This window comes from Lactuca virosa, chromosome 3 (assembly GCF_052849685.1).
Source record: "Lactuca virosa cultivar CGN04683 chromosome 3, Lactuca_virosa_CGN04683_v6, whole genome shotgun sequence".
Taxonomy (NCBI): Eukaryota; Viridiplantae; Streptophyta; class Magnoliopsida; order Asterales; family Asteraceae; genus Lactuca; species Lactuca virosa.
Genome location: NC_136428.1, coordinates 136,908,869 through 136,970,821, shown reverse-complemented (window position 1 = coordinate 136,970,821; position 61,953 = coordinate 136,908,869). Strand labels below are relative to the sequence as shown.

Below are 61,953 nucleotides of genomic sequence, written 5' to 3'. Positions count from 1 at the left end.
TGCACAGAAGGGCTATGAAAATCCACGAGAAGCGACTGGACGTATTGTATGCGCCAATTGCCATTTAGCTAATAAACCAGTGGATATTGAGGTTCCGCAAACGGTACTTCCCGATACTGTATTTGAAGCAGTTGTTCGAATTCCTTATGATATGCAACTGAAACAAGTTCTTGCTAATGGTAAAAATGGGCTTTAAATGTGGGGGTTGTTCTTATTTTACCAGAGGGTTTTGAATTAGCCCCTCCTGATCGTATTTCCCCCGAGATAAAAGAAAAGATGGGCAATCTGTCTTTTCAGAGCTATCGCCCAAATCAAAAAAATATTCTTGTCATAGGCCCTGTTCCTGGTCAGAAATATAGTGAAATCACATTTCCTATTCTTTCCCCGGACCCCGCTACTAAGAAAGACATTCACTTCTTAAAATATCCTATATACGTAGGCGGAAACAGGGGAAGGGGCCAGATTTATCCTGACGGGAGCAAGAGTAACAATACAGTTTATAATGCTACAGCATCCGGTATAGTAAGCAAAATCCTACGAAAAGAAAAGGGGGGATACGAAATAACCATAGCGGATGCATCGGATGGACGTCAAGTGGTTGATATTATCCCTCCGGGCCAGAACTTCTTGTTTCAGAAGGCGAATCTATCAAATTTGAGCAGGATTTGGTCAGGGAGATGCAGAAATAGTACTTCAAGATCCATTACGTGTACAAGGCCTTTTGTTCTTCTTAGCATCTGTTATTTTGGCACAAATATTTTTGGTTCTTAAAAAGAAACAGTTCGAGAAGGTTCAATTGTCCGAAATGAATTTCTAGACTCGCGAATTTATCGACCTCAAGTTTGTAAAAAGAACCAAATTTTTTTTAGTAATTATGATTATCTATGATAAAAAATAAAATTCTAAAAAGCCTTTTGTTTGTTTATACTCTTTTTCTACGAGATGCCGGGAATTCCTTGTACCACATTCCTAGCCACAGTATGTAGATTGTGAAGAAGACTATTTGACTTGACCCCTTCTTTCTTTGTTTTTGTTTTTTTTTTATAAAAATTTGGGGTGATGTTATTATGTTGCTATTGGCAGATTAAAATGTCATAAAATGCATTTGAGTCTGATACAATGGACTTCGGCTAGATCCTATACAAAAGTAAACGCAAAATAGAACGGATAATTGAAGGGAACAAATATTTCTGGGAGGGGTTATTCGTCTTCCTAGTCTTCGACACAAGAAAGGGGTGTGAAAAATCATTTTCTTGTGTCGAAATAATAATGATTCTTGATACTGTTCGTCAAACATTCCTAGTGTTAGTTTCTATTTTTTACAGACGTATCAGAACGTTTTTTTTATAGTTATTACGTATTTTATTTATTCTTATCTTATAATAATTACGTATACTATAAATAAAAAGTGGTGGACAAACAAAAGAGGAGGGGAAAATATGTTGAGTAAATAGAACTTCTTCAATGAACTTATAAAAAAAAATATTCTAATTATTAAGAACTCAACGGGACCTTCTCCCTCAAATCAGACAAACAAAGAAGGGAATCCGTTGAGTTCTTACGCTTTCATGTCTACAACTCAATTCATCCGATTACTACATGGATGAACCCAATCCGGAATATGAACCATAAAAGAAAACACCTACTAAACCGATCACAAGAATACCAGCTACAATACCTATTATCCAAAGAGGAATTCTTCCAGTAGTATCGGCCATTTACCCCACTTCCCTCCACATTTCATCAAGTGGTCATGCTAGAGACATAAACAGTCATGGATAATTATGAGATGAGATCCTTCCGAATGGGGTAAAAGAAAGAATACCTAGAACGATTAGTCTATTATTTTAGTTCTCTCTCCTTTTCTTAATTGAAGAAATAATTGGAAAATAAAACAGCAAGTACAAAAATGAGTAATAACCCCCAGTAGAGGCTGGTACAATAATAAATTAATTAACTATGGTATCATACCCATTGAATATAAATAAATCCATATTATTTAATCACCATAACAATTACGAATTTATTCATTGTATAATGTTTCAAGTAATCAACTAACCACTTGAATTAGATAACATCAGTAATGCCATATTATGATCATGTATACTATGTCTCTCAATGGTCCTTCCTTTGTGAACATATCGACTGGACATTACTCCAATGATGCTCATTTCACAATTCCAAACTCTTATCACTATCTAAGATGTAGTGGAATATCACTATTACATGCATTGACATTCTGTAATGTCGAGGTTCTAAAGTCATAAAGACTGAGCCTACGATATTACAGAATGTTACATTGGAACTTGTTACTCAAAACAAGTCCATGGTAATGAAGTCTCAAATTCAAGGTACACTCCTTGAACACTTCTCTTGTATTAAAGTTTCCAACTCACATGTAGATTCATCAACCACCTCCCATTATGAAAACATTTTCATATTTCCATATGACCATCAATTATGACTAAGAATCATCTCAATCCCAAAAATGTGTCACTACGGTTTGTCCTAACAATATCAGACTCCCAATTATCCATAAGCAACCGGTCTTCGGTAAAACCTTAGAGTGTTCTTGACAGATGTTTAACAAGTTTAGTCACATAAAATTCTAATCCTTTTCACACAATGCTAAAGACATTTGAAAAAATAGAATAAGCGAATATTATAGCATATGTGATCGATCCTATAATCGAAGCATATGAGAGTCGATTCATTATGTCCTACAAAAACACATGATATATGTTCAATCTCTTGCTATAATATTTCAATATATTGAATCTCCTATGTTGAAATATTTCAACATGCTATTCATATATGTCTTTGACTATGTTCCATTAAACCTTTTTATCTAAACCTTTATATTCCACATGAAGTATAAGTGCCTTCTCCCTTAATTCTACTATAATGAAACAATTCCGAACTTTGCAATTTGCAAATTAGAGACATTGTTCCCTATGAAAAGTATTGTCATCATGCAATACTAGCATAAAAATTATGCTCCCACTAGCTTTGACATGTACCCATAAATCAACTGGACTTCTAGAAACCAATACCCTTTAACTTTCTTATAGAAGTGCATATTTCTATTACATGATGCTTTGTTAAGTCTCTAACTAGACGTCTTAAACTTATACACCTTAGTTGGATATATATATATATATATATATATATATATATATATATATATATATATAGTATGTGTGTGTATGAACTTTTCAAGACTTGGTAAATATATCTCTCAAAAGTTTAAACAATTCCTTGTCATTCCTCACAATTCGAAATATGAAGAGGGATGTTGTACTCATATTATGAATTTGATAATGCAACTATCACAACTAATATCTATACATATATTTATCAGATCTTTAAAATCTATCAGTAAAAGTATTTCCTTATAATCATTGTCATGAATTAGACCGAAAACATTGCCACCTAGATTACAAGGTGCATACGTTCCTATCCATGTGAATCTATCATTTCCAACCCACTACATAAGATAAGGTTTATGACAAACCAAATTCAAATTCAATTTTCCTTCACACACTGAACTTCACTATTTTTAATTTCTTGCATTTGGTCAGCTCAAGGGCCTACCAGTGCTTCCATGTTGTTAGCAGTTCACAAATATTGATCAATGTACTTTCACTGACCAACACGCTTTACTTTTGCAGTTAAATGAAGAACATAGAACTCAAAAGCATTGCCAACTCACCTGGAAGTACACATAAATAAGAATATGTAATTTAAACACAACATGTTATCACCCTCAGGTCGTATGATAGTGATAACTAAAAGGCTCATTGTCGGTCGACTCTTGCAACTCAAGATCCACATGACTCCTACTGATTTATTAGCATATGATATTTCTCTCAAGGAACATTCCTTGAAGATCTAAACAAATATTCAAAAGTTCGTGCGGATTCCTGAAAAGAAAATACTTCATAGTATATGATTTAATTTATCTTTTGTTTCTCGATCAATGAAAACATCACAACTCCAATTCTAAAAGTGTCAGAATAAGGAAATCATTCTTTACTCCACATATTACAAGGCGTTATCAACCTTCTTAGTTTGAAATGAGTTTCAAGATATGATTTATAGTTACTAGAACATGACTCTAAAACTTGATTGTAACAAAGTATGATTCATCTTTGATCAAACCATTTCCAACAATGTTCGATTCCTCTGCTTAGTTATACAATTGCACTAAGATGTTTTCGTATACGGATGTTTTATTGAATTAGTTGTATTCTTTGTACATGTGTTGTTCATCTTCGCTGTTGTGTGACTGTATTTGATGTTTATCCTCAGGTTACCATAGGGGTTACACATTTTACTTCCTGATCCTTCCACCATCTTCCTTTTATCTCTACTCCAGATTCCACCGTCTTCCTTTTATAAGAGGAACCTACAAATCTCTTTCTTCATCGTCTCCCCCGGTTCTCCATTACCATGGCTCTTCCATTACTCACTGTCACACGACCACCACCATAAGCCAGGTAACCCCTTAATCGTATACGGTTGATACATGTTCTGTTTTAGGGCTTCTCAAGAGGAACCCGAGTTCCGCTAATGATTTCCCGGTCGGCTCTCCTTCACGATTCCTTCTCCACGTTTATGTTCGTTCATCTCGATTTTTCTGTTTTTCTTTGTGTTGCATTCCTTTATGTCTTCGTTGGTTGTGTATGATTTGACTGTGGGTTTATTTGATGTTGGGTTTGGGTTTTGGGTTGGTTGTCTTCTTCGAAATTGTAATTTGTGCGCTCTGCTTCACCAACCATTACTCCCGTCTGCTATTTTCATTTCTAGGGTGGGATACAAGTGTCATGCCTACTATCACAAACGTCGACCAGCTTGAAACAACTTTGAGAACATGAATTACTGATTCTTCGATGACACGGCGTCGCCGACAACCGTTGTCTCCGGAATTGGCACGACCGGTGTAACGATTATCCTTACCCTCGTTGTAACTTGTCGGCCTCGCACTAAACCAGTATTCCACCATTTCTTCTATATTCTAATTTCTATGATTAAGGGATAATCTGTTCCGATTTTAGTACATATAATATTCCAATTCTATGAAAGTACTGTGTTTATAAACCTAAAATTTTAGCTGTGGAATTTCATGAATGAAAATTGAAACCGTTGAGCTCCTACTCCTTTGTATTCATTTGTATTCAATTTCATGAATTTGTTACGATTTCTTTAATATTTTATTTTCGATTTTGAATGAGGGATTTGATACAAAAATCCCTATTAAAGAAGTGGATAGATAGAAGAAGCACTGCCTCTCCTAATTTGCTCCAGCATACCCATATTGCAATGTTGGCGTTTTACTGTTTTTTTGCTCCTGTGATCACTGATTTATCTTGCTTGCATTGTAGTGCACCGATTTCACTGGCATCTTACCCATAATTGTAACTAACACCTCTTCTTATGTATGTGGAAAACAACTGAAGTTGGGGTTTGATTTGAAATTTCGACATCTTCACCGGTCCTAGAGTTTCTTTTGGTGTTTACTTTAGGTTTCCACCTGTTCTGGTCTAACATCAGTTACAAAGTTCTTCAAAAGTTAGAGTCAAATTTTTGTTCAGGAACAAAAAAGGCACTGCGTCCATGATTGACAACAGGAGAAGTTTGACTTTTCTCTTCCGGCTCGGGTCATATGGTGCTTCTCTACAGTCGATATTAGTCAAAAGTAAGCCCTCCAGATTGTTTCATTAGATTATGCTCTCTATTAACTTTATAATTCCATCCATTTTTTTGCATACAATTATTATGTGTATTGGTGTTTGACTAACAAGTATTTGGTTAAATGGCTGAGAGGATCATGCTATCATGGAATTGTCTGATCTTTCTCTTCTGTGTGTCATCATTTATCATCAATTATGGGAAACTCTATGGAAGCCGTGTCTTACTATAAACTATAAAGGTAATTTTGGTCCGTTTTATAGATTATATATTTAGTTGTGCATTAAAATCCAACTTTCTTTTACTATAAACCATTGGGGGTCCTTATGGTATAAAGGTGCCAACTTTGTTGCCATAAGCACCCCATGCATCTTGTGGACTTCTTTTTATGGTCTTTTGAGTCAAAAACCCCATGCATGGACATCAAGTTCGTAGCTTTACGTGTGAAATGGACCCTAGGAGGTCAGATCTATGGTTTTGATGCATTAATACCCATTATAATCGACTGTATAGTTTTGGACATAGAGGGACTCGACGATTCGTTCATGGGACTCGGCGAGTCGGGTCGTGTTCCTCATCAAATCCTTTCTGTTGAGGGACCAAACGCTAAGAGAAAAGACACCCGGTTGTTTAGGCTCATTAGGGACCTGGAAATCATGGAACTCGGTGAGTGGATGAACAGACTCGGCAAGTTCAAGGCAATGTCCCAACCACATGAAGGTGGACTCGACGAGTTCAGGGAGAACTCGAAAAGTCGTAGACTGAACACATTCATACGGATGAAGATGAACTTGACGAGTTCAAGGATGAACTCGGCGAGTCAGTTGAAGAAGGTCCCGATGTTTGGTTGAAGGAGAACTCATCGAGCTCTTGCTAGACTCGAAGAGTAGGGATGAGGTTGTAGCTTTTCGTGAACATGGGGACTCGACAACTCGGCGAGTCGAGTCAACTGGATGTTGACTTTGACTTAGTTGACTTTGACCTTGACCTTGGACTTGAGTTGACCCTTGCAAGGGTTACAAGTACGAATTGCTAAGTTAGAAAGGTTGTTGTGTAGGGATTGAGGAATCGAGGAGAGTTGGTTTTCATACCGAGATCAGTGCAGACACTACACGACTTTGAGGTGAGTTTCCTCCTAGTAGGGGTGGGTCTACGACCACAATGCCGGCCCACAAGTAAGAGTGTTGGATAGATGATTGTCTCTGTGATAATTATCTAGGATTGATATGTGATATGATTACTGTGCTTGATATGATTATTGTGCTTGATATGCTTATTGTGCTTGATATGTATTAGCAGTATTAGGGGTGAAATAGTCCCCGATTACCGGTTGAAAGATACCGAAGGGGAGGGTAGCTCCCAGTTACTGGTTGAAAGATACCGAAGGGGAGGTTAGTTCCCAGTTACCGGTTGAAAGATACCGAAGGGGAGTCCAGCTTTCGGCTATGCCTGACAGTTACCGATTGAAAGATACCGAGGATTATGCATTATTTGGTATGGGTATGATGGGAAAACTCACTAAGCTTTGTGCTTACGGTTTTTATTTTTGGTTTCAGGTACCTCTTCATCTAAGGGGAAGGAGTCGGCGGGGTAGCAGCGCATCACACATTCACACATGATTTTCCGTATTTGAGAAACCTGAGATTGTACTCTGATATTATACTATTTGCAGATATGGTTTGAGACTTGTGATTTGTGACTTTATGTTAAAAGGATTTTAATGCTGTTTTCCGTTAACTATTTTTATAAATAATATATTTTAAAACAAAAAATTTTGGGTCTCGATTTTGGGATGTTACACAATATGTGGGAACTTGGTCTACATTGGTGGATTCTTTTCTAAAGCTTCATGGAAATAATATCCTCCCACTTAATACCTTAGAGAGAAGACTTGGGAATGGAGAAACAATTAAATTTTGGGAGGACGTGTGGATTGGTTCTCAACCACTTCGTTATAGATTTAATAGGCTTTTCCGCCTAGATGCTAATCAAGATTGTCGAGTTTGTGATAAATAAGCTGGTGATCATTGGAATTGGTCTTGGAGGCGTGAAGTTGGGGGAGAATGTGAGGTGAATCAACTGCAGGGGCTGAATATTTTTTTTGGAAGGTGTTAAGGTTTTAGATAGAATAGATAGGTTTTGGTGGTCTTTGGATTCAGATGAGGTTTTTTCGGTTAAGATTACTCGGAATTTTATTGATACTGTCAATTTTCAAGATGGTACGAAGGCTACTAGATGGTGTAAAACTCTCCCAATTAGAGTTAATATCTTTTTGTGGCGTGGTATTCAAGATAGATTAGGTACTAGATTCATTCTTTCAAAACGTGGGATGAATTTGTCCTCTATCCTATGTCCAGTGTGTAATGTAGGTGGTGAAACTTTGAACCATATTTTCTTTCGTTGCGAGGTGTCGTGCTTTGTGGGCTTTGGTAGCTAGATGATGCAACATCACATTTCCGGATTGTGCTTCTCTAAAGGAGTGACTCTCATGGGTGGATGAACAAAGAGGCATGAGAAGACGTAGATTGGAAGTCATTGTTATAACCACGATATGGATGCTTTGGAGATTCCGAAATTCAGTTACGTTTGAAGGAAATAAGATTTAGAAGAGTTCGTTGTTTGATAATGTTGTTTTGTTTTCTTTTACGTGGTTGAAAAACCGGGATTCCAACTCCGATGTAGTTTGGAATTCGTGGCTTATGTATCCTATTTAACTTTTTTATATTTTTTCTTTTAATCTAGCTTTTCGCTAGGTTATTCTGTTAGTATAAGTTTTGATGCCATTGTTCAAAAAAAATGTACAAAAAATTTATTCATTTTCATTTGTTTGTTAAATAAACAATTACAAACGAATGTTTTACCGAACGATTCACCGCATATTTAGTTCATCTACGACCTTAATTTAAAAAAAAAGTATTTGAATAAGCTTTCTAGGCACAAATAACAATCTTTAATATATTAATATATATTTTTATCTTTATTTCAGTAAAAAAATAATTAATATATAGTTAATTTAGGAAAACACGAAGGTAAAAAACAATTTAATGAAAAACATGTTAGTTATTTTATACATTTTTTATGAAAACTATGTTCACTCATTTGCGGGTCGACCCGACGCATTGGATTTACCCCTTGGATCACGGAGTCGACTTTCCTTTCAAGCATCGACTCCGTCTCACAGTCAACAAAAAACTGATGGAATAGAAGAGGAAGGGCTTGAAAAATCGCCAAGAACATGCCCATGGCAGCCTAGGGTTTATCAATTGGTTTACCCCTATAACATCTTTCCACCTCAGTTGTGTTCTGCCATGGCCTCAGCCGTCACAGGGCTCCTGTTCTTTCTTCTATGTTTACTCTCCAATCTTCACCTTTCTTTCTCTGGTCAGTTCACTTCTATTTCTCATTTCCGGTTCTAACTTACGCTTGATTTAAAAACTGCATGCAATTTGATACATATTGTGAATCCTGTTGCATTTAACGATTAGTCATTGTTCGATTTCCGGCACTTGGTTGTAAAGTTCAGCGAAATCTATCATTTGTTCTCGAAATGTCTATTTTTTCATACTAAATTTGATGCTATTAAAATAACTTGTGTGGAATTGTGTATTACCTGATGGAGGTAAGGTAACATGTGGTTATCGGTGCCATTCCCTAGTGTAATATGAAATCCATGATCCATCACTCTATATGTAATTCAAGTGCTTTTTTTTCTTCTTTCTTAATCAGCTGGAGAGTTGGCATTCGAGTCAGTTCCTGACCTAGAGAAATCCATGTACATGGTTATAGATGGATATCCATGTATACGATTACTCAACCTTTCAGGGGAAATCGGCTGTGCAAGTAAGTATGCGCTTCACATCTCTCCCAAAATCAAAATTACTGTAAGCTTTCTGTTGTAATTTCACTCATCTATTTTCCAATGGTGTTCTTTGATCTTAGATCCTGGCCTAGATAAAGTTGTAGCTCCTATTGTTAGATTCAAGAATGGTATAGAATTGGTCAAGTCAAGTTCAGTATTAGCTCCCTTATCTGATTTTGACACTCTACTTTCAAGGTATACCACAATCAAAGTTTTAATTTTTATCTTTTATATTATGTTAAACTTTTTTTTGTTGATGTCCATACTCTTCTTCTTATTCCTCAGAGTATCAAGTGATTCAAACTTTGCTAGAAATTTAGCTGGTGTATTAGTTGAATCAGGACCTCAAAATCAAACCAATTTAACAGGTAATATATACATGGTGGTGACATGTAGTTACCTTAATATAGCAAGAAAAGAGGAATTAGTGGAAAGCTTCCTGCAATGACATTTCTACCCCTTTGCAGCATCATCTCCAGATAAGAAGTTTCCTCAAGCTGAATTTTCTCCATACCAGAACAACAAATTTGAGTGGAATCCAACTGTATGTTATTGCATTGCAGTAGGAATATATAATACTTTACATACATTATATGTAGTAATTTTGTATTTCCATTTCCTTATTTTGCAGGGATCTGGTATTATGTGGGGACTTTATGAGTTTCCTGTATTCTTGCTCTCTGAAAGCAGCACACGAACCCTGCAGGAGGTAATCAAGTTGTGGCCTTGTGGGCCCCATGGGTTATAGTTTTCTTCTTTTCATTTGAAGTTATACATGACAACTACTTCTATACTTGCAGATTTCTCTGGAAAATGAAAATAAGGAAACACATGCTACCAAAGTGACTGAATTTGATCTAGTAATGCAGGTAAAACCTTCTTCATTCTGCCATGATCCTTTTTAGCTGTTGAACATGGATTCATTTTACTTATTTGCCCCTAACCTTGATTCCAAATCTTCTGTAGACAACTAAATCAGGAACCCATGATTCAGAATCATGTTTAAGAGAAGGAACTTGTCTCCCTTTGGGTGGATATAGGTGAGCCATTATATTTATTTTTCAATATCTTAACTTACATATGAAAAAATATTAAACATTTTTTGACCATATTTTTCTATTCATGTAACTTGAATATGAAGGGCAGTGTCTTGTCAGCATTTCCAACAACAAATGTTTCATCCTCAAAGCCCATTTTATTGACTGTGGCATCTATGGATTCTGCTTCATTTTTTCGTGACAAAAGTTTGGGTGCACAATCTCCCTTATCTGTAAGTTTAAGCCTTAAAGTTACACAAAATTTTCCATATACCATTTTCATTTTGTAATTATTTACTTATATATATTTATACATTATCTTTCAGGGCTTGATCTCATTGCTTGCAGCAGTAGATGCTCTTTCACATATTGATGATTTAGATACTCTTGCTAAACAGGTTTGTATATTTTTTGATAATGAAACTGGTTTTTTGTGTAAATTTGAGCATATATGCGACTTATTTCATAATCTTTTTCCTAAAAGTTTTAATTTTTTTTTTATGTAATAATGCAGCTTGTTTTTGTTGTTTTTACTGGAGAGGCTTGGGGATACCTTGGTAGCAGAAGATTTCTTCTTGAACTTGATCAACATACAGATGCTGTTAATGGAATTAACAACACATTGATTGAAACAGTATTTTTTTTTTCTAGAACTAATATTTTTTACAATTTTTATAATGTAAAAAAGTAGGAACTTATTGGTATTGGATAATTTGAAACAGGTTATAGAAGTTGGATCTGTTGGGAAAGGCTATGATCAGGGTGTGAAGAACTTCTATGCTCATACAACAGGGGTATGTATGGAATTTTATTCCCGTTAATAAAATATTCTACCCAATATAATGAAAACTTGTTTCCTTATTTTTTTTTAAATCTTGAATTACAGGTGTCATCTGCCACAAATGAAACACTAAATGCTTTACAACAAGCTCAAAATTCACTTGGAACTAAAAGCATTAAATTCTCTAAAGCAAGTGAATCTAACCCTGGGATTCCTCCATCTTCCTTCATGTCATTTTCAAAACAGGTTAGCACAATTCTACAAAAAAGTGGGACAAGATGTACAAAAGACGAAAATGCCCTCCTCAATCTAAGTTGTATATATTTTTTGTAATCTTTAACAGAACCCACATACTTCTGGTGTTGTATTGGAAGACTTTGATACATCTTTCACCAACAAATTCTACCATAGTCATCTAGACGATCAATGTGAGTTTCTCAAATTTCTTAATTTTACTTGTGTTCTTGACTAAATTACAATTTTGGTCCTTGAGTATTGCTGATTTTTTCACTTTTGGTTCCAAAAACTTTTCTCTTGCAATTTTGGTTCTTATTGAGGTTGTTGTAATGTTTTTGGTCCTTGTTACAAGTAAAGCCACGATAAATTTGGGACCAAAATTGCAAAAATCAACTATACCCAGGGACCAAAATAGTCATTTAACTTGAAACAGGGACCAAAAATGTTACAAAAACATCAAATAAGGACCAAAATTGCAAAAAATCAACTTACTCAGGGACTAAAAGTAGACCAAAAACGTTACAAACATCAAATAAGGAACAAAATTACAAAAATCAACTATACTCACGGACGAAAAGTAGTCAATTAACTTGGAACAGGAACAAAAGCGTTACAAAAACCTCAAATAAGGACCAATACTGAAAAAATCAGCTATACTCAGGGACCAAAAATGTAATTTACTCAATATTTTATAATATATATTTCTCATTACATTTTCTTTTGGTGTAGCAAATATAAACTCTTCAGCCATAGTGGCAGCTGCTTCCCTTGTTGCACGTACACTTTACATTCTCGCCAACAACAATAAAACTCTCAGTGACTCATCCTTAAACACAATCAAAGTCAATGCCTCTTTAGTTGACCAACTTTTGGGCTGCTTACTAAACTGTGAACCGGGTCTTTCATGTGAGCTTGTGAAGAACTATATCACACCATTTTCCATCTGCCCAAGTCATTATGTGGGTGTTATGCAAGGAGAACCTTCTTCTGAACCCTTTCTTGGATATGTGAATGATGTTTCAAGATTCGTGTGGAATTTTATGGCTGATAAAACTTCAACCCCATTGATGAATGCAACTCCTTGCTCTGAGAATTGTAGTGGGACAGGTGGCGTATGCATCAAACAAGAGATAGATGGGAAAGGCCTCTGTGTTATCTCCAAAACCAGGTATCTTCTATATTTATTAATGGTTTACTTATTATATTATTGTCACAAATATGTGATATATATATATATATATATATATATATATATATATATATATATATATATATATATATTTTAGGTATGTTCCGGCTTATTCGACTCGGTTGAAATATGAGTCAGCATCGGGTACATGGACGATTTTGCCCCCGAATTCTTCAGATCCAATGGGGGAAGCGGATCCGGTTTGGGCAGAGAGCAATTGGAATGTGATTGGTCTTCGTGTTTACTCAGTCCAAGGTGGTGGTTATGATCGTGTGGTTTTCTGGAGTGGTGTTGCTGTTACAGTTTTTTCCTACTTTTTAATTAAGATCGTTAAGGCTTTCATCGCAAAGGCTCTAAAGCAAGATTGATTGGATTCATTAATCATGTAAGATAAGATAACCCAAATCCTAATTCCTTTTTTTTGGGGGGTGAATTATTTAATATAAATTGATGGTTAGATTTTCCAAGAAGATTTTAAATTACGTCCTTATATTGACATGAATTCATTTTCTGGTTGTCTTTATTCTTTTTTATATTTCAAACTTCGGATTAATATTTATTTTGATAGTCTGTTTCGTTTGATATAAATTATTGGTTCTTGTAAGTTGTAAGTCGTAACTGTATCCACTATCCATAGCATTGTAAAATGAAAACTTTGAGGACAAAAAGATAATCGATTCAGAATAATCATGAACTCCTCCTTTACATTGTTGAGAAGAACAAAAAGATAATCTCTCCACCACCACATGATTCCATGAACAAATATAATGACCTTAATTGTTTCATGTTCAACCTTGTCATCACGTTTTGGAACCCTCCACTACGTTAGCACTAGAGACAAGTTGTTAACTTATAATGAATACCTTCATCTTGGCCACACAAGGGATTTATTCATATTAACACGTGATTAAGATCCATTCTCATACCTGCCAAACCTTTCTAGAGACGTAAAAACCTTGTAATTACCAATCCACATTGAACACAAGTTATTGATCAAATCATGTACATTGTCCACACTAATGAACTTAACAAACCCAAAACTCCCACCCAAGTTGGATTTCTTTCAAGCAATAAATACATCAACAACCATTCGAAATTTAGAGGCTTCGTCCCACAACTCCAGAGTATTCATTGTAGGTGGAAAATTCGAAATATAAAGAGTTTTACTAGAAGAATAACGCTCTTATAATGTGATTATTAAAGATCTGAAAATCGTAATGGGTTTATAAAGCCCAATGGGCTAAAAAACTATTCAACGTATTGGACCTGAAATGGACAACGTTCAGAGGGTCTGTCTGCTCCACTTCTGGTGAATGGTGTCTATGGTGTACACACGCCCTGTCCCAATTCTCCGGCTTAACATCTGCGCGAGCTCCATTTATCTGCTTTCCTTCACCAACATCTAGAGGGAGAAACCATAGATTTCTAGCGAGAAAGAGCGAGAATCAATGGGATTGGGTTCGCTAGCCTCCAGAGCTCTTCGATCATCATCGTCATCTAGGGTTTTGTCAACAAATCCTAGGTACAATCTTATTCGAACCATCGTCTCCACACCTGAGCTTCACAAACCTGAAGCCGCTACTGAAGCAGCGTCGGAGCCCGATCTACCAAAGCGCACTCCTATTGCCGGAGCTAGGGTTCATTTCCCCAATCCAGATGATGTCATAGAAGTCTTTGTGGATGGGTATCCGGTTAAGATCCCAAAGGGGATGACTGTTTTGCAGGCCTGTTCAGTCGCCGGCGTTGATATCCCACGTTTTTGTTACCATGACCGTCTTTCCATCGCCGGTAACTGCCGTATGTGCCTCGTTGAGGTGGAGAAGTCGCCTAAGCCAGTTGCTTCTTGCGCAATGCCTGCACTTCCTGGTAAAGTTTCCATTCCGATTTACTTTTTATTTTTAACCTTTTTTCAGTTAAATTTACACTGCTTAGATTTATAATCGGATCAATTCATGTACTTTTCACAGCGTAGACCTTATTATTGCCAGATTGTTTAGATGGTTATTACTTATATATGTAGTTTTTCCTGCTAAAGTTTACTAAATATCAAATCAATATTGAATGGCAAGATTTTGTATACAACTTACAAAAGTCCACATGCGTATGTTCTTAGGGGTGTTTGGACGTGCTTAAAGCCAGGAACAGTTGATTTTTTTAGATATGCCTCAATAACAGTTTTGGCTACTATTTGCTTATTATACAGTCTGCGATATTGATCCTGAATCTTAACACTGATAGTTCCAACTTCAAATCCCCATGATTAGTTTAATTGCACATCCAAACGCCCCCTTGATGGGGTTGCCAGAATTGACAACCAATCTTTCTGAAGCTTGAATCTTCTTAATTGATTTAATGGCCTTTGTCCTCACTCAGTTATGCTTTACTTGGATGATATGTATATCAAGTAAATTTTACACACACTCAGTTTTTAGGATATCATTTAATGGTATTTTTTTTTTCACAAAGAAATGGAGTGTTGTGAAACTTGCAGGATCTTTATTCTGGTCAGATGTAACCTTGTAAATAAATTTTTGTAACAGCATCCCTGTAGTTGAGGCATATTTCTGAATAGTTTGTTACAAGTATTGATCAGTTGCTTTGTATACGTTTTTCCTATATGAGACTATGTGTACTGTCTACTGATTTCTATATGAGACTATGATAATGTATTTTCTGTAGTCTAATAAGTAACAAGAAAGAAACCTAATTTAATAATGCACAACATCAAACATCTATCAAGAACTTGTATTTTGTTCATTTTTGAGACATTTTTAAACTCTCCAATATTTAACCCTGCATTCCCTAATCCATATAATCTTCTGATTACAGGGATGAAAATCAAGACTGACACACCAATTGCAAAGAAAGCACGCGAAGGTGTAATGGAGTTCCTTCTGATGAATCATCCACTGGATTGTCCAATTTGTGATCAAGGTGGCGAGTGTGATCTCCAAGATCAATCCATGGCCTTTGGATCTGATAGAGGTCGATTCACTGAAACAAAAAGATCAGTAGTTGACAAGAATCTTGGCCCTTTAGTCAAAACTGTCATGACTCGTTGCATTCAATGCACCAGGTATTCTACTCTTTCTATATCTCATTTCTTACCATTTAATCTTCAACTTTGATTATTAATCCTGTTGACTTTTGTTGACCAGATGTGTAAGATTTGCAAGTGAAATAGCTGGAGTCCAGGATCTTGGGATGTTGGGACGTGGAAGTGGAGAAGAAATTGGAACATATGTTGAGAAACTTATGACTAGTGAACTTTCAGGAAATGTAATCGATATTTGTCCTGTAGGTGCTCTTACTTCAAAGCCATTTGCTTTCAAAGCAAGAAATTGGGAGTTAAAAGGAACCGAAACCATTGATGTCACAGATGCTGTTGGTTCCAACATCCGTATCGACAGTCGAGGCCCCGAAGTCATGCGCATTGTCCCACGCTTAAACGAGGTACAATATCTCCAATCTCCACAAATGACCATTTTACCCTTCCACAATTTCTGAAAATCGATTTCTTAATCTGACAGGACATTAATGAGGAATGGATATCGGATAAAACCCGTTTCTGTTATGACGGTTTGAAGAGACAGAGACTCAGCGATCCGATGATCCGTGGTGCTGATGGTCACTTTAAACCGGTGAGCTGGCGGGATGCTCTTGCTGTGGTGGCGGAAGTTCTCCACCAAGTGAAACCGGAAGAAATTGTCGGGGTTGCTGGAAAGTTAAGTGATGCAGAATCCATGATGTCACTCAAAGATTTCTTGAACAGAATGGGATCAAATAATATTTGGTGTGAAGGAAATGGAAAGTATCTAGATGCCGATCTTCGTTCTGGATATCTCATGAATTCCAGCATCAGTGGTTTAGAAAAAGCCGATTGCTTTCTTCTTGTTGGAACTCAGGTAAGTAAAATATTTTACATAATATACTTTCATTTATTGTTTTATTCGGATAAATTGGTTCTATAATTACTATTTTGGATCTCTAGCCACGTGTTGAAGCTGCAATGGTGAACGCGCGAATCCGCAAAACAGTCCGAGCCACGAAAGCCAAAGTCGGATACATCGGTCCGCCAACCGATTTCAACTACGACCACGACCACCTCGGCACCACGCCGGAAACCCTAGCGGCAATTGCGGACGGCCGTCACCCGTTCTCCGCCGCCCTCTCCACCGCCAAAAACCCCGCCATCATCATCGGTGCTGGAATCTTCGACCGCCAAGACACCGCCGCGATCCTCTCCCTCCTCAACTCCCTCTCCGCCAAATTCAAAAACCTAATCACCCCGGAATGGAACGGCCTCAACGTTCTTCTCCTCAACGCCGCCCAAGCCGCCGCCCTCGACCTCGGCCTCACCCCGGAATCCGACTCCGGAATGGAATCAGCCAAATTCGTTTACTTGATGGGAGCCGACGACACAAATTTAGACGATCTTCCAAAAGACGCGTTTGTGGTCTACCAAGGGCATCATGGGGATAAAGGGGTTTACAGAGCGAATGTGATTTTTCCTTCGACTGTTTTTAGTGAGAAGGAAGGGACGTATGAGAACACCGAAGGGTGTGTCCAACAAACTGTGCCAGCTGTCCCGACTGTTGGTGATGCGAGAGAGGATTGGAAGATAACAAGGGCGCTTTCGGAAGTTTGTGGGGTCCGGCTACCTTACGATAGTATTAGTGGGGTCCGGTCTAGGATTAAGAATGTGGCGCCGAATTTATTGCGGGTTGATGAGCGGGAGGCGGCGGTGTTTTCGGGGTTGTTGAAACCGGAGGGGAGCGAGAAGGTGAGCGCGGTGCCCTTTGGTGTTACGGTGGAGAATTTTTATATGACGGATGCGATTACGCGGGCTTCCAAGATTATGGCGCAATGCAGTGCTTTGTTGGCTAAGAAATGAATGAGGGAGGAGTTGTTTGAAAGATGTAAGATGTAATAAAGGGGCCTTCACTTTGAGTTTGAGAGCATTGAATTTGAAACTTCATTTTTATACTTTTTCTGTTTGACAAGAAATATGCTTGTAAAAATACTGTGCCTTTAGCCGAAGTTATTATGGTCATAAATGGGGGGAAAACACAGTTGTTTTTGTAATGTAAGGAGTATTTGATTTTGATGTTTGTTTGTTTTTGTTGCTACTCATCTTCGAACGTCATGATGAAAATGTAGTTTTTGTTTGTTTTTGGGTTCTTAAAGCTTCTATTTATTTCGTAGCTTAAAAAACACAATAAAAACTGCAGTTATACTTTTACACTCTATGTTAAGCGTATTTTGCTTGATTCTGTTATAAAAGGTTTTAGTCTTTCAGATATCGCTCGATAAAAAAGGACTTTTTAGAATGGCAAACTATTATTTTTGTATATATTTAGTCTTTCTTATATATGCTTTATCATTAAACTTAAATAAGATGTTCACTATTTCGATCAATCGGTATATATTTAGTTTTTTTTGTATATGATTTACTATCAAACCATGTCTTAGTCATTTTCTCTGACTAACATCACCATGCATAGGGGTGTTAATCGGGTAATTTTTTCGGGTTTACTGTTAAAAAAATTACCCGTTACCTGACCCAAATTAAATTCGGGTAATTAGGGTATCGTGTCGGGTTTGGGTAATTCGGGTATACCCGAAATATATAATTTTTTTTTGAGTTTCACCTGAAAATAAATTTAATGAAATAAATACGTCGTGCTTTATTAGTCTTGTTTATATAAACAAACGAGGCATAAACGAAGTTACTCAAGCTTTGAGCATTGAGATTTTTTAGTCAATAATACCTGAGATATCAAGTAATTTTTTAACTACTTAATCTAATATAATAATATGTTAAAAAACAAATACTTAAAGATCTTAATTTAAAAGTTTAAAATGTTTAAGATAATTGTAGCCATAAGTTTTGTAATGTTCTGAAGTTTCGTCAAGATAATGAGTTTGTTAGTTGCAATAAAAACTATAATCTAGAAAACAGTTAAGTTTTAAAGAACATGATGATATATAAACAATTACTTTTAATATTGCTAGTGTCATATTGTCATAATAAAAGAGATTCATGTTTTATAATAATGATAATTAGTTTAAGTGTGATCAAATACCTGCTAGAGTACAAGCTCTACGAAAAAAAAGAATTTTTAAAATAATTCGGATATACTCGAAACCCAACAAACGTACCCTTTACCCGACCTGAAAAAAAAATCGGGTTACCCGATTACCCGAAAAATCGAACGGGTAGTTCGGGTATCGGGTATTTTTGACAGGGCTAACCATGCATCTCTTACATCTTACAACAAAACACATACAAAAATAGTAAAATATATATTTGAGAAAGCTTGTAAATTTCCGTACTTTTGCGTCGAACTTTTTCAACCATTGTGGTGGGTTTCATAATCTTATATATTTTTGACCAATTGTTAAATATCCATTTATACGAAAACATCCAAGGCGAAATTTTTTGGAGTGGGGGTCTCGACTTTTAAGGTTTTTGGTTTTGCTAGTGTAACTGGGTGTGAGGCTGATTTTTTTTTTGTTCCTTTCAAGAAGTATCTTGGTGTTTCTGTCGGCTTGAATTTCTCTTATTAAAAACTGGCAACCGATTTTTTGACAAGTTTCTTCGGAGCTGAATGGTTAGAAAGCTAGCATGGTGTCTATTGGTGCCTTGGGTATTTATTATTTTTCTCTTTTTAAAATGACTATTAAAGTTGTAGAGTGTTTAGAAGTAGATTTTTTTTTTTGCTGTGGTAATCTTGAAGAAAAGCCGCATGTCCTAGTTTAAGTGGAAACTTATTTTAGCCAATAAAGTTAATGGTGGTCTCAGAATTGGTAGTTTAATGACTTTTAATGAAGCTTTGATGTTAAAATGGAAATGGATATTTGTTTCTAACCCTGATGCTTTATGGGCTCGTATTATAAAGTCAATTCATGGTCGGCATGCACGACATGCAGGTTTTAATGCCAATTATCGTTTGGCTACAAAAGGGGTTTGGTCGTCTATAGTGGATTCCATCTTGAAATTACACTCTAAACATATTATTTCTCTTTTCACCTTAGCAATTTCTATTAGAGATGGGAGAAATACCATGTTTTGGAAGGACGTGTGGGTTGGAAGTGTTCCTCTCATTGAGTTATTTCCTAGATTGGTTGCTTTGGATGTCGATTCTAATTGTATTGTTGTTGATAGGCGTCTAAGTAATAATTGGCATTGGTGTTGGAGATATGATCTGAGAGGAGGTGCTAAAGTGCCCAATTTTTGGCCATGGTTGAGCTAATTACTAATATTCAGTTTCGAGACTCTAAAGATTTTGGGTGTGGAATTTCATTAATAATGTCAATGTCGATTTTTCGGTGAAAGATACGCGTGGGGTAATTGATGGCATGATGTTACCTCATGTCATGGTTGAAACTAGATGAAATAGATTGGTGCCGATCAAAGTGAATATTTTTAGTTGGAGAGCTATTCTTAATCATCTTTTTACTAAATATGATTTAATCTGTAGAGGTATTGACGTTCCTATTTCTCTTTGTCCTATTTGCATGGATCAAGTGGAGAATGTTAATCATCTTTTTCTTGAGTGTACGCTAGCAAAAATTCAATCGGTGGTGTGATATTGACATGTCTACGTTAAATTCAGTGGATGAGATGACTTTGTTTTTGGAGGCTAGGCTATTCATTTAAGTATGAATAGGAAAGATATCTTGGAAGCTATTATCTACATGAACTAGTGGTCCATATGGAATTTGAGAAATAACTGTGTTTGACCAATCGAGACCTATACAAGATAGGTTATTTGAAGATATTGTTGTTTTTTCTTTTAATTGGGTTGTGAATCAGAAACATAAATTCTCTATTCCATAGAATTTATGGCTTCAAAACCCCATTTTGAACTTTATGATGTAATAGTTCCATTTCGCCTTTAGCTTCTTGCTAAGGCTTTTTTTGCTTTTTATAAAACTCCATCCGTTCAAAAAATAAAAATATAAATAAAGTCGATGTGTCCATAAATAAGTTAAAAAAAACTCTTTATTCAGGAGATCTATAAATTTTTGGATTGATGAATGATGACTTATTGCTTAGATGTTATGAAAAAACTCAACAAATAAGTTCTATCGTTATATATATTTTACGACTACCTTTCTACTCAAGTCAATAACTTTTTCATAACTTTGAAAACACAAGTTATTTGTTTAACGTCAAGCAAAAAAAAAAAAAGATTGATAAAAAGATATTAAACTAACATCTAGAGTTCAAGAAACTTAGTTTGTATTTCTTCGGTACCTATCTTGCGTATGACAAGGATGTATGACAATGATATGATGATGAAAATTATAATTGTGCGTATCATCATTCATAATATAATCATTGATGATGAATGATAAACATACATTCACTATTATGATCAATTCTGGATTTCTAACTGACATGCCTATACACCAACAACGAAGAACCTCCACCGAAGATGATGAACAACCATTACAATAGTCTACTCAACAAATTGAAGAGCTATCTAGTTATATGATCAATAGGGTATAACTTTGTAATAAAGAAGCTCATAACACTCTAAAAAGGATTTGATAGTGCATATAAGGCAAAAATTCCGTATCTATAATTTAATAAGTATCACCTGTAGTCTAAACACTTTTAAGACCATGGTACACCCTATCCATTCCCCCTACGGTTATTGACTCTCTTATCCTTCAACACAATCCCTTTTCCTCAATTATTTCCTTCTAAAACATTCTGCAAAGCACCCAATGATTTTCCCGTTATAAGTTCAAGATCCACACAAAAAGGTTCATCAAGATTTTAGTTATTCTTCCACATCTACAGGTGGTGTTCGGAGATGAGAAAAGGGTGGCGTTTCCATGCTACTCGATTTCGTGCCGGTGAGATGGAGCTTAGACGATAAAATTTAGGGTTTCCAATATCCAATGGCATATTGTTGATCGATGGATAAAGTGGTGGTTACTTTTTTTTTCTGGTGAAAAAGGGCAATGTAAGATATTGGTTACAAGATTTTCTACAAGCGACAGGGTTGGTGAGGTGCAGAGGGCCTAGTTTAGGTTTGTATCCAACACTTGCACAAAGAGGTAGTCTATGAAAATTGATTCGTATACAACAATCTTTTGTCATATGCAACAATGACATGTATTTTGCATAATGTAAAACCCTTATAAAACATAAATTATTATGTATGACAAAAAACTATACCAATTAGCTCCTTAATCTATAAGGTTTAGGACTTTAGGGCCCTTCGAAATTTGTCCGATACCAAAACCAAAAATTGACAGATTTGAAGATGATGTCATTGATTTTTTTTGGGATGAAAACATCTCTATTTTTTTTATAAATCTCCATTTCACATAAATTAGTTGTCACAATACAAAAAGTGAGAAGGAAAACAGGAAAAAAATGACGCCGCTAAACATTTTTGTATGATAAAATAATTCTTTTGAAGACAATATACATGTACCTTTTGACGTTTCTTTAATGAAGACTATTAACATTTATCTTAGATATGTTCAAATCCTGGCACTACTCAGCCCTTGTGGCCATGGAGGTTCGCCTGCAGTGACTCCAGGGCATGAGGCAAAGCCTCATGTTTGCAGCGAGGGATTAGTCGGTGCGCGAAAGCTGGCCCGGAAACCCTCGTTAGGGAAGTTCCCTTTCCAAAAAAAATAAGTTGGAGTTCAATAAATGTAACCAACTCTTATTCGGTCGATTACAATGGAGATCTTTGGTTTAATTTGGTAGATTAATTGGTTTAGGTGTGTTAGACAAAATTAACTGGTAGCGAGTAGCTTGTAGCTTGTAGCGTTTTGTTAAACGTTATGTGAAATAACATTTGGATTTGGAGTGTTTTGTTTAAACTAAATGTTAGAAGCTTGTAGTGCCGAACAAAACTTTCTAGTCAAAACAGAGCATTTTATCAAACACAAAAAATTAAAAGCACTCAAACACTCCGTAACAAACACGTACTTAATTGATTAAATATATTTGCGTTCGTAACTTCAAATATAACCATAATCATAAAAAATCAAATCCAAAATTAATTAAAACGATGACGATAAAAAGGAGGTGGTTGGTGACACAAGCTGCCCTCTATACGCATGTAATTGACATAGTACACGTGTCGGTTCCACGTAACACCAGTTGTCTTCGCTTCTCTCATCTTTAAACCAAACAAATCCAGGTCTCTTGGTAATTCTCAACTTGCAGATACCACGCCGAAATTAACAAATCGATAACTACGATAACATCGTAAAAATGGCTACTGAGATGGTGGTGCACAACGGTGGATGCCACTGCAGACGTGTGAGGTGGCGAGCTCAATCACCACCCACCGTTGTTGCATGGAACTGTAACTGCTCAGACTGTTCGATGAGAAGAAACACTCACTTTGTTGTTCCTTTTGAAAGATTTGAGCTTCTTGGAGACTCTGAAAAATTCTTGACTACTTATACGTTTGGCAGTCAGTCAGCAAAGCATACGTTTTGTAAGGTCTGTGGGATAACGTCGTTTTATACTCCGAGATCCAATAAGGGAATAGCGATTACTTATAGGTGTGTGGATCCAGGAACGTTGAGTCATGTGGAGGTGAAGCATTTTGATGGGGTTAATTGGGAGAAGTCGCAGAACTCGACAGATGATGGCCAAGGGTAGGTTTGATGCGTGAAGTGAGTGGAGTGGAGGCATTTGCGTAGGTTGTATGCTTCACTTGATGTTGAAGTGTAGTATTGGGGTATGCCGTATTTGTAGTGTGTACTTACATTTTGGAATCATGTTTTAGATGTATGCATGTATTTTCTGTTATTTGAAATAGTAATAATTTCTTAAGATCGCATAATATAGATGATATTGTTTAATAACCAAACTCTGCATCGCTTTCTGATTAATTATTAAGATATGTATATATATAGCCTTTATTACTTCGAAACTGGTTAGGGGTGTCATGTCAAAGTGTGAATGGTGAATTAATTATTTCATGGGTGTTGGGTAATCATGAGTATGGATGCCGTGGGGACGTTGAGTTGTGGAGACTCCCATTAAAAGAACCTGCCGTGACAACAATGGGAGCCCAAGGGCAAAGCATCACGGCTGAAATTTCTCGATATGTTATTTATTTATAAACGCTATCACGCATATTAATAAGAAACTTCTTTAATTAATTCGACTGTTGGCAAGGATGATTAAACCATATAAATTTTGTTACGCATATTAGGGATATATACACTAAAGTCCCAATATTTTCATCGATTTGACAAGAAAGTCCTAAACTTCATTTTTTCGACACTAAAGTCCAAATTACCGACAGTTTTTGACACTTTTATACTTTTTTTCCGGTTAGCCGGTAAATAGGACTTTTTTGTCCAAAAAATAAAGTTTAAGACTTTCTTGTCAAATCGTCAATTAGGACTTTACTGTAAAAAAATAAAATAAAATTTAGGACATTCTTGTCAAATCGTTGAAAATATTGGGACTTTAGTGTATTTTCATAACCCAAGAACTTTTAACTGTGACTTTTGTTGCAACACCACTATTTTTTTTACCATAATTATCTTTACCCTAACACAATCACGATCAGGAGAAACATATGCAAAAGAGAGCGAAAAAGGGTGAAAAGACTTGTAAAACTTTCTTCTTGCTTCGCCGCCAAATCTTGAACTAAAAAGTGGGGACAGATTATACAAACACAAACGACACAAGCCTAATAAAAAATGTGTGAATGTGGAGAAGGGAAAGAAGGACAATTTTGTTTTTTTTCGGTTTCTTATTTCTCCATTTTTGGGACTGCAAAAGGCCAACACAACTCTGGTTCTTTCTTTCTTTCTTTCTTTCTTTCTTGATTATCTCCATTTTTTTCAATATCGGTTTGTTGAGATTAAAAAACGATTTAACAAGAAGCAAACGTTAAGGATTTCAATAGGATCTAGCTGACTAGAGAATGTTTCAATAACTTTTATGCTTAAAGAGTATCATACCATTAAATTTCTAACAAAAATAAGGGATATATACACTAAAGTCCCAATATTTTCAACGATTTGACAAGAAAGTCTTAAACTTTATTTTTTTGACAGTAAAGTCCTAATTGACGATTTGACAAGAAAGTCCTAAACTTTATTTTTTTGACAAAAAAGTCCTAATTACCGGCTAACCGGAAAAAAAGGATAAAAATGTCAAAAACTGCCGGTAATTTGGACTTTACTGTCAAAAAAATAAATTTTAGGGCTTTCTTATCAAATCGATAAAAATATTGGGACTTTAGTGTATATATCCCTTATAAGAAACTTCTTTAATTAATTCGACTGTTGGCAAGGATGATTAAACCATATAAATTTTGTTGATCATTTTAGTGTAAGTGTCACCTGTTCACTTTATATAATGAGATTTATATATGTTTCAAATGAGATTATATCTTAGTTTTAATATAAGGTTGGAGGTGCGAAATGTACACTTGTATTAATCTAGAATGATCCCGGTACAACCAAAAGAGCGGGGTCAAGGGGGCGGCACCCTCTTGTGGGGTTGTCCTGCTGCCCGGTCAACGGGTTAGAAAAAAAATGCAAATCTACTATAAGGACCTTAATAGAAATTGTTGAATTTTCAAGGGTTTTATTATAAATTCGTGTGTTTATCCAACCCTTAATTGCGTTATCTGAATGCAGTTGTTTTTTTAATTCTAAAAGATATCAGAATTTTCTTATGTTTTTTAAACATATATATATATATATATATATATATATATATATATATATACACACACACACATACACACACACTATTCTCTCTCATTTTGATCAAGTTATCCGTGCCTAGAATTTTAATTGTTCCTTCAAATATTATCTCATATCAAATTTCTCGTAACCCAGACATATGAGAGATATACTTATTCGGAAAGTGAACCAACATAATCCTAGAAGAATCCAGTGATCATATCCTGTTTTCTACCTTATTTTTCTAACTAACTTTAGTTTGTTTGTTTGTTTGTTTGTTTGCATATTAAATTCGTTTGTTTCAATCGTAACCTGATACAACTGAACCACATAAACTTTTGTGTTTTTTCTTTTTGTATATTAAATATGTGGGCTTCAATCGTAACCTGATAAATGGTATTAGACATATAGCTGGAGACAAGAAGGCGATGATCAACAAGTTTAATATGAAGTGATGACTTTGTCTTTTGGAAGTTAAAAGTTGGAAGATACATACCAATGATCATTTATACCAAAAAAGCTCCATAGTCGACTCAGGGCATAACACCAGACTATAAAGCAAGAAGATTGGGATCCGTTGAATTGACATGCCCATGGTCGTTAGGTTAAAGTTGGCGAAAGTATGTTGCTTATATTATTGTCAATGGGACGACTATGTCTATAATGATCAAGGCATCATCTAACATGTATGAAAAGTCGTTTATTACAAATAAAGTTTTTCTGATTCAACTAGAAGCCAACACAAAGATGAAAAAAGGATGTTTGTGATAGATCATGTAGACGAATGTAGTTTTATTATATTCCGTATACTATATTGAATTCAATGATGAACGACATGTTGGATTAAGGTGTCTAAGCCAATAAATGAATTTGTATATTCTTGAATTAGAAGCAAAGTCTTTTTTAGGTTACTCTCATAATCGATAATTAAATAGAATAACTTTTTAAGAGAGAGTGATTTGTTAATTTATTATATGATTAACAAATTGTGACAAATGATTTATTAATATATTATATGATTAATATATTAATTAGAAATAATAATAATTAATTAGAAATTGATTGGGATTAATTTCGAGTTAATTAAAATTAATTGGAACTGTAGGGACTAAGCTGTAATCGTTCAATAGTTGAGCAAAATAGGTTTTCTAGAACCTTCTATGTCGGTTTTGGCTATGTGTATTAGGGTTTCTAGATTAATCCTATGAGATAATTAAGGAGTTGAATAATTACCTAATTCAAGATATTATTATTATATTCAAATTAGGGTTATCCAAGGTTTTCGTATCAGCTATTAATAGGACCCATAGGCTCTCATATTCTCCACTCTCCATACAACTCTCAAGAGTAGAAATTTTTCTCTAGCCTTCCCTCTCCTCAAGTCTTCTAGTTATTAGAGTTTTGGATACAAGCCATTAGAGGCATCCAAACTTTTGGTGCTTGCTTTCTAAGGTACTCTAAGAAAGATTTTGCTGATTAATTGCTATATTAATCAAAATGTATGTAACTATAAACCTTCTTGTAATTTCGATTAAAGTAGGGTTTCCCAGGGTTTCTTGATATTCATAGTTTATAAGGGTTTAAGCGTCTTTCCGCCACATGAATTTTTTTATAACCTAGAAAACCCATCACCACTACAAGAGTTATTATTATATACATTCATTGTCAGAGAAATGATTTGGCTTATATACATTCATTGTTAGAGAAATGATTTGGTATTATTACAACATATATTAGTTCATCCGAAACAATAAAGGTTACCTTTGAAATTATTCACGATTTGATCTCAAAGAGAACATATCTATAGAAAGAACGCAAATAAGTGTCCTAGTTCCTTATTGAGTACAAAAGATAGGGGTAGGAAATTTAACACATGACATGAAAAATGGAAAGAAAAAGATCCAGAAAAAGATTTCATCAAATTACATGGAAAACATTATACACTAGAGTTGCAAACATGTTGGGTACTTTAGGAACTAATACACACATTTTCAGTAAACAAAGGGAAGAAAGATGTGATTGTTGCGGTCAATTTGTTTCATGATGCGTTGATTTATATGTATAATGTATGATTGAATCATGGATAATAGATTCATGTGCATTATTCTACACCATTATGTGCAAGGAAGAGATGTAGAATTTCAAACATTACAATGTTAAAGTCTCACTAGTAGGTGATAAGAATCTTGATACTATAAGTATTGAACATGTTTTCCTAAGAATGCTAATATTAGTAGGAAAGTTTAGGAGATGAAGGTTATCACATTGACTCTCGAGGTTACCGATAAAAGGTGACAACGGGAAACATGTTGATTGCTCATAGTCACAAATGGGAAAAATTATATATGGTTGAAGTACCTGGAGCAAATACAACTAATAAGTATGTTGACATGTCTACTTTGTGACACCAAATACTTTCGCATATATGAATGAGAAGGGTATTCATATGTTGGCTTCCAAAGGATTAAATTTTGGATCAAAAGAATGTGTTAGTTTTTATGGTTTGTGCATACCAGGAAAACATAACAATGTTACTTTCTCAAAGATGGGCACGTCAACCAATATTTAGAAATTGAAGTTAGTTTAACTAATGTTTTCGACTCTTCATCAGTTGTATTGATAGGATGTAATAATATGTCACTATAAAGGATTCTACTAAGAATGTGTTTTTTTAAAAAAGAAATATGTTTTCACTACCGTTAAGAAGTGGAAAGTGTTCGGGATTATTGATTAAAACAATTTACTCATCAAAACACAATAGAAGCAAAAAATAAGTATTTTAATTTTTTAATTCCTAAATGCCATAATCAATTAGAACAAACTAGCTCAACTTTTACATCCATAGGATGTTCATAATGATACCTCAATGATGTTGGAGAGTAGCTATTAGATCATATAAATTATACATGTGATCTACACAAAATAGGAACAAAGAACTACTAGCCTTCCAACATATTAACATCATAGTACCTACGTACTACGTACGGGCAGTGGCGGACCCTCATAGGGGCCGGGGGGCCATGGCCTCCCCGTTTTTGGTTCTCCTAATACCTGTATATACATGATCCAATTGAAAAGATTAACTAAAATCACATCTTTACCCCCCCCCCCCCCCCCCGGGTTTCTAGATCATGACAATATCTTAAAATATGCAATCTAAGATAGGAATAACAAGGAATCAAAATTCTCAGAAGATCAATAACAAAATCAAAACAACCCTTGTTTCTTTAGGAATTTATAAAATAAGGAAACTTAATATCTATTAAAAACTATCAAAACCCCAAAATCTAGTCAAATTGTAACAACCCAAAACACGACCCAATTTTTTTTTGTTTTAACACGTTACTAAAACCATAATATCCAATATCATATAACAAAACCATAAGTCGTGTATCTCAAAATGTCGTATTAATGGAACAAATCAAGACTGTGTCAAAACATATCAAATATCAGAGTAAAATCCCAGGCTAACTGAAGCTGTGGTGTGTGCCATGCCATCATCCCGAGCTCTTCCCCTTAGTAGCAGAAGTACCTGAAACAAAACTGAAACTGTAAGCACGAAGCTTAGTGAGCTCCCCCAAACTACCACATATCATACAATAACATATAAAACAACTACTGGGCCTTGCCCACTGCATCGGACCGAGGTCCGGAAACTGCATCGGACCGAAGTCCGGAACTAACCAGGGCCTTGCCCTCTGCATCAGACCGAAGTCCGGAAACTGCATCGGACCGAAGTCCGGAACTAACCAGGGCCTTGCCCTCTGCATCGGACCGAAGTCCGGACTAACCAGGGCCTTGCCCTCTGCATCAGACCGAAGTCCGGAAACTGACTGAACATAGCATAGCATAATCATAACTACTAGCATAAACACATATACTGCATACTGCATCGGACCGAAGTCCGGAACACATAACACAAAGACATGCTTGAATCACAAAGACATCAAGCACACTGAACTACTGCATCGGACCGAAGTCCGGAACTACTGCTAACTAAACGGGCCGGCATTGTGGCCGTAGACCCGTTCCTACTGGAAGGAAAACTCACCTCGTAAGCTGGATGTTGAAAAAGCTACTCGGGAACTGTCTGCTGCTGCTCCGGTATCTCCCCGACTACAATTCCCATAAATACACTCAATCAAATACTGATAACTAAACTGAGGGTGAAATGACTATTTTACCCCTAGTTAAAGTCAACTTCCTAGTCAAATTCAACTGCTAGTTGACCTGACTCGTCGAGTTGGGCCGCCAACTCGCCGAGTCCCTATCCTTTCCTCCAAATCTCTATACGCTTCTACTCGCTGAGTTTTAGCACAGACTCGACGAGTTCTTACTCGATACTAATACTGAGTCCGTCTTCATCTGACTCGCCGAGTTGTATGAACAACTCGTCGAGTCCTCCTTCATCATATGAATGTGTCCAGTCTACGACTCGCCGAGTTGTATGAACAACTCGTTGAGTCTCTTCTTGAGGCAAGAAGATTGCCTTGGACTCGCCGAGTCAGGGCGTTGACTCGCCGAGTCCCTCCATTATTGAGTCCGTGACCCAACTCACTGAGTCCACCTGCTACTCACTGATTCCACTTGTAATAACTCAAAAGGGGAAAATCGGGGACTCGCGACTCGACTCGTCGAGTCTGATGAACAACTCATCGAGTCCCTTGCATGTCATCACTATTCAGTCCGCTCTGGTCGATTCCAGTGCATTCAATTCATAGATCTGGGTTCTTAGGGTTGGTTTTACACGTAAAGTTTCCAACTTTACGTGCATGCATGAAGAAATGAGGCTAGAACATCAAAATAAGCTAAGAATGGGGTCCTAGGGTTTGGAACTCGACTTTGGGTGCATAAAGGCAGCTAAATTGAGCTCCTACAGCTCAAATATACTCAGATCTATGATCCATTTCCTTATAGGAGTCCCAATCTCGAGTTTGGATTTAAAAAGTCCCAAAAAGAAGAACATCTAAGCATACAAGACTATCAAATGGAAATAACAAGCAAGGTACAAGCTTTAGTACCAGAATGTGAGGCTAATGATCAAGAGACTCTGGATCTTCTTCTTCTCCTTTGGATCTTCCTTATTTCTTTCTCTTCTAACTCTCAAAAAATGGCACAAAATACTCAACTTAGAAATGGAGGATTAGGGTTTACAGATAAGATGATCTAAAAGTGCTGGAGGCTGGGGTAGGAGGCTATAATGATGTTTAAATAGGGTGTAAACCCTTAAAATTAGGGTTTCATCCAGACTGGCAGACTCGCCGAGTCCGAGAATATGGACTCGTCGAGTCGCTAACTTAAACCGCGTGCAAATCCCGTCTCTACTCGACGAGTCGGGCTACTGACTCGTCGAGTACCCCTTAAGAAATGAAAAATTGCTTTATTTAAATCACATACCAGAAATGGGGCGTTACACAAATTTACAACAATTTATCCCAATTTTGAGTTTAAGAAAACTGAAAAGTGTAAACCTAAAATCCGAAATCGATTCCGGCCGTCAGAAAATTACTTCTGGAAAGTCACCGGAAGAACGCCGCCTGTTAATACCGTTGTTGTCTTGTACTCTTTTCTGGTCGCCAGATTGTTCACCACGTTGGTACCGTACGCCCTCTCGAATCTTTGCTAGTCGCCGGAGCATGGACTGCTGAGACAGGACCTCCACCGACCGTCGTTGAGGACCTCCACCGACCGTCGTTGAGTGCTCAGCGGCTCAGCCGGTTGCTGCTTGACTTCTTCCCATAAGGTTTTTCTTCGCCATTTCCGTTGATAAGGGTTATAACTTTTGTCTTTTTTTGTTCTTTTTATTCCTATTTAATGCTTATTCTCTCACATAGTCACTTAAGTCAATAAAATAGAAATCGGTACTGTTGATTAGTATAGATACACATAACCTCTATGAGTCCATGACAGTGACAGATAATATTTATTGAATTAAGGAATATATATATATATATATATATATATATATATATATATATATATATATATATATATTGCACTTAAAACTTATTATTTTGTTATTCACTTTAAAATAGATTGATTTATTTGCCTATAAATTTTGTGAAATGATGATATGTATATATAATATACTATGATTGATTTATTTGTATTTAAATTTTGTGGAACGATGATATGTATATATAATATATTATCATATATTTTTGTATGTATATTTGTTACTTGTTCAATTTATGAAACTAATTAAAATTATATGCATTTTATATTATTTTTGAAAATAAAAAACTTCATTAAAACAAGGTTACGAAATAAAATGGAAGACGAGTTTTTGAATGACTCATTGGTTTTGCACTTCGAACGGGAACTTGCTGAAAAAATTAGTTTAGAGACAATTGTACAAGACTTTAAAAATGCAAAAGATCGTCGTGTTCCACTTTGATAAACGATGTAACAATCTTTATATTAGTTTTATTGTTTACGCTTTTAATATGTCATATTTTTGAACAAAATAAAACTTGCTTATACATTTTAATTATGAAGTTTTGATTTCGGCCCCTTACTTGTAGTGCTTGTGTTCCGCCCCTGCGTACGGGTCATGAGAGAGAGAGAGAGAGAGAGAGAGAGAGAGAGAGAGAGAGAGAGAGAGAGAGAGAGAGAGAAGTGTTTCTTGTTTCCTTACTAATTCTGATTATGACCTCTAAAAATAGTTTTTTGAGAAAATGACAAAACTAGCCAAAATCCTTAATTACATATTAGTTTTTAGCCAAAAAATAACATTTATCCCAAACTAGCCATCAAAAGCGTAGGCTAATGAAATGGTCTACTCTTTCGCCGAAATGGTCTACTATTTCACATATGTATATAAGGGAAAAAATTATTTTTGTAAAACAAAACTGTAGACCATTTTATGGTTACGGTTTCCTCTCGATGGTCTATTGTTTCCCAAACCGTACACCAAAAATGATCTACTGTTTCCGCCAAAAAGCTACTGTTTTTTATTTTTTGGGTATTTGACTAATATTTATTGTTGTTTTTTCTTATTAATTGTTTGGAACATTATCAATATACTATATTTTAATACAACACTTTTTATATCAATTCATTGAAATTATTAATTATCATATGTGGTATGTATATATGCATATTATTTCTTTCTAGGTTGATTCATCTTGACTTTATTATCAAATATTGGGTTATAAATAATGATGCTAACCTTTTCAAGCAATTGTTAAATTCAACCACACAATAAAGTTAGAAAGAAATAATATCCATATAGCCATATATACATATCACATATGATAATTAATAATTTCAATAAATTGATATAAAAAGTGTTGTATTGAAAATTTAATATATTGATAACGAACCAAACAAGTAATAATAAAAAATAACTACAAATAGTAGTTAAATACCCAAAAAAACGAAACAATAGCTTTTTGGCGGAAATAATAGACCATTTTTGGTCTACGGTTTGGAAAACAGTAGACCATCGAGTGGAAACCGTAAACCATAAAAATGGTCTATGGTTTTGTTTTGCAAAAATGATATTTTTTTTCCTTATATACATATGAGAAATATACATATGAGAAAGAATAGACAATTTCATTGGTCTAATGTTTTGATAACTAGTTTGGATAAATACTAATTTTTTTTTGCTAAAAACTAATATGTAGCAGTTCTTTTTGTGTTTAGCTGCTCTCTAGTTTTTTTATGTTTAGCTGCTAGCCTTTCTTACATCCATTTTACCAACTAAAACTATAAACCTAAAACCCATTTTAAGTAATTACCAATTAACCCGACATTAGTTAATTTAATAATTTTACTTAACATAAAATAAACTATTAATCATTTATTCCGCTTTTGATCATAAATAATAAATAATTAATATACTATTCATTTTAAGTTGATAAATATTAAATTTATATTCTATAAATATTATTATTTTTTATTTCTATTTATGATCTTTAGTATATTACCCTACACATTTATATAAAGCCACAAACGACCACAAGTACAAACCATGTGTGGCTCAATTAGTTTGGAAGCTCTAAGCGAACCAAAATTATGTGGCTCTTTGCTTTTTATTATACTTAACGTTATAAACCGTCATCTTTTATCCGAGATTGAGACCGACAATAATAAACTAAAAGGTTGATAAATGGCGGAGTTATTTTTTTTATCATGTATATGTTTTTTGGGAATCACCAAGACAACTACAAATGAACAAACATAATACTAAGTATTTGAACAATTGAGAATTGAGATAGAAGAATAGAAGATAAATGTAACGTTTCAGTTTTCAAGATCGCACTGATGTTCCGCATGCGTTTTGTCTTCAACAATCAAGATTGTTCATTGTGATGTGATGTGGCCTATCAGACAATTAATAATGGACTAATTGAGATTTGATATTTATTAATATTGGGTTAAGTTTGAAAATATATGACCCTTTATCCTTGGGGGCCCTAAGCCTCGGCTTAAAAAATTATAAGGTTGATCCGCCCTTATCATACATACTTATAAAGCTAGCATTTTTCCTTGAACCTCATGCATTTGAAACCCCCATAAAAATTTGCAAACACCTCATGCATTTGAAACCTCCTATTTTAATGAATACCACTCAAAAGTCTCTTAATAATGATTAATAATTCAAAGGTTTTATAACTTATATAATATATTTAATAAACAATTAATGGATACTCTACTATAAAAAGGTCAATCTTTTTCAGTAGACACACAAATACAAATCACATACAAAATTTACAAAGAAAACAAGTTTAAAGTTTTTTGTGTTGGTTTGAGGGCTTTGAGCAATTTTTCATGCTATGTTATTATGTTAGTTTTTAATTTGTAAGTTTGTTATATACTAATTCTTTTTTGTATTTTCTTGATTTAAGTATTTTTTTTTAAGAATATCATTGTATGTTGTGGTTGAAATTTTAATGTAAATTAGATTAGATTAATGTTATCGATCATATGTTATGGAAGGTGATATATATAATATTTAATTAACTGTTGTACACATGTTTGTATGTTCATGTTGCTTCAAAACAATAATTAATTAAAAATCATGGATATGTCATATTATTCATATTATCCATGTAAGCCTTTTTTAAAATGCAAATTGTCTATCTTATCACTTTATATTTTAGTATATGTTTAACATTTTAATTATAATAATAAGTGCTTTTTAAAAGTTTCTTTCACTTATTAATAATAACAAGTGGTTTTAAAATTAATAAGCAATAATTATATATAATAAAATCAAATTACATGGATATGTCATATTATCCATGCAAGTCTCTTTTGAAATACAAATTGTCTATCTTATCACTTTATTATTTAGTGTATGTTTCACATTTTAATAATAATATTAAGTGTTTCTTAAAAGTCTTCTTTAACTTATTATTAATAATAAGTGGTTTAAAATTAATGAATAACAATTTTAAATGATAATAACATCAAATTATAAATTACATTTAGCTATAAATAAATTGTATTTTAAATGAACATCATTATTGAAATTAGGAAATGATCGCATAAGTAAAAAATATAATTAATAAAAAATAATAATTGTTAAAAATAATACTAAATAGATAATTATATTTAATTCTATTAATGAGGAATGTGAGTTGATGTCAATGAATATTATTGTTCAAAATAATTGAGATTTTATATATATATATATATATATATATATATATATATATATATATATATATATATATATATATATTTGTGTCAAAATATTATCTCAAAGTTAATATCAATAACATAACCATTTTAAACATATATATTTTCAATATTTTAACAATATATTTTTAATTTTCGCTGCGCAACGCGCGGGAATTCGTCTAGTGTAAAATAAACCTTGAAATACAGTACAAAATCCAATTAGTTAAGACATTGATTATACATGTGTAAATGGTCTAGTTATATTTTATAATTATACCTCAAATAGACAAAAAAAAAAGAGTTGTTTAAGATCGCCAAAATTTATAAAATAAACTAAACTTCCTGAACCATTTTATATAAAAATAAAAAATGTTATTATTAATTAAATAACCATCAATGTATTGATTGTCTTTTAATTAAAAAAATGAAAAAAAAAATAATTATGCATAAACCAAAAGCCGGGTTTTTAACCAAAATGAGGTTATTGATAAACTATTTACCAATCTAGTATAGTTCCAAAAATATTTACCAAAATAGTGTTTTTCTTCATTTTACTTCTATTATCCAGTTTTTCTTATTATCTTTTTGAAAAAACATCATAAATGGTCCCTGTGGTTACCCAAAATCTGAAGTTTAGTCCCTGTGGTTTAAAAACCGCATAGATGGTCCCTGTGTTTTCAAAACTTTTGACGATTGGTACCTATTGCTAACTCTGTTAAGTTTTGTCTGTTAACTGAAGGATATTTTCGCTATTTCACTACCAGAGGGACCATTTATGATGTTTTCTTTTATTTTTAAAAAAATTGAAATACTATGCATAGAGTCCCTCTCTCTCTTTCTCTCTTTATTTCTCTCTCTCTCTCTCTCTTCATTTTTTTTTCTTGATTGCTGTCAAAGAAACCACCGGAGTGGTTGCTGATTCCGACAATATCAATAGGGGCAACAACCCTTGTTCTCATCTTCTTCCTCTTGTTAATCAGAGTTGCTAAACACACATTTGATTGTCGAGAAACACCACCCAATCACCTCCGAACCATTTTCTGCCCTCGTTCATTTCTTCTTCTCCGATCGACAGAGAATCGATAAACCCACTCCCTTCTTTCCCTTCGTGTTGTGTTGTCGAACCAGAAAAAGGGAACTGCCAAGGAAGCTGTTGGAACAACCCCCTAGTTGCAATAGTCGATGGTTGCTCCTTTGTTTTAGTTCTTCTTCCTTCTTCAATAGTTAGGGATTTCAAATGCAATAGCTTGTAGCATTAACACATCAACATCAGTTTAGGAGCTTCGATTCTAAATGCCAAACCCTAAATTCTACCCAATTAGAAATTGAAGTTCTGATTCCAAAATATTATATCTTCCCTGGAGTTCACTCCATGCGTTTATAGATGTAACAAATTGAGGGTTTTTACCCAACCCAAAAACAGAAAAAAGGAAGGAAGAACATATTCATTTTCTACACTATAGACACTCATATAATTAGAATTGGAAGTGTCTTGAGGTTGAATTATCCTGTGGTTTTCAGCTTTGATTTTTGCGAACTGGAGTCGATGAAAAAATGGAGAAAGGTGGTGAACAGGGGCTGGATCGATGGTCGGAAACAGGGAGAGCGATGAAGGGTAGATTGATTTACCATAGATCAGAACCTAGGTCTTGGGTAGGACGATTACTTGACAATGGTGATATGAGGGTCAAATTTCACTATGCTGATTATGGTTTAAAGGAGCATTGACACAAGAGAGAGAGAGAGAGAGAGAGAGAGAGAGAGAGAGAGAGCTTTTACATATAAAATAATTATATTTAGTTTTTTTTCTTTTTTTTAAATATAAGAAAACATCATATATGGTCCCTGTGGTAGTGAAAAGATGAAAATGCCCTTCAGTTAACGGACAAACTTAACAGAGTTAGCAATAAGGACCAATCGTCAAAAGTTTTGAAAACACAGGGACCATCTATGAGGTTTTTAAATCACTGGGACTAAACTTTAGATTTTGGATAACCACAGGGACCATTTATGATGTTTTTTCTATCTTTTTACTTTAAGTATCATTTTTCTTTTTTTTTTTTAAAGTTTTTTTACTATCTTTCTAATTTTATTTTTAATATAAGTTTTTTTCTTGTACACAACTAAAATCGGCAATTGGCCACACAAAAAAACCCATCACTAGAGTCCGTTTATGACGGTTTTTTATTCAATATGTAAGGAAAAGTCACATCATTAAAGATAATTTATGGTGACATTTAATTGTGGTGCTTATAACCCATAAAAACCGTTACTATAGATAAAAGCTGTCACCATAGAGTACTAATTTTTATAGTTTTTTCAATCATTTTTTATAACCGTTACCATAAACTACTTTCTCTCACAAGTTGTTTTGTTTTCATGACTATTGCTGATTTTCAGTGACATGTAATATATTAAACATGACCATAAACTAGTATTAGTCCCATATTTTTTAATTTGTCATGACTATTATTGACTTTTAGTGACATGACATGTAATATATTAAACCATGACCATAAACTATTTTTAGTCACATGTTTTGTTCGTTTGTCATGACTATTATTGACTTTTATTGACACAATATATTAAATAGTTACCAAAAATTACTATTAGTCACATGTTTTTTCGTTTGCCATGACTACTATTGACTTTTAGTGACATTTAATATATTAACCCATGACCATACACTACTTTTAGTCACACATTTTTTTTGTCTGTCATATTATTAATGACACGTCAGCTTTGTTACCGGGTTACTTGTTATGCTAATGTGACATATAAGTTTAATGGTTTATTGCGCAAAAAAAATAAGTTTAGTGATCAAATCAAACAAATACTAAAAATTTATTATGCTAATGTGACATTTTCTTTAGAGTGACATTTTCCCCTTAAAAAAAGTGTTTTTTATGAAATTTTCATTTCATTTAACTCATTTGCTTTACAGTTTTTATGATTCACTATTCAGCATATGAATAGTTTTTATTAATTATCAAATTCTCTTAGATGTGTTTTCAGCCTTAAAATCGCCCAAAGTAATAATTTTATTATGAATTTGATGCCAAAGAAAACAACAGAATACTTGATCAGCTTAGCAACAAATAATATTATAATAATCTCTCTTATTGGTGATGTTAACATGTAACATACATCCGAAAAGTCATATTCAAGCATTTGAATTATATAATCGATCGACCAATTCCTAAATGTATACTAAGCAATAATGAAGAACAAGATTCGAGCACTTACATACATGAATACAAGTGGTTTCTTATATCTAATACATGTATGTATAATGTATTATTACTTTGACTTTTGATATTAAAGATAAAATATTAAAACGTCTAAGTGGCATTTCGACGAAAATTCCAATCTCCAGCCATCGGAATATGCTTTTTATTAGCCTGCCTCCGTCGTTCAGTCGCTAAACATACATTCTCCACCACATCACCTTTAATCGATCCACATAATTCATACATTGGCCGACACCATTTCCTTTGTGTGTTTGTTCTCTTAGCTTTTGTGCCACTAGAATCCTTCTCCATCAATGGCACAATTCTCCGACTACCAGCAACATGAACACCATCAACAGATTTTCGACAATAATACTTGTCACAACTACACTGTAGGTAGCGATCAAGATCCTTAGATATCCGTTCTATTTCATACTTATCAAGAAGAGAACTATTAGCAGAAATAGTAGAAAATAGAGGGTTGTTAATATGTCGTGTTGACACCCTTGTATGATCTTCATGTGCTTCATTCATTGCTTCTTGCTTGTATCTAGAAGACCCAACAACAATATCACATGATCCTGTATAATTTATCTCGGATACTGTTGTTTGCTCGGACCAATTCCATGCTGCTACTTTTACGAGCACTAATTCGTTGGAATTTTCCTCGGTGTGTTCTTTTATGGGCATGATTTGATTGAAGCGTAGGAATTGAGAAGATGGTTTGGATTTGGAAATGTGTGTAGTCCGAAGCTTTGAAGGGTTGAAAGATACCACTTTGAAATTGAAGGCCAATTTTGTGTTGGGTCTTTTGATAAGTCTTGATTGATAAGATGTGGTAATATAAGGGTTCAACTCATACAAGATACAAGTCATGGATGTCACATTTTGAATGCTGATTTTTTGTTTATTAATTAGGAACTTGGACCCCACTTTTCAAGGTCACAATCACTTGTAAACTAAAAAAGTTTATGTTGCAGTCTATTATGTCCATGATATATATATTATGATATGAATGATTAGTGGTGACCAATTCTGATAATGATTTGGATTTGATATATCTACAATATATATCTATAAATACGAGTATGTATGTTAAAGAAATTATAATATTTTATGGTAATTGATAAGTGATTATACATTTGATAAAAAGTTGGATTTTGATATATCTATATGATATTTATTTGATCTACAAATACAATGGATTATAAAGCATCTGTAATTAATTTAATGGCTTATAACCTGTATCCACGTTACTGTGGATCAACCTACAAGGACAAAAAAAAATAACTTAGAATTACTTTTTATAAATTAGTTATTCATTCGATTCATTCATACTAAATGTTAAGTAACAAAAAACAAACAATGGACCACCACAAAGGCACAAACATCACAAGATAAAACAACGCAATTTCAAATGTTTGAAACAAAACTTAAAAATTAAAATGTTTAAAAAACATACTTTTGTACAGGAACTGATCCGAACACAATAGTTTTTGTCATACACAACAATTTATGTTATAGAGGTTTATATAATATACAAATTATATAATCCTCTAAACTCCAAAGCATAAATTGTTTGTGTATGACAAAAAGTTATGTATTTGGTACTCGTTATATAATCAAGATAAATGAAATCACAAATAGGTTAATGTCTTAATAGTAAATCTAATGACGCTCTAAGTCAAGATAACTGAAATTATTGATTTCTTTCTTCTTGGATTGAAATGGTTTAAAGGGTGATCGCCACATATTAGTAATTTCCGAATTCAGAGTAGATTACATGGCTTTTCTTTGCAAACTTTTAAACTATAGCCAAGGAAAAAAGTGGGTTTTGTAGTAATGACAAAGTAAGTAATGACATCTTTAGTTGAGCAACTAATTAGAGCTGAATAGAATGTAGAAAAAGTTGTCATATAATTTGATTTCACAGTAGATCTAGTATGCTAAGGGATTCCACCATGACGACAACACTTATGTACTCATGAGTCATGAATGGAAGGATCAGAATTCACAAGAATATTTTTCATCTTAGTCTTTGCCTATTCTTTTCCCTAGTCCTTTTTTTTTTTTTTTTCTTTTTGCATAAGTACTCTATAAATTCAAATTGCTTGCTAGTCGTTGCATGAGCTTCACAAATCACACTTCAGGTATTTTGTTGCTTTTCTAGTTATTGTTTTTATCATAGCTGTTATGTAATTAATGCTTTTATAGTTATTTTTTTCTTCATAATTATTATCTAAGAAAATTTTTGTCTATAAGGGATGTTTTCTTGTTTTCGCCCCAAGACCAAAATACATTTGGATTGGGCCTGTGGGTATCGATCTCGTTGCAGGTGGACCAAGAGAAGCATCCCTCGATCCAATGATATCTAAAGCTCTGCTCCTCGTCAAGGTAATATTCATGTCCATAGAATAAATTTTATCGATTGATTGATTTTGTTTTCATAGAACGAAAACACCTATACATTATGCATATACTTTTGGTTTTTTTTGGATTTCATTAGCTTATGGGTTCCTATTTAAGATGGCAGGAAGCATTGAAGCAACTTCAAAGCTTTCATTCTCAATAGGCTCTTTGTGAGCACAGTCAGCAAGCCTCCGATTTCTCTATCTCGTTTGATTTAATTTGTTACCTTTTAATTGGTTTCTAAACATTTACAAGTCGAAAACCACTATCTTGTTCTTGTGTTGTATATCTATATATTCAGCCATTTTTGCAATGCCCTATGTGTATCAGACCACTGAAAACTACAATTTACACAACGTTAACATTACAAAGTATAAAATTACGGGTCTAGTTTTTGACTTTTGAGATTGGTAATGATATTGTTGGGTATATTGATTGAGGTGTTTAAAAGAGTCTTCTTAGGCACATTTGTTGCTTAGTTGCTATAAAATTTAGAGTAAAATAGAGATAACATGATATTTTTTAAACAAAATGGATAAATTTAGGTTTATTTTTACTCATAGTGGCAATATATTTAACTGCATTTTGAATTGTCTTTATTTGATTTTTCACTCGGAATTGTTAGTATTGATATCAGAAAAAATGAGGTTATTCAAGTCGCCATGAAGTTCAGGTAGGAAGTTTAACCGCAATGAAGTTTCAAGTCTTATTTTTTAGTTATTTTTGTTTAGGGTACGAGAGTGATGACTCGAGCGACGGAGAGGAAGACGTTATTGAGGATAGGGTCTAGATACCGTTGATGATAGTTCTGATCAAGAATTTACTAAAAATGGTTGAAATTATAAGTTCTTTTGAGAATATGTTGGTGATTTTGTATCATCAATGTGTATTTAAGTGTAATGGATTGACTTGTTGACCAAAATTCAATCTTGATGAATATTAAACAAGTAAGGAAGGTGCGGAGTGCACACTTGTTTAAGTTTATTCAAGATTCAAAGTAGAATGTCATTTAGGGGCGAATCCCTTAAATGAACGGGGGTCCGAGGGCAGCGCCCCTTGGAGCGGGGTCCAAGGGGCGGCAGTCCCTAGCTGGGGTCGATTTTGGTCATGTTTTTTCCTGTTATTGACTGTTATTGGTTTTGACAGTTGGAGTAGTTTTTGGACAAAGAAAACTGGCTTGACAGTTTTCAGACAAATGAACTACTTAATCATTTTGGTCATCATTTTTCCTGGTACAACAACAATCACGAAATTCATAACAGCCATATTTTCTGTTCTTGCTCTCAATTTTGAGTCTTATCCGATTAAAGATTGGGAGTACCACCCAAATACTTTAATCTGAAAGTGAAACCACAATTCTCAGAATTTCCACGCCTTTCTATACCCCAATATCTTACAAAGATTAAAGTATTTCTGTGATCATGGCAAGTGGTGATTCTATGAAGGAAATGACAAGTAAGTTTGACAAACTGAACAAGTTTGAAGGACAAGATTTTCCTAGATGGCAGAAGAAGATGAAGTTTCTCCTTACCACTCTGAAAGTGGTGTATGTTCTGAGTACACCCATGCCAGTCTTACCAGAATCTGTTGAAGATGAACCTTTGGAGGCAACAAGAAGAAGATCAAAGTGGGAAAATGATGATTACATATGTCGTGGTCATATTCTCAATAGTATGCTTGAGTCTCTTTTTGATATCTATCAAAATTTCGAATCTGAAAAAGAACTGTGGGATTCTCTTGAATCCAAGTACATGGTTGAAGATGCTTCTAGCAAGAAATTTCTTGTCATTAACTTTATGGGTTACAAGATGGTTGACTCTAGGCCTGTTATGGAACAATTCCATGAAATGTTAAGGATTTTGGCACAGTTTGCTCAACACAATCTGAAAATGGATGAAGCCATTTATGTGGTTGTGATCATTGACAAACTGCCCCCTTCCTGGAAGGATTTTAAACACAATCTGAAACATAACAAAGAGGAATTAACTTTGACTTAACTTGGAAGCCATTTACGGATTGAAGAGTCCTTAAGGACTTAGGAACTTGATAATAATCCCAAAGGCAAGAACCAAGTTGGTTCCTCTTCTGTGAACATGGTGGATGGAGAAGGATCAAAGAATCAAAAGAAGTCTAATGGAAAAGGGAAGTTTAAAGGAAAGGATGACAATTCTTCCAACAAGAAGGCTAAAATGGTGTGTTGGAATTGTAACAAACCGGGTCACTTCAAGAAAGATTGTCGTTTTCGTAAAGTGAACAAGGATGGTGTTGGACCAAGTGGATCCAAGGATCCAGAAAAAGTTTAACTATTCTGTAAGATATTTGGTTAGTTAGGAGTCTACTATATTTTTTTTCAAGCACCTTATTTGATTTTTGATTTGTTGGAGAGTTGTGTTGGTAGTTCTTTTAGGAATGGGATGTAGTAAACAAAGAGGGTAAGGATTTGCTAAAACGAAAAATCCCTAATGTATCAAATAACACAGAAATCCGAATCGCAGAACAATACTAGTGTAAGTGGAATAGAACTAATAAATCAAACAACAATCAACCACATGCAATGAAAATTACCAAGCAAACAGTAAACTATAGAGACACAGAGATTTACATGAAAACCCTAAATCGGGAAAAAACCAAGGGTGGAGGAAGCCGATAACCAATCTACTAAATATTGCAGAGTTTATAGAGCTTGATCAAATAAATTACAGTAAGCTATACTGGTGATTTGGCGATAAAGAGAAAAACCCTTCAAGAGTGTAGCTTGAAAAAGGGGAAGAAAAAGAGTCTCTAATTTTTTTCTCCTAAATTCTCTCTCTTTTTCATGCCTTCAATTGAGTCTACAAAAGATAAAAGGTTTGCCAAATTTGGCAAATTTGTTCCTTCAACAATGGAGCATTTGCATTTCAGGAAAATAGTTTATTTTAGACATGGTTAGTCCACTTTTAGACCTTGTTTTTCGGAAAAAGAAAAACAGCCCTTGAATAATGTAGAAATTGTCGATTTTGCAAGACATATTTCCATAATCTTCACCTTGACTTCAAAAGAGACAATGAAAAATGCAACTTGCCCAACAATCATCTAAGATCATAATACACCAACATCTTATCAAACTCCAAAACTCCATAAGAACTTGCAATCACCATTTAGAGAAAAGTTGATTCTAAAAAAAAATACTTCCTCCACCAACGAGCGATTCAAGCTCAATTGCGATCTGAAACACCCATCAAGTCCAAACATAGTTTGAACTTGGCTATATGAAGACTCTTGATGAACATATCAGCGAGATTATAATATGTATGAATCTTGTCTACGACACAATCACCTTTTTCAATGATATCACACACAAAATGGAAATGAATATCAACGTGCTTTGTTCGATCATGAAACATTTGATCTTTACTAAAAAATATAGCACTTTGATTGTCACGGAATACCATGGTAACCTTTAATATATCATCGAGTTCACTAAATAAACCCCTCAACCAGATATATTCCTTAACTACTTCTGTAATCGTCATATAATATACCTCAGTAGATGACAAATAAATTGTAGATTCTAACTGAGCTTTCCAACTAATAGCACAACCGCTCAAAGAAAACACATACCCTGTAATAGATTTTCGTTTATCCGGATCTTTCTCATGATCTAAATCAACATATCCAAGCACCCAGTGGTAGACTTACCAAAAATATAGACACATAGAAGACGTACCACACAAATAACAAAAGATCCATTGCACTACTTTCCAATGTTCTTTCTCGGGTTTTGTCATATATCTATTAACCATGCAAACAACATAAGCCAAATCAGGGCGCATGCAAATCATAACATACATTAAAGATCCAACAACACTAGAGTATGGAACATGGACCATGTAAGCTATATCAGTCTCAGTAGTAGGACTTAAATGGGATGATAACTTGAAATGAGCTGCAAAAGGTGCATTGACAGGTTTTTCTTCATACATATTGAAGCGTCTTAGGACTTTCTCAATGTAGTTTTTCTAAGAAACATGCAAGACCATATACTTCTTTTCACGAACAATTTTGATACCTAAAATCTTTTTGGCAGCTCCTAAGTCCTTCATTTCAAAGTCAGATTTCAACTGGTCTTTTAATTTCTGAATCTCCTTCATATCTTTTGATGCGATCAACATGTCATCCATATTAGAGCTAGAAAAAATCGATCCAACCCGCTAACCTAACCCGAACCCAACCCAAAATTAGCTGGTTGGGTTGGGATTTTCAACCCATTTAAGTTAAACGGGTCAACCCGTTTAACCCATTTAATTAAATAGGTTGCGGGTAAAAATTATCAACTCATTTTCAACCCAACTCATTTAACTTTAATATATATTTAATTTGATAATTATTTGAATATTATCATGTATTGATGAAAATATTAATTTATAAATTATAATGTTATATTACTATTTATGTTTAAAAAATACAATCCTAATTCTCATCCTTTTTCTTAGCAACAACAATACTAGTCACTCTTCGATACCACTTTGAAATTAAACATCTTTAATGTTATTTGAACAATTTATATGTATTTGTGAATTAGGATTGTGCTTTTGTCATACTTTGAAACTTTATTTACTTTTGGAACTAATTTAAGTGGTGTATTCTTTAGTTAATTAATTAATTTATTTTATTTTAAATGGGTTATCCTAAGTTTAATCAGTTTTGTAACATCTGAAATCTAGAAGGCCAATTATGGAATTGAATTTCCTTTTTAGGTGCCAACTCGTCGAGTTTATGGCATAAACTCGTCGTGTTGGAAGCTTTTAGGGCGTGTGCTTTTAAGGACCAACTCGTCGAGTTGGTGAAGAGAACTCGACGAGTTGGACGTTGTTTGAGAAACCCTAATTTTTTGGTTTTGCACCCTATTTAAACACCTTAAGCTTCAGGTGGTGGCCTCATTCCCAGCCTCCATAGCCCCTAATCCTAATCTCGAAACCCTAGAGCCTCCTTGAGTGTGGTGAGCTCATTTTGAGTGTGTTTTGGTGTGTTGGAAACTCGGCGAGTTGAAGGATAAACTCGACGAGTTGGGTCAACTTAGGTCGTTGACTTTGACTTTTGACTTATGTCTTTGACCTAGTTTGTCCCAAGGGGTGTTTGTGGTAATCTGAATTGTATTTAAGGAAAATGTGGGCTTAGGATAAGGCCCATATGGGATTGGGCCCAATTTGGAAAATTGGGGCTTTAGTGGGCCTCGGTGGATCTATTGGTGTTGGGTCTTGTGGTTATTGGATGTGGGCCTCAGTTTTGGTTCATTTTGGGGTCTGGGGTAAAATTGTCAATTTTACCACAAGTATGGATGATGGGCTTTAGAATGGAACCCAATTGCTAATTGGGGGTTATCTTGATCTGATAGTTCGGAGGCGTCGTCAAGGCAGCAGCTAGGGAATTCTTTCAGTGAGCTTCAGTAGTGCGAGGTGAGTCTCCTTACTGTGTTTAGCGGGTCGAAGGCACCAATGCCGGCCCATGGTTATTATGCCAGTTGTCTCCGTTACTATTGCATGTGTATGTATTGATTTGTATGTGAGTGGGACCCGATGATTGTACAGTATGCTATTATCTTTGTGATTTTCGCACGTGTTGAATGTTTATATGATTTTATGGTTATGCGAGTGTGGGCAGGGACCGTATCTCAGTCGAGTGTGGGCGGGGTCCGTATCTTAGTCGAGTGTGGGCGAGGCCCGTATCTCAGTCGAGTGAGGGTGGAGCCTGTATCTCAGTGATCGGGGTCAGTTATGTGTTTAGTTATGTATGGTATGAGGTATCTTGGGGAACTCACTAAGCTTCGTGCTTATGGTTTTCAGTTTATGTTTCAGGTACTTCGGTTTTCAATGGAAGAGCTCGGGATGGTTGCAGGGCACACACCACATGTTTCTGCATATAATATTCTACTCTGATTTTTATGACAATTGATACATTTGTTTCTTTTGAGTTGTATGCTTGGTTTGTGAAAATACTATTTGATCTATTTTAAAAATGAAAATTTTGCGACCATATTTTTAGATGTTTCAAGTTGGTATCAGAGCCTTGGTTTGAGTGATTCGGGCACACTCTCCGGTGTGTCTGAACTCGGACTGAGGATTTGGTAAAGTTTTTTCAAAAAGAAATATATTTTAGAAAGGGATTTTTCTAAAAGAAGAAAGGGTGTGGTGCATGCCATCAGCCGAGCTCAAGTAAGTTTTCCCAAAATACCCATACATGTTATCTGTTATGTTTGTATCTGTGAATCAGTGGAATCGCATGCTAGTTAGGGCTAAGGATCTGCTCAGCTTTTGCATGCTAGAATGCTAGGAGAGATGCCTTTATATGCCTATTGTATGAGCTTGTAGACTTGCATGCTAGTTCTGATTAGCCAGTGATAGGTTGGCCTGATATGTGATGTCTGGTATCATAGGAAGCATTGGATGCCGGTTTGGGCATGATTTGTAGGCGTAAGGCAATCAGTAGCGGGAGTAGGAGCTCCTAGTATGAGTTGTATTATGTGGGATTGGGGTGATATTGCATGAATGATGCTTGCTTTGTGCTTTGTGGAACTGATAAGTTATGTGAGTTAGTTATTGAGTGAATATGTCAAGTCACATGTGGCAAAGGTTGGATAATCTCAGAGTGACAGATTTGACCCTATTGCGCAGATCTCGTTTGAGTCTAACCGTTGTAGGGATGAGTCTGTTACTCGAAGGATTATCTAAGCTCTATTGCATGTGATTGTGTTTATAAGGTAGCTAACTGACATTATGAACAGTTCTTCAGCAGCTGATGGCAGTTTAATTTCAGGAACCTAGGAAAGCCTAGGGATTGCTTCAGTGGTTTTGTTGTGCGGGTTAGCAAGTGCTGGTGTATGGAATTGAGAAGGTGACTTAGGGGATTCAGGAGGATTCCTGAGGAAGGTATGGATAGGTGTGGAAGGTAGTATTGGGCCCGTACTACTGAAAGCACAGGATCCATACTCGAATTAGGGAGAGTCTTGGAGAAACTAAGAAGCCTTTGGGATGAGGATTTATATTCGGATCTCTTGCATGTTTTTTCGGTATGGTGTGGAGCACTCAAGAATGGGGTTCATATTCTGGTTCCGATTCAGCAGCGGGTATTGAACCGATTGAGGCGCAATCGGGGGAGTTCATCTCATGGGAGATTACTCACAGTGTTTCGGATTGGACCTTGGTGGTCTCTGGTTCAGCCAAGGAAGGGAATTTGGGATCCTTGGATGGTCATTTCGGGGCCTTTCGGGCCAAGTTTATAGCAGGGTAGTTGGGGGCTCATCTGGAGCCCAAAGCATGTGGATCTCTATAATCCTTCAAGAAGGAGGATCTTCTGGTTAGTTCTTATCATTTGGGATCGGAAGGGGAGTTATGTACCATGTCCTCAGGATGGTCAGGGTAACACGGGAGGAGGTCAGGATTCCTTCGGATATTTTGCGGGTTTGTCATCTTTTGTTTTTCTTCTGGGTTGTTATCGATACTTGGTATTGCTTTGGATTCTGCTTGGGTTGGATAAGTTATATCTCGGGTTGATTCTCTGATATTTTCTGGGTTATCGAGGGTCGTTATATGCCATTCTGCATGTCGGGGGTCTTCGGCGAATCTTCAAAAGGGTCGTATCTTGTTGAGTGGGTTCAGTATGTTCTGTTGTTGTTCTGGGTCTGTCGGGATCAATTCAGGAGCATTTCTTGGAGGATCTATGGTCAGGGTTATTGGGTTAGTTCTCCAGTGAAGACAGTGTTTAGGGGTTTTATCATTTGTTCTGGTAAGATCGGCAATTGTCTATAGAAGAACTTGTGGGTTCAAGCATTACTGTTGCTAGGAGAGGAGCGGTAGCGGGTAGATGGTGATGACAGATGCATGAGTTGATCGGTCATTGTAAGTGCCAGGGGAGTTTTATATCCGCATGGGTAGCAGTCGGTTGGAGTTCAGTAATTCGTTGAGGATGGAAATTGAAGTGGATATTCGTCAGAGCATGGCAAGGGTTATGGTTCTTAGTCGCAGGCATAAGAACTCAAGGAATTGGTATGGTATCATGGGAGGTGATTTGGATCGTCAGACTGGTTAACGTCTTAAGAGTATTTTTCCGGATTCCAGGAGTTGGGAAATCGTTGAGACTGGCTAGTAATGGAATGCTAGTTTTGGTAAGCGCAGGTCACAAGCAGTTCATGCTTTATGAGGTTGATGGGTTGGGAATCCATCAGACTTTTGGGATGAAAGAGCTTCGTCGAATCCAAGTGGGGGAGAAACGATCAGAATTTCCGGGAGTTGGATCGGGTGTGGAACTAGGGCAAGTTTCACATACTGGTCAGGAAGAGAGACGACCCAAGTGGCCGTTTAGATTGGGGTTGTGTAAGTGGGAGTTTAGGGAACTCCCAGCATCTGGTCAACATCTTCTTGTTATGCATAGTAGGTCGGTGGAAGGATCCATGTCGAGGGTTGTGTTAGAGCCTTGCCGCTTGTTCTAGTCTAATGAAGGCTTTGGGGTTCGAAGCATGACTTGCACACCTGATTGATTTTAGTCGAATGTGGGTTTGATTCAGGATATTTGGGGTTGAGAAGGTTTGGTTGTGATGGAACCCGGGGTGGTAATAATGGTTGGTTAGAAGTTTTGTGAGATTGTGATGGGATCATAGCATTCATCAGTTGATGTAGCCTATCGATGAGGTAGTCACGAGTCTAAGAGGATCAGTTCGCATCGTGGGCACGGCGGACGGGATTACCGATGTACGTTTCCCTATTTTAGATTGAGGACCATTGGGGTCCGAGATGGAGCGGGGCCTGTGTAGCTTTAGTTTGGATGGGACCCGTGGGCGAGGCCCGTGTGTTTATGGAAATGCAGGTAGGACCTGGTAGAGACCGTAGGGTCAAGGTATTTGGATCTTGGATTTCAGGATCGAGTGTGTGGTTAGTATGTGGTGCATAGGGATGTTTGGGCTGAGTAGCCTTGTTATCTGGACTCTTGGGAACCTGGTGGTTGGACCAGGTGCGAGACTGGTAGTTTCAGAGTTGGTTTGGGAACCTTTATATCTCGGTCAAGCAAGGGTTGTCGTTATCAGAAAGTCTTGGGTGAAATGCAAGTGCAGATATGTAGATCCTGGTTTATGAGTTGAGTATCGGGTTGGTTTTGGTTGAGATCTCGATTCGGGTATTGCAAGTGTTTTATGCTGGATTTTTCGTGTAAGTGGATTGAGGGTTGGGGTATCAGTATGCCGAGGGAATCCGTCGAAGGGTTCAAGGGTAATGAATGGATTCAGTTTGATGATGGATCCAACTCTCTTGATTGTGCCTTGGATTGGTTTTATTGGTGAAGGGCAATCCTATTGATTTGGAACTTGTGTGTGGAGTAGCTTGTATTCGGAGGAGATGTTAGGTCGCTTGCAGTTGGGATTAAATAATCTCAGAGTAAATGATTTGACCCTGTTCCGCAGCTCTCGTCTGAGTCTAACCGCTGCAGGGATGAATCTTCTACTCGAAGGATTATCTGAACCTTCTGTCGAGTATAAGTGTTCTGTAGCTGTATATGGTCATCGACTTTGTTCCCTTTGAATCAACATTGTAATCGGGGGTAGGAAGCATTTTGTTGGGTATGAAACTCTGTGACGTTGGTATTGAAGGGTTTTGAGCATTCTAACACTCCTAAGGTGTACATGCAACCCTAGAAACCTTGGATCTATGTTTTACTAAGATACATGCAAATTTGATTTTTCCAAGGTTCTTAACCTAACTAGCATGGCATAGGGAACTTGAAACATAAAAGCTAGTAGAAGAACATACCTTTCTTGTTGCTTGGATTCCTTGAGAACTTTGTAAGCCTAGCACCCCAAATGTGATGCCTCAAGTGTTTCACACAACACCACAACTCTTGGAATAACTTTGAGAGAAGTACACACACACTCAAAATCGGCTAGCCCTCTTGTTCTACACTTAGTGCCGATTTTGGTAGCCCATGGGGTCCTTTTATAGTTGTATCACAAGTAGGGTTACACCATGTAAGCCCTAATTGACATGGATTTTCATTTCCTCCATGATCCATGGGTTTTAACCTCTATGGACCATCCATGGAGCACCCTATGGGTTTTAGCCCAATTCACTAAACCATGAATCATTAGTCCACTATATAAGAATCGATGATTTACACAATCAACCCTATATATTTAATTAGTCTCTTTTTGATCACCAAATTAATTCCAAATTAATTCTTGATCAATACTAATTAAATAATATTATTAATATATTAGAACTTATAATATATTAATAAACCATTAGTGTCCTTTTCTCATTTTGTCTATCCAAGTGTCATGATGCCATGCAACCCAAATGGACCATGCCAACCGGGTCAAGTACATACCAGAAATAGTTATGGACTTAGACACCTTATCCAACAGTCTCCCACTTGGATAAGTCTAATAACTATAACTGCAAGTATGACTTCAGGAATCGATCAGCAATCGTAGCTCTTTCAAAGTCTCGCGGAACTAAGATGACGTGCCATTTAAGATAAGTGATCATATAATCCTCTGCTCTCAAGATATCGTCCGGACAAATACATGAAACAATGTCGTACTTATTGTCCAGCAGGTTGTTTCCCGATTTCCGATTTGTTTGACATAGAACTTAATCGAACACATCAATTTAGTTCTGACCGGGCCCGATACATAGGTCAAAACAAAATCATCAAGGGGCCCAGATATCGCTTCTAATCCTAGAAGGAACAGATAAACTTCGACTCATATGCTTGTTCTACTACTTGTTGAATCATACACAAAGGCACGTTTTATAACATTGAGTTACCAATGCGTTTTCGTACAATCAATGTATAACCAACTCATAGTCAACAACTCATATCTCTAGGTTTGAAGACTTATATGATATTACCGGCTGACGATCACTCGATATAAATTCCATGAAGTGATACAAGTGCGCGTGGGTTGAATCCAATACTCGAATCGCTATTCCAGGAGTACTCATGAACACTGCAGCCTCTTTGTCCCAGACAAACTGTAGACCCTTCATGACAGTCTTGCCTCATTACCTACTTCCAAAGTATGATTGACTGTGGATGGTTTGAATAATATGATATACCATAACATAATTATTCTGGAAGTCAAAACATGCAAAAATGAAATAATAATAAACGATTGACAGAATATGGCAACACTTTACTTATAAATAAAGTCCTACTTTTATTTATCATCAAACGTCAATTACACTTTACAAATTTCAAAAACTATCTAATTTCTAAAACTAATATCATCTTTTAGCCCGATACGCCTCGCATGCTGAAGATGCTTAACCCTACCCAGTCCCTTCGTGAGGAGATCTGTTGGGTTCTCATCTGATGATACCCTCTTTGCCACGAGGAGTCCTTCTTCTATTCGATGTCTAATGAAATGGTATTTTCTGTCGATGTGTCTGGATCTCTCGTGATCCCTTGGTTCCTTGGCTAAGGCAACTGCACTTTCACTATCACAAAAAATCTCCATAGGATCCTTTATAGTTGGTACTACTCCAAGGTCTCCAATGAAGTTCTTCAGCCATATCGCCTCCTTTGCTGCCTCACTTGCTACTATATACTCTGATTCACAAGTTGAATCAGCCACTGTCTCTTGCTTGGAACTTTTCCAAGTAATTGCTCCTCCGTTTAAGGTAAAGACCCAGCCTGACTGAGAGCGGAAATTATCCATATCAGTCTGGAAGATAGCATCACTATACCCTACTACTCTCAAGTCATCACTCCCACCGAGGGTAAGGACCCAGTCCTTAGTCCTCCGCAGGTACTTGAGTATGTTCTTTACCGCAGTCCAGTGAGCTTTGCCAGGGTTCCCCTGATATCTGCTGACCAGACTCAAAGCAAAGGCCACATCAGGACGAGTACAATTCATAGCATACATGATCGAGCCTACAGCGGAAGCATACGGTACTCGACTCATCTCAGCTATCTCAGCCTCCGTACTCGGGATCTAAGTCTTACTCAGTCTGGCGTTACTCTGGATCGGTAACTCTCCTTTCTTAGAATCCTGCATGCTGAACCTATTCAGCACCTTATCCAAGTAGGTACTTTGACTAAGTCCAATTAGTCTCTTACTCATGTCTCTCAAAATCCTTATCCCTAGGATATAGGCAGCTTCTCCAAGGTGCTTCATAGCGAAACAGTTCCCAAGCCAGGACTTCACCTCCTGCAGAGTTGGGATGTCATTTCCTATGAGTAGTATGTCATCCACATACAATACCAAAAAGCTAACTATACTCCCACTAGCCTTGACATATACACAGGACTCATCTTCGCTCCTCGAAAAGCCAAACTATTTGACTTTCTCATCAAAACAAAGATTCCATCTGCGAGGTGCTTGTTTCAATCCATAGATGGATTTCTCAAGCTTACATACTCTATTAGGGTACTCTGTGTTGACAAAACCCTCTGGCTGACTCATGTAAACATCCTCAGCCAACTTTCCATTAAGGAAAGCAGTTTTGACATCTATTTGCCATATTTCATAATCATGAAATGCAGCAATGGCTAGCTTAACCCTAATCGACTTAATCTTCGCTACTGGTGAAAAGGTCTCATCATAATCAACTCCCGGAGTTTGAGAAAAGCCCTTTGCAACCAGTCGCGCCTTATAAGTGTGGACATTACCATCCATGTCGGTCTTCTTCTTGAAGATCCATTTGCACCCGACTGTCTTACGACCTGGTACATTGTCAACCAAGTTCCAAACTTGATTGTCATACATGGACTGTATCTCGCTGTCCATAGCCTCTTTCCATTTAGCATACTCGGGCCTGCCATGGTTTCCGTGTAGTTGTTAGGTTCATCCAGACTTACCAGTGTAGTATCACTGATAAGTGTATCACCTTCCGCAGTAATATGGAAACCATAGTAATGCTCAGGTGGATTCCTAACTCTCGTGGAACGCCTCAGAGGTACAGACTCGTCAGTTGGATCAACAGGAGTTTCCTCCTCAGGTTGATTGCTAGGGTTTGAGGTTCCTTCACCACTTGACTCTTGAATTTCTTCAAGGTCAATTTGCCTCCCACTGTCTCCTTGGCTTATGAACTCTCTCTCTCGAAAGACTCCTCTCCTTGCCACAAAGACCACATTATCACTCGGTCTATAGAAGAGGTAACCAAAGGATTTATGTGGGTAGCCGATGAAAATACACCGCTCACTCCGAGGTTCAATCTTATCGTGAGTTTCGCGCCTCACGAAAGCCTCGCAACCCCAAATCTTGATGTGGTCCAAATTGGGAAGTTTCCCAGTCCACGTCTCGTGAGGTGTTTTGGCAACCTTTTTCGTAGGGACTAGATTAAGGATATGGGCGGCAGTCTCTAAGGCATACCCCCAAAATGAGATTGGTAGCGAAGCTCGACTCATCATGGAACGAACCATGTCCAACAAGGTTCGATTACGCCTCTCAGCCACACCATTAAGCTGTGGTGTTCTGGGAGGTGTCAATTGTGAGACAATCCCACATTCCTTAAGATATTCAAGGAACTCTGTACTAAGATACTCACCACCTCGATCGGATCGAAGCATCTTAATGTTCCTGCCCAGCTGATTCTCCACTTCCTGTTTAAACTCTTTGAACTTTTCAAAGGTTTCTGACTTATGCTTGATTAAGTAGACATAACTATATCTATTATAATCATCAGTAAAAGTCACATAGAAGCGGTTAGCATCCCTTGTGGCGGTTCTGAAGGGTCCACACACATCTATCTGTACAAGATCCAACAAACCTTCACCCCTAGCATAGGTACCAGTGAAGGGTGACTTTGTCATTTTTCCAAGTAAGCAAGATTCACAACTATCATATGACTTTAGATCAAATGACTCCAAGACTCCATCCTTTTGGAGTTGGCCTATGCGTTTCTTGCTCACATGTCCAAGACGACAATGCCATAATGATGCTTTATCCAAGTTAATGGAAGAATCGATACACAACACATTATTTCCTAGGTTATCTACAACTGACACAGTTTCATATACACCATCACAAGGTAATGCTTTAAAATAAAGAACATTATTAAAGAAAGCATTAATACCACCACATTCATTATCAAATGAAAAAAAGTAAATCCTTGTTTGTACAAACCATGAAAGGAAATAATATTTCTCGCCATTTCAGACGAGTAACAACATTTATTCAAATCTAATGTTAACCCACTACTTAGCAACAAAGAATAAACTCCAATCTTGGTGACAGGTGTAACTTTCCTATTCCCCATGATCAAGTTTATCTTCCCATGCTCCACATTCTCACTTCTTCTTAGTCCCTGCAAATCAGAACATATGTGAATACCACAACCTGTATCAAGGACCCAAGAATTAGAATAGGGTGAGTTATTAGACAATATAGTGTAAATACCTGCATGGTTGGGTTTTACTTTCCCATCCTTAACATCTTGCAAGTACTTTGGGCAGTTTCGCTTCCAGTGCGCCTTTTCATGGCAATAAAAGCATTCAGCCTCTTTAGGGTTGGCAGAAGGAGTGACAGAACCACTTTTGCTTCTACTTGAAGAGGATCCATCAAGAGACTTTCCCTTGGTACCCTTTGAAGGGGTCTTCCTCTTCTTCCTTTTACCTTGCCCGATACCTAGAACATGGGCGGCGGTAGGAGTAGGAGTAGTAACAACCGACTTACCTTTAAGACCACTTTCTGCGGTCTTCAAAAGTCATTGAAGCTTGCTGAGTGTAACTTCCTCCTTGTTCATGTGGTAGGTCATTCGAAATTGATCATAACAAGAAGGTAATGAGTGCAAAATGATGCCAATCGCCAACTCCTCGGGGAAGTTCACATTCAACTTCATCAGACGGTCCACGAATCTTTGCATTTCCTGCATGTGGCCCGTGATGGGTTCACCATCCTACATTCGGGTTGTTATCATGGAGGAGATTATTTCATATCGCTCTTGACGAGCACTCTGATGGTATCTTTCCATCAGATCCTGGTGCATCTCAAAAGGATAAAAGTCCTCATAGGACTTTTGGAGCTCGGCTGACATAGTGGCCAACATGATACATGCCACTTTAGTAGCATCTCTCTCATGTGCCCTAAAGTTAGTGACCTCCTCGGGAGTAGCAGTAGACTCGTCAAGATCCTTCAGCTCCTTGTCGAGGAAATATTCCTTGTCCTCATAGCGAGTGACCATCCTTATGTTCCTAATCCAATCATTGAAATTAGTCCCATCAAAGATGACTCTCCCACAAAGGTTCATGAGAGAGAAGGAGTCGGTAGGGTTTGAGCCAGAAGCACCATTGTTGGAAGACATCTGAAAAAGAAGAAAGACAAGTTTAGATTAGATATAAAGATAGTCCTTAATAATACACCCAAATGAAATATTAAGGCTAGGACCCAACACAATATTTTATAACTTAGAAGAGGGATGCAATTACCAAGCTATAAAATATTTGAAGGTAGGTGAATGACGATTCACCAATTTCCACCATGAAAACGAAATGAATTATTAGGTTTTAATTAGTTTTTGAAACTCCTAGATTCTTTTGAGATTCATTGAATTTTTCAATGGTATGTTTCAATCTCTATTGTGCCCTTCAAATTTTGTGACTGGGATGCCGAGGATCACAAAACAAGGTGTGAATAACCATGCAAATTACTTGGTACTCTTAATGTTTATCACCTAATCGATGTGTCGGTTAACCAAACGCGCTCCACCGATCTGTGATAAACCTTAAGCCACCATTTGCCAACCTTGTTAAATCCAAGTTAGTGTGTCGGTTAAGCACACACGCTCCACTAACGACTTAAGCAAGGTGCAAAGTGTAATTTCCTGGGTTAGCACCAAATTCACATTTTCCTAAAGTAACTAAGATTGGGATTTTATAAAACATTTAGTTACTTTATAATAATCATTATACTTTTAATGAGAATTAAATTCATTGTCCTACCCGTTCGTCTAACGACCCTCCACCAGTCAAGGAAGCGGTGGGTGAGAGTGGACACCCATTAAGCTGTCATTTTATAGGCAACAACCTTATAGCCCCCTTATAGACTGGCTTCGTGAATGAGGCCTACTAACGGTAAAACGACTTGATCTTATACATATATATATATATATATATATATATATATATATATATATATATATATATATATAAACTTATCATACTATAAAGTATAAGGGTTGAATTTTAACTTTTAAAATTCTAGGGGTTGGAACTAAAGTTTTCTAAAGTGACTTTACATGTTCGAAAACTTGAGGGCAAGTTTTGTAACTATTCAAAACTTTTCAACTTCATAACTTATGAGTTATTAGTTTATTAAAATGAAGACTCTTCATTTTATGTAACATATGTGTTCATTAATGGACTTTAAAAGAAAGACTTTTGGTAATCCATAACTTGAGGAAAAATTATGGATTCCATTAAAACACATAATGATCAAGAATTAACTAACAAACAGTTTGCAAATAATTCTTATGATCTAACAAAACTTATAAGCATATGAACATTCATATCAACAATTTCAAGAATCATATAAACACATATAAAACTTGAAATTTTGATAATAACCTTTGAAATTGGATTAGCATAATCATTACCACATCAAAAACAGGTTTTATAAGTCCAAAACAGTTTAGTGTAATGATTCTAATCCAATTCCAGCTTAAAAACTCGAAAATCTGCAAACTGAAAGACCAACTCGTCGAGTTCTATAAGGAACTCGCCGAGTTCATGCCTTAATTCATTAACTCGTCGAGTTTTTGGCCAGAACTCGTCGAGTTTTCAGTCTGGGCAGATTCTTGGTTTTGAAAAATAAGTTGCATCAAGTATAATTGAAAACAACCCTAGGCTCTGATACCACTGAAGGGTTTTGAGCATTCTAACACTCCTAAGGTGTACATGCAACCCTAGAAACCTTGGATCTATGTTTTACTAAGATACATGCAAATTTGATTTTTCCAAGGTTCTTAACCTAACTAGCATGGCATAGGGAACTTGAAACGTACAAGCTAGTAGAAGAGCATGCCTTTCTTGTTGCTTGGATTCCTTAAGAACTTTGTGAGCCTAGCACCCCAAATGTGATGCCTCAAGTGTTTCACACAACACCACAACTCTTGGAATAACTTTGAGAGAAGTACACACACACTCAAAATCGGCTAGCCCTCTTGTTCTACACTTAGTGCCGATTTTGGTAGCCCATGGGGTCCTTTTATAGTTGTGTCACAAGTAGGGTTACACCATGTAAACCCTAATTGACATGGATTTTCATTTCCTCCATGATCCATAGGTTTTAACGTCCATGGACCATCCATGGAGCACCCTATGGGTTTTAGCCCAATTCACTAAACCATGGATCATTAGCCCACTATATAAGAATGGATGATTTACATAATCAACCCCATATATTTAATTAGTCTCTTTTTGATCACCAAATTAATTCTTGATCAATACTAATTAAATAATATTATTAATATATTAGAACTTAGAATATATAAATAAACCATAAGTGTCCTTTTCTCATTTTTTTCTATCCAAGTGTCATGATGCCATGCAACCCAAATGGACCATGCCAACAGGGTCAAGTACATACCAGAAATAGTTATGGACTTAGACACCTTATCCAACAGGTATGGTGGCGGCTCGGTGTGGGAGGTCTGACAGGGAGTCAGACCATTGAGATTTTAGGTTTCGGATGTCAGGTAAGGTAGGATTGGTTTGTTTCAAGAGAATTGAGGATTTATTATTCTTCAGGCTTAAAGAACTACTCTATGGATGGTTTCAGTAGACCTGGAGCGGCTGTGGTAGGACCAGAGCTAGAAGTGTTATGTTTGGTCTGTTATTCGTTGAGGGTTTGTCATGGAGTTGTTTCAGCATGGGCGGTCTGTTGGGCAGTCAGGCCATTATAGACTTCAAGTCTCAAAAAGGTAGAAGTGGGTTGCAGGGGCTGAAAGGTTTGGATGTTATCTTCGGGATAGAAGTTTCGGTTTAGGTTTTGGTTGCCTTGGGATTATTATTTTTGCGCGCAAAATTTTCGATTATGATCATCAGGTGGGTTGTTTTGTTATGAGTGTTAATAAGGATCGATTTCGTGGACGAAATCTAATTTAAGTGGGGGAGAGTTGTAACATCCGAAATCTAGAAGGCCAATTATGGAAATGAATTTCGTTTTTAGGGGCCAACTCGTCGAGTTTATGGCATAAACTCGACGTGTTGGAAGCTTTTGAGGCGCGTATTTTTAAGGACCAACTCGTCGAGTTGGTGAAGAGAACTCGATGAGTTGGATATTGTTTGAGAAACCCTAATTTTTGGGTTTTGCACCCTATTTAAACACCTTAAGTTCCAGGTGGTGGCCTCATTCCCAGCCTCCATAGCACCTAACCCTAATATCGAAACCCTAGAGCCTCCTTGAGTGTGGTGAGCTCATGGTAAGTGTGTTTTGGTGTGTTAGAAGCTTATTGAAGGGAAGAAAAGCTTGGTGCAAGGTGGTGGTTCAAGTAGGAGCTTTTAGATCTTGTTTCTTTGCTTCATTTCCAACACATCTTGGGTATAAAGCTCTAACCTTGCTTAATATTTGCTTAGATCTCTTATTTGGTTAAATTGCATGCTTTTAGCCATGGATGGGTGATTATTAGGGAAGTTGAATTCCCAAGTGCTTACTCTTTCAGATCTATGATCTTCATGAGTTCTTTTGGGATAAAGGTGCCAACTTTATGTTCTTAAGGGCTTCATGCATCTATTAAGCTCTTATTTTAGTCTCTTATAAGCTTTTGAGCCCCTCCTAGCCATGTATGAGTGTAAAGTTGGAAGCTTTACGTGACCATGCAGCCTTTAAGGACCAGATCTGTATTTTGGTGCTTTGACTTGGTGGTTAAGTGATTATTGATTCAGCCCTTAACCCTTTAAGCCTAGGATTTGGGTTTTGAGCCCATTTGGTTGGTTCCTAGGGGTAAAGTTGTAAACTTTACCCTTCTAGACGCTATTTCAGTGAAGATCTGAGTGGGGAAGCTGTTAGTTTCGATTATGTCAGCTTAATGGATTAAGTTGTTTGGTCTCGGGTGAACTTAAAGAGTTGGATAGTCAAATCGACGAGTTGTTTTGGTTTTCCCCGTTTCTGAGTTGGTGTGGGTCAACTTGGCGAGTTTGATCGGTTTCTTCCCGACTTTGTGGTTGTTAGAGGAACTCGGCGAGTTGAAGGATAAACTCTGCGAGTTGGGTCAACTAAGGCCGTTGACTTTGACTTTTGACTTATGTCTTTGACCTAGTTTGTCCTAAGGGGTGTTTGTGGTAATCTGAATTGTATTTAAGGAAAATATGGGCTTAGGATAAGGCCCATATGGGATTGGGCCCAATTTGGAAAATTAGGCCATTAGTGGGCCTCTGTGGATCTGTTGGTGTTGGGTCTTGTGGTTGTTGAATTTGAGCGTCAGTTTTGGTTCATTTCGGGGTCAGGGGTAAAATGGTCAATTTTACCCCAAGTATGGATGATGGGCTTTAGAATGGAACCCAATTGCTAATTGGGTGTTATCTTGATCTAATAGTTCGGAGGCGTCGTCAGGGCAGCAGCTAGGGAATTCTTTCAGTGAGCTTCAGCAGTGCGAGGTGAGTCTCCTCACTGTGTTTAGGGGGTCGAAGGCACCAATGTTGACCCATGGTTATTATGCCAGTTTTCTGCGTGACTCTTGCATGTGTCTATATTGATTTGTATGTGGTCGGAGCCCGATGATTGTACAATATGTTATTATCTTTGTGATTTTCGCACGTGTTGTATGTTTATATGATTTTATGGTTATGCGAGTGTGGGCGGGGCCCGTTATGCCAGTGTGGGTGGGGCCCGTATCTCAGTCGAGTGTGGGCGGGGCCCGTATCTCAGTGGGCGGGGCCCGTTATGTGTTTAGTTATGTATGGTATGAGGTATCTTGGGGAACTCACTAAGCTTCGTGCTTACGGTTTTCATTTTATGTTTCAGGTACTTCGGTTTTCAATGGAAGAGATCAGGATGGTTGCAGGGCACACACCACATGTTTCCGCATATAATATTCTACTCTGATTTTTATGAAATTGATACATTGGTTTTCTTTTGATTTTTATGCTTGGTTTGTGAAAATACTAGTTGATCTATTTTAAAAATGAAAATTTTGGGACCATATTTTTGGATGTTTCAAGTTTATGTAGTAGGCTGAGTCCGAAACTATATAAACAAGTCAACTCAGTGACAACCCATTTATCTAAAAGGTTAGGTTGGGTTGGAAATATCATCCCATTTAAATAAACAGGTTGGGTTGGGTTGGGTTGAAAACTTCAACCCAATTAATAAATGGGTTGAACCCGAACCTAACCCTGTAGGTCGACCCATTGCCAGATCTAATCCACATATAAGAGTAAGTAGATCATCGAACCATCATCACAGTTTTTGTAATAAACGCATTTATCATGGGCGTACCTCTTGAATTCCTGATTGGTCATAAATGAATCAAACCTATTCTACCATTGTCTAGGAGACTGCTTAAGGCCATAAATAGATTTATTCAATTAACACATGTAGTCCTCCTTGCCCATACTTGTTCATCATTAATGGACACTATTCGTAATAACTTTGCCTTTTTTTTTACTTTCTTTATAAACTTTTCATACCTTCAGGTTGTTGCATAAAATTCTCTTCCTCAAGCACACCATTTAAGAAAGGTATAGCAATATCAAGTTTCTCTAATTCATAATCATTAGAAGCAACCAATCTCAACAATACACTGACAGAAGTATATTTGACAACTAGGGGAATAAATTTCGGTGTAATGAATACCCGAAATTTAATAGTAACCTTTAGCTACTAATCAAGCTTTGTATATTAGTTTCTCATCCGGGTTGATAGGTTCCTTGAGCTTGTAGACCCACTTGCATTTAACTGGTCTTTTTCCTTTCGGAATAGGAACAAAATCCCAAGTACCATTTTTTTTCAAGTACTCCATCTCACTTTGCATTGCAATCATCAAATCACTTGAGTCTTTAGGCTTAACAGCCTCATCATAATTCACAGGCTCCATTCCAGACTCAACATCACCAACAAAAATAAAAGCATAAGCAACAGGATCAACTTCAACATACCTTTTTGGAGGTACAATCTCTCTTCTCGATCCATCTCTTGCAATACATGGAATAGTAGCTCATGGTGGTGAAGATGTTGACTCTTCAACAACAGCGGGCTCATCAAACGAGGAAAACTCTTGATTTTC

General features: G+C 36.2%; 2 protein-coding genes and 1 pseudogene across 2 annotated transcripts; all 3 read left to right on the top strand.

Annotated features, from left to right (window-relative positions):
* Window positions 1-8,847: 8,847 nt before the first annotated feature.
* LOC145166603 (Zn-dependent exopeptidases superfamily protein) lies at window positions 8,848-13,264 on the top strand. The gene is made up of 16 exons (XM_079085624.1): window positions 8,848-9,072; window positions 9,418-9,531; window positions 9,631-9,745; window positions 9,836-9,918; window positions 10,018-10,094; window positions 10,182-10,259; window positions 10,351-10,419; window positions 10,517-10,590; window positions 10,697-10,820; window positions 10,914-10,985; window positions 11,102-11,221; window positions 11,310-11,381; window positions 11,474-11,614; window positions 11,712-11,796; window positions 12,335-12,773; window positions 12,892-13,264. The coding sequence occupies exons 1-16, from the start codon at window positions 9,000-9,002 to the stop codon at window positions 13,160-13,162; spliced, it is 2,007 nt and encodes a 668-aa protein (XP_078941750.1). The 5' UTR covers window positions 8,848-8,999; the 3' UTR covers window positions 13,163-13,264.
* Window positions 13,265-14,110: 846 nt separating this feature from the next.
* Window positions 14,111-17,980, top strand: EMB1467 (NADH-ubiquinone dehydrogenase). The gene is made up of 5 exons (XM_079085623.1): window positions 14,111-14,660; window positions 15,624-15,870; window positions 15,953-16,247; window positions 16,325-16,699; window positions 16,786-17,980. The coding sequence occupies exons 1-5, from the start codon at window positions 14,243-14,245 to the stop codon at window positions 17,686-17,688; spliced, it is 2,238 nt and encodes a 745-aa protein (XP_078941749.1). The 5' UTR covers window positions 14,111-14,242; the 3' UTR covers window positions 17,689-17,980.
* A 5,066-nt stretch (window positions 17,981-23,046) lies between these two features.
* LOC145164096 (uncharacterized) lies at window positions 23,047-23,442 on the top strand (annotated as a pseudogene).
* Window positions 23,443-61,953: the final 38,511 nt, after the last annotated feature.

Bases quoted from the DNA above. Each gene is read 5' to 3' on its own strand.
- LOC145166603 (XM_079085624.1), top strand. From the start codon at position 9,000: ATGGCCTCAGCCGTCACAGGGCTCCTGTTCTTTCTTCTATGTTTACTC. The intron at 9,532-9,630 runs GTAAGTATGCGC...CTTTGATCTTAG, and splicing joins AGGGGAAATCGGCTGTGCAA to ATCCTGGCCTAGATAAAGTT. The intron at 10,095-10,181 runs GTATGTTATTGC...CTTATTTTGCAG, and splicing joins AATTTGAGTGGAATCCAACT to GGATCTGGTATTATGTGGGG.
- EMB1467 (XM_079085623.1), top strand. From the start codon at position 14,243: ATGGGATTGGGTTCGCTAGCCTCCAGAGCTCTTCGATCATCATCGTCA. The intron at 14,661-15,623 runs GTAAAGTTTCCA...TTCTGATTACAG, and splicing joins CGCAATGCCTGCACTTCCTG to GGATGAAAATCAAGACTGAC. The intron at 15,871-15,952 runs GTATTCTACTCT...TTTGTTGACCAG, and splicing joins CGTTGCATTCAATGCACCAG to ATGTGTAAGATTTGCAAGTG.